Source organism: Pyrus communis, chromosome 13 (assembly GCF_041283825.1).
Source record: "Pyrus communis isolate YQ-2024b chromosome 13, ASM4128382v1, whole genome shotgun sequence".
NCBI lineage: Eukaryota > Viridiplantae > Streptophyta > Magnoliopsida > Rosales > Rosaceae > Pyrus > Pyrus communis.
In genome coordinates this window covers 17745616-17816169 of record NC_142577.1, presented here as the reverse complement: position 1 = coordinate 17816169, position 70554 = coordinate 17745616, and the positions used below count along the sequence as shown (strand labels likewise).

General features: G+C 39.3%; 5 protein-coding genes and 2 pseudogenes across 11 annotated transcripts; 5 read left to right on the top strand and 2 right to left on the bottom strand.

The window, feature by feature from the left end:
* Positions 1 to 4738: 4738 nt before the first annotated feature.
* On the top strand, positions 4739 to 5413 carry LOC148691879 (uncharacterized; annotated as a pseudogene).
* Positions 5414 to 10062: 4649 nt separating this feature from the next.
* On the bottom strand, positions 10063 to 13395 carry LOC137737945 (Tetratricopeptide repeat (TPR)-like superfamily protein). The gene has a single exon (XM_068477533.2). It carries the CDS (start codon positions 13155 to 13157, stop codon positions 10551 to 10553), a length of 2607 nt encoding a protein of 868 aa, XP_068333634.2. The 5' UTR covers positions 13158 to 13395; the 3' UTR covers positions 10063 to 10550.
* Positions 13396 to 14318: 923 nt separating this feature from the next.
* On the bottom strand, positions 14319 to 21866 carry LOC137737598 (acylamino-acid-releasing enzyme). 4 transcript variants are annotated; one of them, XM_088683029.1, is made up of 19 exons: positions 21587 to 21675; positions 20444 to 20619; positions 19960 to 20269; positions 19618 to 19839; positions 19298 to 19516; positions 19097 to 19171; positions 18556 to 18694; positions 17698 to 17849; positions 17533 to 17612; positions 17323 to 17444; positions 17157 to 17235; positions 16900 to 17077; positions 16698 to 16758; positions 16284 to 16406; positions 15779 to 15976; positions 15150 to 15218; positions 14785 to 14861; positions 14593 to 14667; positions 14319 to 14551 (listed from the first exon to the last, which is right to left on the bottom strand). In XM_088683029.1, the coding sequence occupies exons 2-18, from the start codon at positions 20592 to 20594 to the stop codon at positions 14604 to 14606; spliced, it is 2319 nt and encodes a 772-aa protein (XP_088539155.1). In that variant the 5' UTR covers positions 20595 to 20619; positions 21587 to 21675; the 3' UTR covers positions 14319 to 14551; positions 14593 to 14603. The 4 variants fall into 4 exon arrangements, with proteins under 4 accessions (XP_088539155.1, XP_068333231.2, XP_068333232.2 ...); XM_068477130.2 differs by having other exon boundaries at positions 14319 to 14667; positions 21587 to 21866; XM_068477131.2 differs by having other exon boundaries at positions 14319 to 14667; positions 19097 to 19165; positions 21587 to 21864.
* Positions 21867 to 22308: 442 nt separating this feature from the next.
* LOC137736133 (photosynthetic NDH subunit of subcomplex B 5, chloroplastic-like) lies at positions 22309 to 23352 on the top strand (annotated as a pseudogene).
* A 16755-nt stretch (positions 23353 to 40107) lies between these two features.
* Positions 40108 to 44114, top strand: LOC137737150 (serine/threonine receptor-like kinase NFP). The gene is made up of 2 exons (XM_068476541.2): positions 40108 to 41352; positions 43145 to 44114. Exons 1-2 carry the CDS (start codon positions 40210 to 40212, stop codon positions 43877 to 43879), a joined length of 1878 nt encoding a protein of 625 aa, XP_068332642.2. The 5' UTR covers positions 40108 to 40209; the 3' UTR covers positions 43880 to 44114.
* Positions 44115 to 48330: 4216 nt separating this feature from the next.
* On the top strand, positions 48331 to 57061 carry LOC137737649 (putative ion channel POLLUX-like 2). Of its 3 annotated transcripts, none has more exons than XM_068477191.2 (24): positions 48331 to 48879; positions 50010 to 50086; positions 50182 to 50300; positions 50626 to 50912; positions 51027 to 51098; positions 51858 to 51933; positions 52045 to 52143; positions 52223 to 52377; positions 52472 to 52576; positions 52746 to 52832; positions 52980 to 53064; positions 53151 to 53298; positions 53695 to 53771; positions 53864 to 53944; positions 54332 to 54523; positions 54615 to 54728; positions 55302 to 55394; positions 55514 to 55637; positions 55729 to 55805; positions 55955 to 56002; positions 56089 to 56158; positions 56254 to 56327; positions 56471 to 56581; positions 56657 to 57061. In XM_068477191.2, exons 1-24 carry the CDS (start codon positions 48788 to 48790, stop codon positions 56771 to 56773), a joined length of 2580 nt encoding a protein of 859 aa, XP_068333292.2. In that variant the 5' UTR covers positions 48331 to 48787; the 3' UTR covers positions 56774 to 57061. The 3 variants fall into 3 exon arrangements, with proteins under 3 accessions (XP_068333292.2, XP_088538665.1, XP_088538666.1); XM_088682539.1 differs by having other exon boundaries at positions 48844 to 48879; positions 49967 to 50086; XM_088682540.1 differs by lacking the exons at positions 48331 to 48879; positions 50010 to 50086; positions 50182 to 50300; positions 50626 to 50912 and adding an exon at positions 51250 to 51358.
* A 3374-nt stretch (positions 57062 to 60435) lies between these two features.
* Positions 60436 to 64902, top strand: LOC137737158 (uncharacterized). Of its 2 annotated transcripts, none has more exons than XM_068476548.2 (8): positions 60436 to 60728; positions 61073 to 61202; positions 61332 to 61459; positions 61744 to 61882; positions 62398 to 62512; positions 62980 to 63043; positions 63140 to 63475; positions 64563 to 64902. In XM_068476548.2, the coding sequence occupies exons 1-8, from the start codon at positions 60591 to 60593 to the stop codon at positions 64566 to 64568; spliced, it is 1056 nt and encodes a 351-aa protein (XP_068332649.2). In that variant the 5' UTR covers positions 60436 to 60590; the 3' UTR covers positions 64569 to 64902. The 2 variants fall into 2 exon arrangements, with proteins under 2 accessions (XP_068332649.2, XP_068332650.2); XM_068476549.2 differs by having other exon boundaries at positions 60459 to 60728; positions 63146 to 63475.
* Positions 64903 to 70554: the final 5652 nt, after the last annotated feature.

Genomic DNA, 70554 nt, shown 5'->3' with positions numbered 1-70554 from the left:
GGCCAAGAAAATTTGAAAACACATGCATTATGCGTACAAACAATTGTATACAATGACTGTTGTATTCTTACTATTTTTTGTTTTAGAGATCCACATTGATGATCCAATATTTACATGCATCTCGAATCCATAATACTATGGGATTAAAACCCAAATAAACTTCTGCCTGCTGAATAATATTTTAAAAGAGAATTTCGTTTTCTTGGTCAATTAGTAATCAAGATTTACAGTTACTAGTTTTTAAATTTGATACCAATGATTGCAATTAAAACACTAAGGGGCCGTTTTTTTGCCTTCACTAAAGAGTACTTGAATGGATTGGACTAAGGGTTAGTCCAGTCCCATGTTTGTTCCCGACAACAACTAGGTTTAATGAGACTAAGTCTCACTCGCTCTGACAAAAACGCTCGTTAGGGGATCTCGACTAGGTTTAATGAGACTAAGTCTCACTCGCTCTGACAAAAACGCTTGCTAGGGGGTCTTAGCGAGACCCCCCGAAAAGGAGCGGATTGCTAGTCCCTGCTTCGCCCCATCTGTGCTTCGCTTCACCCCTCCCCGCTTCCCCCCATCTGTGCTTCGCTTTACCCCTCCCTGCTTCACTGTCCTTCCCTTCCTATAAATCCCAATTGAGCTTCGCCATATTTCCTCTCCCAGAAAAGTTAGAAACGATCAGAGAGATAAAAAGAGAGAACAATGGAGTCGCCATGGCTTTGTGACAAGAGGAGCATAAAAAATCGGGTACAAGATTTCGGTTCCATCTCTGTCCCACAAATCTAACCCCAATTAAAGGCTATTCTTATCCAGAAATTTGTAGGAAAAATGAAATCAAAATTTACGATAAACCCAGAAAATATCAAAATCTGTGATATGCGATTTCGAATTACAGAAAATTTCAAAATCCCAATTACAGAAAATATCAAAATATGTGATAAACCCAGAAATATATTACCTTGGGCTGCAGTGCTCTTCTCCAGAAATTTGGAGGAAAAAACGAAATCAAATTTGGAGTTGTAAAACATAAATTATAGTAGAAATTTGATATGTGATTTTGAATTTGCAGTGCTCTCTCTGCTTTGAGGAACAAAATGCACAGATCCTCCTTTGAGGAAGAAAACAAGGAGAAATGGGGGGAGAAAAAGAGAGAAATGAGGGAGATGGTCGGCCGGAGAAAAAAAGGAAGAAAATGAAGGAGAGGGGTGTGAGAGTGGGAAGAAAGAAGAAAACGATGGGCCGGAGAAAAAAAGGGAAGAAAATGAGGGAGAGGGGAGTGAGAGAATGGGAAGGAAGAAGAAAAAAAATGGTAGAAGTTTTGAGATAGGAAGAGATTTCCAAAATGAAAAAGATAAATTAATAATATAATATAAATTTTTATGAATTAAACAAATATAATATTAAAATTTATTAATTATTTTGCTTTTTAATCCGACACTGCACCAAACACTTCACTAAATCAGTCAAGTTTAGTCTAGTCTAAGCCAGTCCAGTCCAAGATAGTCCAGTGCAACAAACGCATCCTAAAGTGACATTTTACTTATTTTTAGATATCAAATTTAGAGGTGAGTGACTATGCATAACACTTTTGTTTTGAAAGTTCTTCGTACATAAATCCCCACTAAGTATTTATCAAAAGAATGTAGTAATATCTTTATTTTTTATTGTTTGATTTTTTTATGAGAGAGAGAGAGAGAGAGAGAGAAAGAGGAAAATACATGGTAAAAGGAACACAAAATGAAAATTAAAACCATAAAAAATAAAATTTTATTTTAAGCTGTTTTCATTTCTTCATCTTTATTTCTTCCTCTCACGGTCTCACTCCCATCACCTTTTTCATCATTCATTTATCCATATAAATCCTCCACATCTCAAGCAGAAAAAGTAAAAAGTAATAACAAAATGTTCAATCAAACGGACATATAGATATCCATTTGGAAATAACAAATAAACCTCGATCAAATACTATTGCACTACATGCAAGGATTTTGTTTATGTAGTTTGACTTTTTTAGCGTTTCTTACTAACATTTGTTGATGCACAAAATCGGCAAGGACTTTGGTACAACAGAAAGTGTCAAGTTTGTGACCTTCACTAGATTGCTTTGGTCATTAATGTGGGTAAGTACGTAAATGAATAGAGATAGGGAAGCAAACAACACAAGATGTACATGGTTCACCCATATTGGCTACGTCCACGGAGTAGAGGAGTTCTCATTAGTTGTGAAGGGTTTACACAAATACATAGGTTCAAGCTCTCTTTTAGTGAGTTCTAGTGAATAGTTTAGTACCAAATGACATTAGGGATTATTATGGGAAAATGATCCCCTTTTATAGAAGAGAGTTTCTAGCTTTGTTGTGACATTGACACGTGTCGTGTCGTGATTGGTCTCTGATATCGACACGTGTTGCGCTGTGATTGGCCTCTGATACCGACACGTGTCACGTTGTGATTGGCCTCCTAGTTGGAGGAAAAGTCTTATGGGTCCTTGACGGTATATTGTTGACTGGTGCTTAATAGTTTCGAGATTGGTCAAGTATGGTACAAATAGTGCTCTCCTAAGTTCCCGAGTGAGGGAAACTCCTCGGTTGGGGACTTGCAAGATCCAAGCCATTGAGTAATCACGAAACTTCCAAGTACCAAAGTGTGGTGTCGCCTTCACTTGCCTTCTCTGTCCTGTAAGTAAATGTGGTATCTTCTCTTGGAAGTACTTTTCCTTCATCCAGGAGTGGTATCTTTAGTTGGCGTTGGCGCACAAGGTAATGTATCATTTTCATTTGAAGCTTACCTGTAGTTTCGGGTTTGGTCAAGTGCGATACAAACCATATAGTAGGAGTCCCTTAAGTTTCTAAGCAAGTAAATCTGCCGAAGGAGGTGACAAACAAGGTAAACAATCAGGGTTCCAAGCAATCAGTCTTAGATCGGTAGGTTGATCTTGGGTTTCGGCTGATTGTACTCATTCTCCTTGTCTCTCATTCAGCAATAAGGATAAAGAGAAGAAACAGGGAGAAGACATGATATGAGGTACTCTTGTTTTTGGAGAAGACGGACGAATCGGCACATGCTTTGTTGTACTTGACTTTCCACAGGTGTATTCTTGAACTGGGCTAGAGGGTTTTCTGGTTTCCTCTAAAGGAGCGAGCCAACTCCAGAATTTGAGGGTCAAAACAAGTCCGTCAAACCTGGAGTATGTTCGATCCTGATGATATGGGATACTTTTGCTGTTTGACAAAGTAATAGATGTGGTATGGCGAAGCTTTGTTCTTCGACGACGGTGCTAGCAAAAGGCTGTTGAGGCTTCTCGATCTCTTCAATTAGAGCAATGATGCCGAGCTTGGATTTGACCTAGACTCTTCCGTTTGGATTGTGCGGTTCCACAAGAAGGGCGTTGTGCTGTAGTGATATGTTCTAGCTCGCCGTTGAACCTTCTGCTTCAATCTTTTGTATAGCAGAAATGGTGCACAACCTTTTCATTTAAATGGTCTTTCAGAGCACTACTTCTCAGTGACTCATCCATGCTTGGCAGCTTCAGTGTAAAGAGCCAATATCGTACCAACTGTTCTGAGGTATTTGCCAAAGGAATTCGTGACCTTAACAACAGTTGAGGATGAGTACTCGAGAGCAATGCTAGGCAAGTGACCAGGCAAAGGTTCCGGGTAATCAGTTATAGATCGGAAATTTGATTTCAGGTTCCGACTGATTGCATTCTTTCTCCTTGTCCTACAAGTAAGAGCAAAGGCAAAGGAAATGACAGGGAAAAAACATGATATGGGATACTCTTGCTTTCAACCCTGATGATATGAGATATTCTTGCTCTGATGTGGCTGGTTGGTATGGGTATTATCGAGGGAGAAGAAAATAGAGTATTTCGAAAGGCTAGATTGGGAGTGCCATTTTGGATGTGAGGAAGGGTTGAGCATTTTTTCTTATTTGGCAAGTCTGCCTGGCTGTGGAGGATGGAGGTTGACATATATAGGAATTGTTTCAACAGCGAGTAATAATGTTGTTCCCTTACCCTTCTTGGTCAGAGCAATGTAGTTGTCACTGCAAGATTCACGTGTTTTAACTTTGTCATTGCACTTTGAAAAAGTAGTCTGTGGTATCCAGAAAGCTGATGTTGCGTGTGAGGATTGTGGACAAATTTTATCCAATGAAATCTGACTCTCGAAGTTCGGGGAGCGATGCCTCTTTGATTTCTGAGCAGGTAATCTTGTTGGGGATATGGTTCTCGAGATTCGGAGAGCGGTGCCTCTTCGATTTCTGGGCAAACAAACTTATTGGGAGTGTTTTCTCAGATATGAAGAAAGGTTGGGCATTTTTGCAAGTCTGCTTTGCCATGGAGCACAGAGGTTGACACACATAAGGATTTTCCAATAATCAAGCAGTGGTGCTGTTCCTTTATCCTTGTGGGTAATAGTAGGGTAACTAGGCCTTCAACATTTACCTGTCTTAACTTTGTCAGAGTTCTTTGGCAAATTTGTCATTGGTATCCGAGGAACTGATGTCGCATGTGAAGATTGCTAATAAATTTTAACTCAGGAAATCCGCTTCTCGAAATTCGGAGAGTGGTGTCTCTTCGATTTTTGAACAAGCAACCCTGTTGAAGATCTGACTCTTTTTTTTTTTATAGGAGCATCAATTAAGTTTAAGGAGTATGTTCAGAAAGTTATTGCTTGTAGGAATTTTTCCCTTATTTTCGTACTTCTTAGACTTACTGTACCTCATTTTTTCTTCATCTTTTCTGAGAATGTATGGCCCGTTCGACCGTCGTTTGGACTTAAATGCTGTAGAAGAGGTAGCCATGTCTCCCCAGGATAACATATGGCGCCCATCCTTCTTATCTCCTACTGGTCCCCTTACTATTAGGGACTCTGTGATGAAGAATGATATGACCGCTGCGGTAGTGGCCAAAAATCTTCTCACTCCCAAAGACAACAGACTACTTTCCAAATGATCCAATGAGTTGGCTGTTAAGGATTCTCTGGCTTTCAGTGTTCAGTGTGCAGGTTTTATGTCTAATATGGCCCAACACCTATTTGCTCGAACCCGCCAAGTTGAATCGTTGGCGGTTAAAGTGATAAGTCTCAAACAGGAGATTAGAGGGCTTAAGCACGAGAATAGACAGTTGCATATGCTCGCGCATAGCTATGCTACAACCATGAAGAGAAAGCTTGATCAGTTACAGGAATCCGAGGGTCAGATTTTAAATGATCATCAGAGGTTTGTGAGTTTGTTTGAAAGGCATTTACTGCCTTCGTCCTCTAGGGCTGTACCATATACTGAAGCTCCAAATGATCAACCTCTGGTGCCTTTTCTTTCTGGGGTTCTCCCCAGTACTGAGGCTCCAAATAATCACCCTCCGGTGTCTCCTATTTCTGGGGCTTTGTCGAGTGTTGAGACTTCTCTTGAGCAACCTTTGTGAAGGCGCCCTCCTGTTTGTTTGTTTTGATTCATCTGTATGCACGTATTTGTAATTTATCGAAGATATCAATAAATAAGCTTTACTTCATTCAATGTGTTGTGTTAAATACACTAAGGTATCTTTCACTAAGTTCTTTGAATTTTTTATTTTGTTGAAGTTTGTATGTTGAAACTTCATGGGTGGACCCTGTAGGTTGAAGTAGTGCTCCCTTAATTGATTGAGTGAGGAAACATTCTCGGTTGGGGACTTGAAAAATCCAAGGCATTGAGTAGTCGCGAAATTTCTGAGTACCAAGGTGTAGTGGTATATGGCAGGAGTCCCCCAAGTCTCCTGTCGAGGGAGTTGATGAGGGTGTAAGGCTTTTGACATTTGTTGTTGCTCTTCATTGATGAAGCTTTGTTTGATGTTGAAGCTTTGTAGGCGAAGCTTTTGTGTTAGTCACAATAAATTGGTTTTGCTTCACACTATCTTGATCAAGAGTGTATGAGGCTTTTGACATTTGTTGTTGCCCTTCACTTGTTGAAATTTTTGTTGGCACCATAAGTTGGTTTTACTTCACATTATCTTGATCAAGAGCGTGTGAAGCTTTTGACATTTATTGTTGCCCTTCACTTGTTGAAGCTTTTGTTGGCACCATAAGTTGGTTTTGGTTTTGCTTCACACTATCTTGATCAAGAGTGTGTGAGGCTTTTGACATTTGTTGTTGCCCTTCACTTATTGAAGCTTTTGTTGGCACCATAAGTTGGTTTTACTTCACACTATCTTGATCAAGAGTGTGTGAGGCTTTTGACATTTGTTGTTGCCCTCCATTTGTTGAAGCTCTTATGATGAAGCTTTTGTGTTGAAACTTTGTAGGTGAAGCTTTGAGGTTGAAGCTTTGTTGGGCACCATGAATTGATTTTGCTTCACACTATCTTGATCAAGAGTGTTTGAAGCTTTTGAGAGTTGTTGTTACCCTCTATTTGTTGAAGTTGTTGAATTTCCCAATTTTTTTTTTTTTTTTTTTTTTTTGGAAAATTAGAAATTTGAAAATGTGGGAGAGACAACATATACAAATTTTGCTTCCACACTGTTAAGCAAGAGATTGTGATGCAAGCCACACCTTGTAGTAGTCGAAGGTTTGGATGAACCATATAACTTGAATTTGCTTTGAACAATCTTGATAAAAAGTGTGTGAAGCTTTCTATGAGCTGTTGTGTTTGCATTGTTATAGAGGAGATATGTCTGAAGCAGATGTATGAGAGCTGAAGAGCTTGATCTTCGTATACCATGCACTGAAGCAGTTGTTGGCTTGCAATAAGACTTTGTTGGTGACTATAACTCTTATTAGGCATAAGTGCTCCCCTAGTTGAGTTGTAAAGCTTGAGGATTTTTTATTATTTGTGAATGCTAGGAGTTCACATGTACAAGTTGTACCACTCGTCTTCTAGTTGGTGAAATGAATGGTGAGTTACTTTCATCACTTGGTTAGTGATACGAATATGAGTTCCTTTATCACCTTTTATCACATTTCATCACTTGGTTGGTGGCACGAAGATGAGTTCCTTCTTCACCTGGTTGGTGGCATGAGTGGCAAGTTGCCAAATGATATTAGAGTACAGGTTGTACATTTTATCACCTGGTTGGTGGCATGAAGGAGAATACATGTTGTACATTTCATCACCTTGTTGGTGGCATGAAGATGAGTTCTTTTTTCACATTTCATCACTTGGTTGGTGAGAATAAGGGCAAGGTGTCGAGGCACATTGTAGCAAGTGTCGAATGACACAAAGTATGTTGAACCCTTTCGAAGCACAGTTGGCTTATGTATGGATGTGTTGGAATGTATGATGTTTATGTATGAATGTGTTGGAATGTATGATGTTTATGTTGATTGATATGAGTGATACTTATGAATGTTTTGCTATGCATGAAGGGATCCATGCTTTCGATATGTGAACCATGTTGGTTGTAACACTTAGTATCACATACTTTGTGTCAAAGTACGCATGTTGAAGCTCTAAGTTAGAGTATAGGGGTATGTCAACGTAGACCAAGTGTTCTAGTGCTAGGAATGCAAAAGACTCAGAAGAAGTTGTCTGAATTCCCTTTTCTTTAAATATTTGTCGAATGGCTTGTGTGACAAAAGATCTCAAGTGGTTGAGAGTCAAAACATTTGTAATGTGTATGCCTTCTTATAATAGTATTTCCTTCAATACCGAGTCCTCCACTTTGAAAAACTGAGGCTTGACCCCATAGTTCTAATAGTTAACGGTACATTCACCCCTGGTTGTCTTGAAACGAACTTTTATCCCTCTTGTTGTAATAGGCTTACTGAGAGTAAAAATTCTTCCTCTTACCAAGAGACAAATACATTTGGTGACTTAGCGAGTAGCTAAATGAGGCAGGAGATGATGCAATGGGTGTCTGAATGGCCAAGATCTCCTCACTTGGTAGAACTTGACTTCCACTTCCCACTTGTTGATAGGGGTTAACCATATGGGGGTTCCCTTGGTATGTCCTTACTTCGGCAGAAGCGTGGTTGTAAGCCTGTGCCATCACCCCAGAGTAAGTCTTCTAAGTGTTGGCATTGATCATGTACTTGAAGAAACAATCACGTAGGCCTGCCATGAAGGCTTTGAGGGCGGTCTTGTCATCTGCCTCAACGCAGCGAGAATACTCATAGCTGAAGCGACCGGCACACTCTCGTAGTGACTTGTCCGGTTTCTAGTGAATATTGTACAAGTCATCTACAAAATGTAAGCGATCGGTCTGGAAGATGTGTTGAGAAACTAACAGTTTCTTTAGTTCCTCAAATGAGTCTACTGTCTCAGGTGGAAGACGGCAATACCAATTCAGAGCTCCGCCAGAGAGGGTAGAAGGGAAGAGAAGGCATCGTTCTTCGTTAGTGTGCATCCGGTATGCACGGTGGACTCAAAGAGGTTAAGGTGTTCAATTGGGTCCTTCTTTCCAGTGTAGAGTTGTAAGCCAAACTTCTGCTTTGTCTTTCCTTGGAGAGGGGTATCAAGGATCCTCCTTATAAGAGGGTCAGGCCTAGGTTGGTTCCAGTCAGGTATTTCGGCCTGACGTTCGGCCTTCAACTTGTTTACTTCCTTAAGGAGTTGTAGGACAAGAGGGTCCTGAATGGAGTCAGGTACTGCTGGATCATTCTTCCGTAAGTCTCCATCTCCTCTTGGAAGTAGGAAAGCTTGATCAAGGGCATGAGATTTTTCTTTGGACTCACCGTACTGACTTCTAGGGCGAGCCTGTCGAAATGCCCCCGAGTTCCCCATACCTTCATATTCCTCTAGGACATGTCGCTCATTCCCTAGATTTGTAGTTGGCTTAGGGCATGAGAGAGGACCGAATCTTTAAAAAAACCCTTGGGTTATTAACCTTCGAGCTTATGTGGATGGGGTTTTCTCGACGTTGCCTCAGGAAGTCCCGACAGTCGTGATAAACAGCTTTTGATCTTTCTACTCCTTCTGCTAGAAGGTGTCTTCCTCCACTTCTCCTGATTCGGGTCGAAGCAGCTGGGTCGAGAGAAGTCTCATGTTGATCAACACTTTGATAAGTAACTCGTTCCCCATTAGGGATATCCATGTTGAAGGTAGGTGATCCTCCGTGTTGAGGGGCACCCAAGTGGTGGCTGACTTCCCTAGGGGCGATGAGTTGGTGTGTTTGAGTATGCCTAGCTTCATGGAGCATCCCGAAGAGCTTCTCATACTGCTCCTTGAGGATCTCATTCTTTATTGCTATCTTGTTGTTCTGAGCTTCTAACTCATCGACTTTAGCTTGAAGAGCAAACTTCTTTCGTTCCTTCTTTCGTTGCTTCGCATTAAGTGCGAGAAGGGTGTCGTTCTACGTGTTGTGGCTCCCTTCACTCCCCATGTTGGAGAGGGGTGCCTAGTCGAAAGAAAGTGTACGAATGGTGGAAACCAGCTTGACAAAGCTGGAGAGAGTAGGAATAAGTGCGATTCCCACAGACGGCACCAAATGTTAATGCACAAAATCGGCGAGGACTTTGGTACAACAGAAAGTGTCAAGTTTGTGACCTTCGCTAGATTGCTCTGATCATTAGTGTGGGTAAGTATGTAAATGAATAAAGATAGGGAAGCAAACAACACAAGATGTACATGGTTCACCCAGACTGGCTACGTCCACGGAGTAGAGGAGTTCTCATTAGTTGTGAAGGGTTTACACAAATACATAGGTTCAAGCTCTCTTTTAGTGAGTTCTAGTGAATAGTTTAGTACCAAATGACATTAGGGTTTATTGTGGGAGAATGATCCCCTTTTATAGAAGATAGTTTCTAGCTTTGTTGTGACATTGACACGTGTCGTGTTGTGATTGGTCTCTAATATCGACACGTGTTGTGTTGTGATTGGCCTCTGATACCGACACGTGTCGCGTTGTGATTGGTCTCCTGGTTGGAAGAAAAGTCTTGTGGGTCCTTAACGGTATACTGTTGACCGGTGCTTAGTAGTTTCGGGATTGGTCAAGTATGGTACAAACAACGTTATTAGTCATCAAGTACAAATATAATATTCTACACAACTTGAATAATTTTTTGAGAATGAGAATTCAAACTTGAATATCACCGACTGGCCTAATCAAGTTTAAGAGATACTATGTTTGCAAAGCCTGTGGTGGGTGAACTTGAGAAGAAATTAGGAAACTTCTGCCTTGTGCTTAGTAAATATTCAATAAACAAAAGCAATTACACAAAACCTGACAATTTCGTTGCTCTTCTTTTTACGACACCCACAGATGATTAGAAGAGCACATTACAACCTTTTACATACATATATTCAAGAGTCACAGCTGGTCATACAAGGATGTTACATAATCTTCAATTTGGTTCATGGACTTATTCCTGCAGAGTTGGCTATACAGTTCTTGTTCCGAGCAATCGGCTCTATACAGGATCACGTCTCTCGCCCGTGAACCGAAATGTGATCTACATTTTCATCTTGTCAAAGTTATCATCTCCCTTCTCAGTACCGTGGAGTGGGACATCGGTTGTAACTTTGCATAAATAATTCAACTTCTACACCTGAAGTTCCACAGCTCAATTCCCTCACTGAATTCCATTAATCAGCAAGGAATTGGACTATAATGCCTGGTGAGTATTCAAAACACTCTTCGCAGAGTGTATCTACAGATAATTACTTTCATTTAATCTCACGACAGATGAGAGGGCTGAAATCCACGCTTGCAAACCACTCTGAGCATCCTTCTTCACTGATACTTCCAGATTGCCGACAGCCTGTTTTGAAATCCCAGATTTCAGCAAAACAATTCCAAGTGATTTGAATGTACAATCATCAGGTTGAACGGAAGCTTTTATCATTTCCTTGAAAGTTGCCACTACCTCTTCGAATCTTCCATACATCGCATACAGCCCAAGCACATTATTATAACTGAGCAAATCAGTTAAAAGTCGCAGTTCTCTCATCTGCTTTGCGATCTGAATGGCTTCCTCAAACCTCCCCAGTTTCTTATACATGCACAACATCATTGCATATGTAAACTCATTTGCAGCTCCCTTGCTCATCAGGCTATCAAAGAGTTCTTCTGCTGGCTCAACCATACATCGCTCGCTATAAAGGTCAATCATACAATTTGAAGCATAAATAGCATGACCATCCTCTGATGACTGAAGAAGTCTGTATGTTTCTTCTGCTTCGTTCAAAAAGCCAACTTTAGTATAGAGCTTGATCAAGGAGTTGTAAATCACCGTGTTCCCAGGCAAGCCTGCCTTTTTCATTGCATCAGCATAACTCAGAGCTTCTTTAACACTTCCGATATCAGCGAAAGCATTTATCAACACCCCAAAGATAATAACATCCGGCTGAACATTGAATCTGACCATCTCTTTGTATAGTTCCTCTGCCATTTCCAGTTCTCCTAATTTTGCAAAGCTTGATATTACAGCACAATACGGGATGCAATCACTTACCAATCCTGCCTCCTGCATCTTCCTGAGATAGGGTTTTGCTATATGTGGCATATCAGCACTAGCCAAAATTTGTATCAGAGAGCTGTAGCTACATTTGTCCGGAACTATGCCATGATTCTTCATGCTATCAAACAGCTGACATGCTTTACCGTACTGTTTCCCCACCCCATAAGCTTTAATCATCACGTTAAACTCAAGGACACTCAATTTCTTTGCTTCTAGGCAGCAAATGAAAACTTTCTCAGCTTCCAAAATATGGCCACGCTCTCCATATGCATCAATGTTGGCAGCACAGCACTCAGAACTCAATTTCCCTGAAGGATGAAATCTCATGAACCAAAACCATGACTTTTCAAGCATCCCGGCATCTATGTACATCCTTGTCAGAGCTGTCTGAGTGAACTCATCAATCTCATGACCCTTTTCATCCATCTCTGATATGAGGACTTCAGCTTTGCTGACCATGTGCCTTATTGAGTACGCATACAAAAGGATGCGGTAACTGACAGGGTCTGGCTCAAGGTGAACCTCCTTCATCTTTGTGAAGTAGTTTGTCGCCATGTCTATATTGTTATGCTTTGCATGGAGGGAAATTAGAATATTATATGTTCTTGTATCAGGTGGACATCGAAGCTCTTCCATCTTCTGCATAAGGGAAACAACTTCTTCCAGCCGGCCATGGTTACCACAAATGTGAATCATTGTATTGAAAGTAACTGTAGTTGGAGCAATCCCTTCCCTAAGCATCATTGCAAATATTTTAGATGCTTCTTTAAGTTGGCCATCCTTTCCATATGTGTCAATCAATGTATTGTATGTATGCGAGCTCAAAGAAATGTGAGAATGCAAAGAGCTCTGCAATCCAGAAGCACTTGTTGTAGAGGTGCCCTCTTGTTCTTGTCTCAAAGATACGCTCAACGACCATTTGTCGAAAAAATCCTCAGCTTTTCGAAACTCTCTTGCTTTCTTATACAATTGAAGGACAATCCCCATGGTAACCTCATCCGGTTTCATTCCTTGTTCGTTCATCTTGTCCAGCCAAATAAGTGCTTCTTCTTTAAGCCCGCCTTTACTGTAAACATCAATCAAAGTTCCATAAGTTGAATTTATCGGTGCTATTCCGTTAACCTTCATCTCATCCCAAAGTCTCTCGACATGGCTCCACTTCCTCGCCTTCCCAAGAATTCTAAGCACTATATTATAGTGAATCACATTCACCTCATAACAATCCTTTCTCTTAAACCACTCAAAAACCTCCCAAGCCCTTTCCCAACACACCTGCTCCTTCAAAATTATACTCCTTTCCTTGTTAGTAAGCCTATCTTCCCACGGCCTCAGAGCCTCATCCAAATCCTCAACTTCATCCAACGCCTTCAAAATTGCAGGAATACAACCTCCGTAACTGACGCATTTGGTCGAACACCTGGAGTGCACTTTCTTCACCACTCCATTCCCATCCCCCACTCTCAACCCACCATCAATATCTCCACTTTTCGCAAAACGGCCAGTACCCTTTACGTTTTTCGTCTTCTCCCCACCTGGGTTCTTCACAAAACTGGGTTTTTTCAGCTCGACCTCATGAACAACGACGCCATTTCCACGCCTGCCATTCGTGGGTCGATGAACTTCACCCAACTTCTTCTTCAGCCCTCCTCCTCCATTGGGACTCTGAACCACTCTCTGTTTCCTATCGTTGCTTATGAGTTCGAGTTTGTCCAGCGGAGAGCGTCCTGCGTTGGGTGACGTTTTTATGGAACCCAGAATTGGGAAGCAACTGGTGTCCAACTGCAGCTTCAGAAACATTGCTTTCACAGAAACTGAATCATATTATAGCTTTTCCTCGAGTTTCAGGAGAATGACATGGATAGAAATTTAGAGAATGTGCAGAACGTGCTCGGTGGAATCCAATGGACTCGAATACGAGAAAGTTACAGGCACACTAGGCAGCAGCGCGTAATATCCTTTTCGGAAATGGGAGTTCGGGGCATCCAAATACCGAGGTGGGAAATATCGTATTATACGGGTCCACCCAACCCATCAAAATTTGAACACCATTTGTTTTGTATGAATTATATGGTATGATTAGCATGGCTTAGATTTTTGTAGTCATTCAATTTATGTTCATTGCATGCTTAATTAATGAGTATTCAACCTAAGTGTTGATGACTTTCCAACATTGTGAGGTTGGAAAAAAATTGTGATCCTAACCTGAATTCAAATAAATATTTAGTTTGACAACATTAGATAAAATTAATTTGACAACGTTAGGATTCAAGTGATGTGAACTATGAAATGCTAACATAATGGGTTTGAGTAAGATATTGGAGAAAGCTAAATTATTTAAAATTTTAGAAAAAATCTTATAAACGTCGAGAATTCTTGCAGCACTTCCATCTTATTAAATTTAAAAATTCTTTTTTTACTTTTTGTAAAGCGTAGATAAATTTTTTGTTCAGGGTAGTAAAAAGAATTGAAAAGTACAAAAGAGAGGATGAAAGAGTGTTAATTTTCTTCTGTTTAGATGGATCCTAATAAAAAGTGATTTTTTTTCATAAAGTAGTAGGCAAAGGGCAGGAGCTCATTACCCTGCCTGTTTATCTACAAACCAGCTGCACCTGGTAACCACCATTTCATTTTTAGACATCAAAATTCTTAACGCGCATGTTCTTGGCTTCGGAGTTCACACCACCCTGAAATGCCAACAGCACCAGGATTATGCCCAAAAAACCCACCACACCCCTCTAGATTTGTCAAAACATTCCAAAGGAAGACCACTTCTTATATTCTCGAGATAGCCCCATAGACTTAGCTATGTTTCTACGAGAAAAAGACATTTATATCGCTCATATGGAATGCTCATAACTCACTCAACATTTGTTTGACAAATTGTCTACATTGACTAACAGATACAAATACAAGGGCTAAATTAGACAAATTAAAAACACAAGTGCCAAACATGACATGTAAGCCAAAACAATATTATATAACAATTGAGTTGAAGTTCTATTATTGAAATCAATAATCATAAGTTTTCAAGTAGGTAGTTTTTCATTCAGATTGAAGATTATACATGCTGAGCAAAGGCATGCGCAGACGACCTTACACATTCAAGGTGGATTCAACCTACTCGACTAGAACTCTAATAAACAACATTGCAGATTGATTTGCACTGCCCATAAATCAACCATCTTAAGAAAGCTCTCAAAGTCAAACAATGGGGCTAAAATCAGGGGAGAAATGGCTGTTCATTTACGATAAATGCTTCTTGAACCAGACACCAATGTTAAGAAAGCTCTCAAAGTCGGATTGCGGTCTGCAAACACAAATTCGTATCAGATGGAAATCCAAGCATGAAACTTTATGACCTTGGCTGTAGTGACTGGTGACTACAATGCTACAATGCACTAGCTCATTTGGAGCATAAGTTTACCTCTTAATTGCATGAACATCATGAGGAAACACAATGATTTTGACAGGAACTCCTTTTTCCTTCAGCGCCCTAGCATACTACGAATAATAAATACCCAAATCAGTTTTCAACTCACATCATTCCAATCATGTAAGTGTCTGAGTCAAAATCATCACACCCCCTTGAGAAGTTGAGAGGAAGGAAATCAATTTCAAAGATGAAATCTAACAGAATTAAGTTTATAGATTCCAATTGTTTTTTGTGTTTGTGCTTCATCAAATCATTTTCTACTGCAATGCAGCCAAGAAGAACAATTATCCAAGCACTTGTTTTTGTTGTCAAACTATTAAGAAAAGGCGTAGTTCATTAGGAGAACATGTACTTACTTGAAATCCAGTAGAAACTGGAACACGAAGATCCTGAGCACCCAAAAGAAAAAGGGTGGGTGTTTTAACCTGCAGATAAGATCCTTCAAAAAGTTAGAAATAGCAATCGCAGCGTTGGACCAACCACAGTGATCCTAGGAGGAGGGAAGATCTGGATACAATCCAAACCCTCGGAATTGATTCCCTTGAATTAGCCACTCTCAAGAATTAAACCTTCACATTCATCATGACCCCTTCCAAAACTATTAAGCTTATAAAGAATTACCCATTTTTCACTCTTTTCTGTTTCTCTTTAGTTCCATTTATATTTTGCTTGATATCCTGCACTGAGAATACACAGCTTGCCTGTGCAAATATAAAACATCATGCTACTCGCCTGGTCGCCTTTACCAGTGTCACTGCAGGTAGAAGTAAGTATGGTTGTGGTTGCAGCTATGATATCTATTTAGTTGCTTAAAGGTGAATGTGCATGTAGTTAATCAATGTTGGGAGAACGACTGTGTTGACTTTGTTGCTTTTAAATCTGTAAGTAAACTTTCCGTCCTTGAAAATATTTGTATAAGAATCTTCAAACTTCAGGGTAAGCTAATAATATGGTAACAGAAAAGAAGCTTTAACCAAGCACCCACCTTTGAAACATGTGAAATAGGAGATTTGCTGTGCATGAGAGTCAGATGCTCAGCTGACGGTGCTTCTGTGTAGTAATTTTTACCCTCACTTCCATAGGCCACCACATAGCACCAATCAGGGATGTCTGTTGTACCGACCATTAATGCAAGATTACAGACAGGGTTCATTGCCGCTGCCACAGCAAACTTATCTGGTGCCTGCGGCATTAAATATTGTTCAACTGTCAAGAATAACTTAAAAAGAACTCGTCTACCAAGCGTGCATAAGTAATAGATGCTTCAATAGGAAAATAAAAATCTATTTAGTACCCCACAGAAAAAGAATAAAGCTTTAAGCGAAGAAAGTTGAGGTTCCACCATAAAAATAATTGGCAATACGGGGAGTAACCCAACTTATTTATATGCCCATGCAAGGTCCCTCCTCCCATCAATGTGGGATTCAATCTCCATATGCGCCTCAAAGAACTAAAAAATAACAGTCATGCTTTCTATAGAACTACCAAACCTGGCCAATCAAGTGAGTTGTTAGAAAGCCGCCGTGAGAACCACCAACAACAGCAATTTTTGAAGGACTGGCAAGTCCCATGTCAATGACATGATCTATAGCCACCAGTACATCATCCACGTCCTGTAGCGAATAAAATGAGAGATTGGGGTCTTTAAGTACAAAAGCAGATACATAAAGTAAATACTAGTTACACAGGTATATTAACAACATAAAATTCTTAGCATATATGAGCATATACAGATATATTTACACCAGAAGTGCTTATATCTGTGTGTATGATACCAAAATGTAGGACTCTACCTAAACAAACAGGTGGTATAAAGTAGGCTCCCCTAAGGAACAATGCCAATCGGATAACAAAATTAAGATTGCTATAAAACAAATAGAAGGTAAATATGTATAGGTAAGCACCTGGGACCCAACTTTCCCTGGAAGGGACTGAAGTGCTTCTTCCCCAAACCCCAGTGAACCTCTGAGATAAACTAACATGTCAGAACAATTGCATAATATAACATCTAAACAACAAAATTGAACCACAATTTGGTTGAACATCAAATACATTTAGCTGCACAATTCAAAGCTTTGACCGTGGTATGAAAAATCACAATCATACCTATAATTTACAAGTAACAGGTTGAACCCAATTGAAGAGAGAAAAGCAAAGGACTTTGAAAAGCTTGACACTGACACATCGTGCGGGCCTCCGTGGAGGATTACAATTAATGGGTCCAATGAATCATTTCTTTTAGTTTTGGAAGACACAAATATAGCTTCAAATGGTTTGGCGGCACCTGAAAGGGTTTAAGCATATACAGGATGTTAAAATTAACTATTTTTTGACACACCAGATAGAAAATTGGTTCATCATACCTTTTGTTACGCTACCAGAAACATGCCTGACAGGAACCTTCAGTATACTGAATTGAAGAGAGGAGAGCAAAGATTTAACCTATCTCAAGTTGAAACATGAGTAAAACAGATGTAAGCTTGAAGATAATCATGATATGTGGAAATATAGAAAAGCAGATGGATGGACCTTCTCAGAGCATTCACTTGAGGGGCTTGATACATTTAACCAACTCCATGCGGTACTTTTACTTTCTTTATCAACAAGGTAACCATACTTGATATGAGGCACGTCTACTGGACTGCTAGACACTTCAGAAATCAAGGATGAAGTGAAATTTCAGTATTGATCAGTAGATGTTTCCAAGTATCTATCAATAAAAATGGCAGTTTATGTTACCAGCAATGATATTGTCCCCATCCAGTGTAAGAACATTCCATGAATTTGAATCAGCAGGGCTGACACGTGATACTTCCCCACTGTACTACCATGTAAATACCAGAGGTCAGTTATAAACATTTAAAATGTAAACACGCTGTGCACATGATTGGCCACTATAATTACCTCAAAACATTCACAGAAAGTATCACTTCACAGCTGCCCCAGATGGAAGATATGATCATCATGCATCCATCAGAAAGCCATGGATTACTGAGGATACTTGACTTGTAAAGCCCAGGGAAGCAACCATCCTCAGGACACATTACAACAGGAATCTTCAAAAAAGAAGTGTATTTAGTTATACTTATATAAGCATGGAGAGGGATTAAGAGAGACAATATCATACAAAATGTTCTAAACTTCTATTGTTATGTTCTGTGATGTCACCTCCATGAAATGAAAACCTTTTGTTGAAGATAATTAAGCTAGAGTTCAATTGTGGTCCCCTCCCCTTTTTCAAGAAAAGCACATTTTTTAGGATCATATACAAATTAACCAATAAAGCATCAATGTGAAGCTACCCATACACAAAATTACCATGCACAAAAAAAAAAAAAAAAAAATATATTGTGGGGAGAGAGAGGAGAGGAAAACAGGTAAAGGGAAATTTATATATATTGAATGTTCACCCTCAGTGTGTATGATAACAACATCAAATTCCAAATTTACAGCAGTACATACCACTGGTATAGTAACTAGCAAATAGCAAACAGCACATTGTTGGCCAACCAAAACAAGTAAGTGAACCACGATTTTCAATCCTAAACTTTCAGGAATGCGAATTTGTACGAGTTTGCACCTTTACAAGGAAAACGCTTAATGCTTACTTATATCCACATCCTAACAAATGAACCTTCGTTCCTAATTTACATACCCCCAGGACTCGAATAAAGAATTGCACACAACTGAGTCGTTTCAAATTATCAATCAGAAAATAAAATGTTGATTACCCAACAGAAAAATAAAAGCTGATGAGCTCACCACATCAACAATTTTTGCAGATGAGGATAGCACTCCATCGACTGCCCAGTCTATTCTGTGAAGAGAATCTGTTGCATAATGTGACCCAGAATCCACAGAACTTCTTGCTGATATAAACAGAAGGAATTTTCCATCTGGGCTGCAAAAATTACATTGATCATGTTTCAAATACAATCAGAATCAGTAATCGCACATGATATTTGAATCAATCAGCCATCTATTGGATAATGTTTGAAACAATAGTAGAATAGTACAATTCCGATTCTAATGTTCATCAAACTCCAATTAGAATTTACTTTAGATATCAATTTCCGTTGTGAAATTGAAAGAGAGGCAACAAATAATTCTCCAGTAGTTCTCGAACACTCCAAAAACTTTAATTTTCGCTTGTGTAGTTCTCGAAAGCATACAAGTAATTCTCCAGTAGACAGATATTTATAAGGAGTTATCAAAAATCTATACAAGCACTGCACATAAAATATATCATAGACTGAAGTGCACACAAACAAAGACCTAAGTGTCAGATGGGGGGAAAAATTACCTGAACCGTGGATACAAAGCACTACTTATGCTTTGAGTCAACTTTACAGCAGGAAAATCTTCAGTCGAACTAGCTCTAGAACAGTTAAGGAGATCAATACTTAATATCAAATGTAGAAGCACAGAGAACCTCCAAAGCAATTAACAAGCAAAAGATCAAAAAAACAAAAGGCAACAAAAAGTATTACACAAAGCAACTCACTTGAGTTCAGATCCATCGGTTTCTGATTCAGAATTTGGTGCCCTGACTGCATACAATGCACAGGGCCTGTTAATGCAGTACTTGATACCCAGCTTTCTGATACCTTCAGACCACCCAACAAAAACCAAAGATTGTTGTGAGCCTTTAACTGGTGGCGCCCATACAACTTGACCAACACTCAAAGACTTTTCAATTCCTTTGACAGCTTGGGCCTCTCCACTGTACAACATAGGATAATTAAAGTTAGCTGGGAATTTAAACGAGAAATCTCCTTACTTCTAATCCTGGTACTAATAGAAACTAAACCAATTGTACAAGACCTGTTAATATTGATGACAAAAAGTGCAGGTTGCCTTTTTCCAGCATACGCTTCCCCCCATTCTTCCTTCCAATCCCCATGACCTTTCCAGTTATCAAAGTCCTTATCAGTGGAACTACCATTCTTGTAGCCCTGACCTGTAAATGTGGGCTTGGAGGGAGCTGGTTCCTCAGCAACATAAGCAATGAGAGTTTCATCAACATTCCAAGAAATTCCTTGAAACCTGTATCATTGAAAGTTTGAAGTTCTACCACTATCACCAAAGACATAAGCAAAAAAGCATCTAGTACACAAGGCTAACATCAAATATCATGCATGGAAAGAAGGCATTCACGATATATACCATTCATCAGCATATACTGAACCATGAACAGATTGGGGGATGTGGAATTCTTTCTCCACTTGACCTCGACCCCAAATTTCAAATTGACAGGGAGATTCATTCTCAGGATTCCGAACTACAAGAAGCTTTGCACCGGATGGGGATGGAACAAATACAGAGACTCCCATCATCTCAACAGGGAATGGGGACCATTGGAAGTTTATAGAATTGTTACTTTCTCTTGAAATATGAGAGGATAGAATGAATTTCTTCCTCTTGTTTGCCAAAAGATTCGGTTGACTAATTGAAAACATTGCCTGAGACTCAATTCCTGAAACAAAGTTTAATGTGCACATCCTCATTAGGAAAAAGTCTTTGGCTTTCAATTAGAGAGGAGGTATATATGCTTATATATTTCCTTACGCATGTAATGTATGTACATATGAATCTGTTGTACGTAATCTAAGGATAAGGACGTGCACGTTAGAAGAATGAGAAATCATACCGCTGTCAGATTTAAAAGTCCATGCCTTGTCAATGCTGGAAATACTGGTGAAGTCTTGAAGTAACCTAGACTGTGACGCATATTCTTCCTCAGTTGTTGCATCTAACCCCAGAGGCATCTCCTTCAATGGACCATCTTTAGAACTGCCCATGGCTAAAAGTGTAGACAATCTTTTACTACGGAGTAGATTGCACAGAAGATATTGTCAATATATGATGCCAAAGGAGCAATGAAAGTATGTAGTAGCTCATAACTCAAAGGGTCAGAAGCATTGGTCATATAAAAAGAAGGCATAATCTCCTAGAACGAAAGAGAAAAAAGAAACTATATTTTCTTGTTCTTTTAATGAAACAAATGAGTATTAGCATGTCATTCTTTCGTCAACCGAATACAGCTGATGTATGGTAACAGAAACAAGCAATCCGCCACCTCAAATTCTACTTTACATGAAAAAGATGCTACTTTTGATTATTGTGATGAACGTCAATAACAGCTATGTGAAATTTCTTCAAGTCAATCTGCCACCTCAGATTATAGTTCTACATAACTTGGAATTGGCAAATAGTTAACTCACATATTCGATACTACCACATAGCACTTGTAAGAGTTTCGGCAACAAGAAAATCTTAAGGCCTCTTTGCGGTCACGGAAATTACTCAAATTCAATTTACACTTCCGAGACCAAATTTCATACCCATCACTGGGATCCCATCTAGTAAAAAGGGTACTCACGAATTCGGGCAATGTGGATTAAAGTCGGAATCTTTTTATATGTCCAAAACCAATGATCCTTTTCTAGTTTTTTTATATGCCCATTCCATCAATACAGTGACAATATACTAAGATAATTTTGATTGGTAACTCCTGATTAACATTCACAATCGCACGCTAGTTCAAGAATTCAAACAAACATGCAATTCAATTCAAAACGTTCCACTCTATGCCACCAAAAACAAATGAATCAAAGCACCGAGCAAAGTGAGATGAAAAAGGTAAGAAAGGAAGAAATAACAGATACCCATCAAGCAGTTTAGCACAAACACTTGGATTCGACGACCAAAAGTCAACAGTGCGTAGATTTTTTTTTTTTTTTTTTTTGGGGGGGGTGGGGAAGAGAGAGAGAGAGAGAGAGAGAGAGCTTACGTAGTGAGAAAATAGCGAAAGGGTCTGCAACTGCTGCTCCTCGGAGTGAGAAGAAGAGTGGGAATGTGAGATAAAATCGGAAGTGGAGGAGGAGGGATCTTGGAATCGGACGAAGGTGACGCACCAAGCCGAGGTGGTTCTGCTTAATAATGCACTGCTCATTTTATTTCAATAGTACACCATTTTTCTATGATTCTCTAGTCTCTGCGGCTATGTTTAAGGACTCCGTCCTTGGTGACCATGTAGAGTAAAATCCAATAACAATGACTAATTATGTCATGTTCTGCTCACCAAAGAAGCTAACTAGAAATGTTTAGCCGACAGAATTTAGCCAAGCTAGCTATGCTTCTCTTTTCCGCATTCAAGTTTGCCTTCCCTTTTTCATATTTTAATTGAATCTGGTGTAAAATAATAGAAATACATAGACATAAAAAAGTTATGCGCACATTTTTTCAACGTTTACACTTTTCAATTTTTTCGTCATTTAATTGAACAAATAAAGAATGATCGAGAGCCATAATTAAAATGATGAGCATAAGCCATGAGATGAAAATTAGCGTATAAAAATCATTGCCGTGGTTAAACTAAAAAATAAATACCTAACTCCATTAGTTTATATTAAGGCAGTGAGTTATGACATGCTTTACCATTGAGAGAAAAACGTGTATTTAAGCGTTGCACAACGGCCACAAAATTGAAGATAATCCAAACCAGAATTGGCTATGTGCTCTTTACTCGCGGCTGTGTCTCCTTATGTAGTTCCCAAACTGAGCTCAAAGCTGTAGGAATCTAGGGCGATGGTTTCTCGAAGTATTTAGACATGTAGGACCTCTTAATTGTACAGAAACTTGGGGAAGAGAAGGTTGAGTACTAGGTTGAATGCAGCCGGGTTCGCGGAGATTGAGCCCCATCTCCGCGAAGACCACCATGACCGTTGGGAGACTAACAATATCAGCATGGTATAAACTATAAACGCTCACTGACTGTACAAGTTTATGTGATTATATGAATTTATCATGATTAGTGATTAATTAAGTATAGTTAATTTTGCAGGATGATTTTAAGTTCGGGGAGTATGATGAGCACCACACTTACAACGAAGGCGAATAGAAGAAAGGTACCCTGTTTCTATTAGTTAGCACACTTAGTGGCAGGTAATCTAACATTTTATGTTATTAAATTATTCGTTCTAGAACCGTGACTTGCTTCTGCAAACTCTTATCCAAGAAGCTTTTGGGGATCAATAGCAGAAGACATTGAAGCAGTTGGAACCCCTACAGGTTTTCAGGGTACATACGAATGCCTACGAAACAACTTTGATCATTCACTAACCTAGATTACAGCAAACGAACATTATCTGTTTTGGTTGTTTCGGCAGGTCTTATATCATGGTTTTTTTTTCTCCCTGTAATTGCTGCTGGAATGTATTTCAACGCTCCGGTAATGCCGATTGTTTTGCATTCATTAACATGATGGTCTTGTTCATCGTCGCATAGGAAATCATATCCCAAATGCATTGTTTTTCAGGGGGAGTACTTGTACATTGGCGCCGGTCTGTTTACAATTGTGTTTTGCATCATTGAGATGGATAAGCCGGACAAACCCCACAACTTTGAACCCCAGATATACAACATGGAGAGGGGAGCTCGTGACAAGCTGATAGCGGACTACAACACCATGGATATATGGGATTTCAATGAGAAATATATGGAGATCTGTGGGATTTCACTGTGACTGTGAAGAAGGAACATATTATGAAGAGATAAAAATTCATGTGCAGTAAATTCCACCATAATTAATATGGGATTTCTCAAGTTTTCAACCAGCTATCAATACAGTCCTCTTTCTGTTGCTTCCTTTCTTTCTGCATCGGCTTTTTGACTTTCTTGTTTATATATTAGGCTTACGAATTGAAATTTAGAAGGGAATGAGAACACATATATAATTTTGTCATATATTATTGGATGGTGTATTAAAGAAATAACGTAGCTCATCATGGTGTTCAATTAACCTAGTCTCTCTAACAATTATTAGTGAGAGGCATTTAAAGGGCAATTTATAGAAGAAAAAACGGTAATACGAGGGAAGCTAAATTTTGTAAACTAAATGATGTATGTGGAGCCTAAAATAATTCCACATATTCTAGAGGCGACACGTGGACCTTTATTCAAGAAAGACAAGATTGCCCTCAATAAATGGGCAGGCTTCTTAGATGCTCCCACGCGCAGCTCACACCCATGGGGATCTCAGCAGCTAAACACAACTGCCCACAGCTCACCTGCCATTGGTAAGGAATTAAAGATAAAGATTAATTACTCAAATTCTATCTTTAATGCATTCATAATTGAAGATGGACTCCAATCAAGTAAGTAATCCTAATTTAAAGGGATAATTACCCCATTATCTCAAGATATTATCTCCTATTAAATATCTTGGGAATATTTAGAGAATATATCTCCATTAAACACTATATGGCTGACCCTAGCCCTATAAATACCTCATATTCTACCAAATTTTCAGAGCTTTTGCAACCCTAAAAAGCCCTAAACACTTTACTCTCTCAGAGAAACTAACTTAGGCATCGGAGATCCATTGACCTAAACCCCTCCCCCAGCTCGCGGGCAAGTAAGGCTTAGGTCTTTGATCAAATGTGTTGATTGTTTTCCAGGTCTATTTTCATCAAGACTGAAGACAGTGGAAATTTGCATCGACAAATTGGTGCTTTCATTGAGAGCTGATTCAAAACACTCGAAGAAGCCTCTTACATTTATTTCTTGAATTTTCTGTTACATTGAATTTCTCACACGTCGTATCAATTAATTTTTCTTATAAAAGTTTCTTGATCAATCCTTGGAGAAATGATACAATGGTAGGAAATTCAGAAACTATGACGAACGGAACCCCGTACGTTCAAGGATTTGGACCAGAAAGTGGAGACGAGGACATTGCCGCACATCGGAGGTCTTCAAGGCTCAACGCGACGGCAGGAGGAGCCCTACCACCGCGAAGCCGCACCGCTACCACCATCACCGTGACCCACCAGGCCAGGGCACCATTTCCACCTTTGCAGTGCCACACCCTACCAAACCCTAAGCAGAAGGCCCAGGTCCACTTCCGACCTTATGGGCAGAAGGCCCAAAACTTGGCAACTGCCATAGCAAACCCTGGGCAAAAGGCCCAGTCCACTGCAGTAGCAGGCCTTGTTCAATAGCAGGCTCAAACCCAAGCCCAGAATGAGGTAGCTGCTGCCAGCCAGACAGCTCAATGGGCTTAGGCCCAAGCCACTCAGCCAGTAGGCCATGATGTGGCAACCCAACGGTCAGAAGGGCTCACGACCATGCAGGCCCAAGACAAGCAAGCGCCGGTCCAACGTGCCCTGCGACCTTCTCCGACGACCTGGCTCGTGGCTCAATCTATTCCAAGGCCACCTCCAGCAGTCCAGATTCTAACCATAAGTCTCATGATCAATTCAGGGTTACTTGCACCCCCACTTTTCTGCAGGAATGCCTGCTTTGGGCACAAAGTTTGTACCTGCAATCCATTATACTTCCACCACACATGGAGACGCCCATCATCCAAGCTCTTCCAATCCAAATAGCGAGCACCATCTGCCCCAGCAGGTCACCAATTTGACAAACGCCCTCGCTCAACAGACCACCTTGGTGACCCAACTCCTCGAGCGCATCGAGATGCAGTGCGCCCCAGACGAGGTGTCCCGAAGCAGGATAAGAGCGGAAGAACGTGACTCATTCCAGTGACATCCTGGCAAAGAGTCGCTCAGCCCCCACGAACTGTGTGTTTAGGTAATGTGCACTCTCGTTTAGGCCCTCGGGGAAACCTCTTCCCCTGCCTAGATGCGCAAAGAAATGTTCATTCCCGAATCGACTCACAAGTTAATGTACATTCGAGGTTGGGTCCACACTCCGATGAGTACCTAAGATATTCCAAGTGAAGCATCCACACGAGGCTAGGTTCACAAGGAGATCCTCCTACAAGGCAACAGAGTAGGCAACCATCTGACGTCCAAAGAAGAGCACGTGAGCAGTCCAGCTCAAGTTCCACTAGCAGCCCCCGCCAAGAGCGATGGCAAGCAGCACAACAACCGCGACACGACATGCCGAAGGGCAACATAGACCAGCAGATCAACACCAGGGGCAGTTGGAAGCTCTACTGCCTCACCAGGCACAAATCCAGGAGGAAGTACAAAGACTCGTAGTAGAACAACTGCGTGGATTCCAGCGCATTGACACTACCGACGATGCCCTTCATAGAGACGTGGCCAACCTGAGCAGGTTACCCTTTACAGACGAGATTGAGCAGTCGGAGCCACCACAAAAGTTCAGCCCGCCACATTTCACCTTATTCAATGGAGATGAAGATCTGGATACGCCCTTGATGCACTACAGAAGTGCCATGACATTCTACGCCAACAATAATGCTCTCATGTGCATGATCTTTGCCATGAAGCTCCAAGGCGAGGTGGAAGACTAGTTCCACACCCTGTCGCCACGTTCAATCAAGAATTTCAGCGAACTTTCCTTCATTTTCACTAAGGAATATTCATCCTACCGCTCGATTAAGAAGAAGTCTGACCACCTCTTTAGCATGAAGAATGACCTGAATAAGTCACTCCACACTTACGTTAAGAGATTGAAGGCGGAGAAAGCAAAGATTATCGGATGCGATGACAGCATCACATGCTCAGCTTTCCGAAAGGGGCTTTCAGCAGATCACCCATTTTTCTGGAAATTGATTATGGGCAAGAACCTGTCCCTGGCAAACTCTTATGCTTTGGTAGAAAAACACTCATTCTGGGATGATGAAAAGTTCTCCCAGAAGCTGCCTAAGCAGCAGTGCAAAGATGCGGTACCAACTCAGAAGAAAGCTAGCGATAAACAGCTCAACAACAAAAACGAGCCAGGAAACAAACGCAGGGACCGGTCCCCAACAAAGGGAGGCACAACGCCCAAGAAGTACACCAAGTTCTCAGTCCTGATCAGCCTAATCCTTCGTGACCTCAAGGACAAGCCATGGTTTAAGCCGCCACCACCTTTAAGGGGTGACACCTCCAAGATGAACCAAACCAAATATTGCTCATTCCACAGAGGTCATGGGCACATAACCAATGATTACACTACATGAAAAAAGTACCTTGAGCAACTCATGAAGGAAGGCAAGTGCAACCAGTTTATAGACAAACCAGCTGCCCGGCCAAGGCGAGAAACAGATGCTAATGCCGAACCCCCAACCAAGACAATCCGAATCAACGGAATCTTTGCCCAATTCGAGCATCTAGAGGCCACCAGTAACTTTAAGAAGAGGAAAATCCAGCAGGCAAGATCGGTCAATCAGGTTCAAGCCGTAGATGTTGTACCTGGACCAATCATCGGCTTCACCGAGCAAGACGTTGAGGGAGTAGACTTTCCCTATGATAACGCCTTGGTGGTTTCTATACAACCGGCCCACGCCATCGTTGACAGAGTCATGGTGGACAACGACAGCTCAATCAGCCTCATACAACTATTAGTCATCTAAAAGATGGGCCTGGAAAGCACGATCAAATGCAAAATGAAAGTCTTGACCGGATTCAACAAACTCACCTTAATTGCCATTAGCATTATCACACTCGACATAACCAGCCCACCGATTGTCTCGTCGCAGACCTTCATGATCGTTAGTGACCCATCTCCTCATAACAAGATATTGGGCCATCTGTGGCTAGTGAAGACTGGAGCTGTGACATCAATCGAGTATTAGAAAATCCAATTCCGCATCCCGGGAGGAGCAGTTGAAGAGATCAAAAGTGACCAGGCCATGTTCAGGCGATGCACTGTGCAAGTTCTCAAGGAGTCAAAGAAGAAATCTTTTGCCCCAACAGTAACAGCTGAAGTGCAGAAAGACGACTCTACCTCTACCAAATAGCAATTACAGCAGGCAGGTCAAGAAAATGATGTCACGGTCAACAATGCCTTAGAAGATGAATCAGGATGGAAAATCGAAGATGACGCCGAAAACATCATTCTTGACCTCTATCAGCCGGAAAAGATGGCTAGAATCAACTCATGTCTGAGCCTAGCGAAAAATGAAGAACTTAAGGCTTTCCTTAAGGAGAATCGCGACATCTTCGCATGGTCACCCTCTAACATGCCTGGCATTGATCCAGCAATAGCTTGTCACAAGCTGCACGTTGATCCCGCTACCAAACCTATGATCCAGAAAAGGCGACATTTCACACCCGAGCGAATAGCGATCATTGAAGCCGAAATCAACAAGTTACAGAAGGCCAGATTCATTGAGGAAGTGGTACACTCAATATGGCTGGCCAACATCATGCTAGTGATGAAAAAAGAGAAAGGAAAATAGAGAGTATGCGTGGATTACATCGATCTCAACAAGGTATGCCCTAAAGATAACTACCCGGTTCCCCGAATCGATCTGCTTGTTGACTTAACATTCGGGAATCAGCTCTTCAGTTTCTTAGATGCGTACTCAAGCTATAATCAGATTGCCATGCACAAGCTTGATAAAGAAAAGATAGCATTCGTGATCGAACGAGGCACATACTGCTACAAGGTCATGCTCTTTGGCCTCAAGAACGCAAAAGCAACTTACCAATGACTTGTAAACACGATGTTCAAGAAGCAAATCGGAGTCACCATAGAAGTCTATGTCAACGACATTATGGTGAAAGGCAAGCAGCGGTTAGACCACAATCGCAACTTGACAGAAACTTTTGCCATTCTCAAATAATACAACATGAAGCTCAACCCAGCCAAGTGCACATTTGGCTTCTCCTCAGGTCGATTCTTAGGGTACCTTGTAACCTACCGAGCAATCGAGGCTCATCCAAGGTAGATCAAAATGATCCTGGACATGAAATCGCTCACAACTCTGAAGGAGATCCAAAGTCTGACCGTACAAGCAGCCATACTCAATTATTTCCTTTCGCGATCCACCGACCGATGCAAGCCCTTCTTCAAGGTAATAAAAAAAGGTGCAGAAGGACAAGTGGGATGACGAATGCGAAAAAGCATTTCAAGACCTGAAGCAGTACCTGACATCACCTCCACTACAATCCAAACTAGAAGCAGCAGAGAACCTGTACATCTATCTGGCAGTATCGGAAGTAGCAGTAAGCTCTACCCTTATACGAGAAAAGTTGGGGGCCCAACTACCTGTATTCTACATATCCAAAGCTCTCCTCAATGCGGAAACCAGATACCCAAAGATTGAAAAACTAATTTTGGCGCTAGTTGTTGCAACTCGGAAACTCATACCCTACTTTCAAGGGCATCCGATCATCGTCATAACTCAGTACGCACTGCGATCAATTTGTATAATCCAGACGTTTCTCAACGAGTGATAAAGTGGACGTTGCAACTTGGTCAATACGACTTAGCATACCAACCCTACACGGCGGTAGAAGCCCAGGCATTGGCAGACTTCATAGTAGAATTTACCCTGAGCCTAAATGATGTAGCAACATTGCCCAAAAACGCCTTAGAGGCAGTCGAGCACACCATAGTTGTACCTAGCCCACCTAATGGAGATTTTTGGCATTTGTAAGTCGATGGATCATCCAACCATCAAAGATTGGGAGCAGGCATGGTTCTCACTACCCCAGATGGCTTGATGCTTAAGCAAGCGATCAATCTGAGCTTCAAATCATTAAACAATGAAGTGGAGTATGAAGCCCTACTAGCAGGTCTCTGATTGGCAAAAGACCTAACAGTGAAGAAGCTCGCGATTTATTTCGATTCCCAGATGATCATCAGCCAAACTTTAGGGGAGTATGCAGCAAAGCATCCAAAGATGGCCCGATACCTCAAGAAAGTACGAAGGCAGCTAGCGACGTTCCAGGTGTACACACTCACTCAGGTTCCACGAGCAGAAAATGCCCACGTAAACACATTAGCAAGCCTAAGCTCCGCATTAGATCATCAGCTCAGACGTTCCATCCCAATCAGGTACTTGGAAAGGCCAAGCATAGATGAGGAACCATCAGTCAAGGTGGTGCAAATCAGCACAACCCCGAGTTGGCAAGATCCCATTATCGACTACATAATCAATGAAACACTCCTCGCAGACTGATTGGAGTCTAGAAAGCTCCAAATGAAGGCAACACGCAACTACTTGTGGAACGACATGCTCGTTCGAAGATCATTTTCAAGACCACATCTTCGCATCCCGACAACCTGAAGATTATAGTTTAATCCACGAATGTGTTTGTGGAAACCACTATAGAGGTCGTTCATTGGCGTAAAAACCTCTCAACATTGGTTATTATTAGCCGACCATGCATCAAGACGCTAAGAAGGATGTACAAAGGTGCGACAGATGCCACTACTTCAAGCCTGTGCCCGCACTATTTGCCAACGAACTCCACCCACAGATGAGCCTATGACTATTCATGCAATGGGCGATTGACCTGGTAGGACCAGTGTCGCCTGCTACTGGGGGCAAATGCATGATGATCGTAGCAACCGACTACTTCACAAAATGGGTGGAAGCCGAACCCATGACCATAACTACCTAGACGGACATAAAGCGCTTCATATGGAAGAACATCATATGCTGCTTCGGCATCCTATACTTCATCATCACTGACAATAGTCCACAGTTCGTGGGCAAAGACTTAGCGAAGTTCTTCAAAAAATATGACATCAAGTAGCACATGTCTACGCCCTTGTATCTGTAGGGAAACAGACAGGCCGAGGCGTCTAACAAGGCCATCTTCGACTGCCTTAAGAATACCCTCTCTGACAAGAAGGGCAAGTGGCCATACAAGCTCCCTGGTGTTTTATGGGCATATCGCACCACCAAAAGATGAGCAACCGGTGAAACTCCATTGTCCTTGGCATATGGGTCTGAGGCGATCATTTATCCCAACATCATAGTGCTAAGCATCAACACTGTACTGCCAAACCTTGAGCAAAACAAAAATAAGATGGCCACCAACTTAGATCTGGTAGAAGAAGAGCGCGAGAAGGTTATCACCCACATTGCAGCCTATTAGCAACATCTCATTTCCAGCTACAACAAAAGGGTAAAAATCCGACAGTTCCAGCCAGGAGACATAGTCCTCAGAAAAGCCTTCATTACCGCCCGACGGGAAGGCTCCAAAAAAGATGGCTCTCATCTGGGAAGGTCCGTACAAAATTAGCCAAGTAAGCGGAAGAGGCAGCTACACCCTTACCACTATGACCGATAAAGAAATCGACAAATAGTGGAATACTTACAACCTAAGAAAGTACAACGTGTGGCCTAACCTTCCACCACTCCTTGGACCCTATTCAAGGCGACAAAGTTCGAAGACTTAAGCAGATCGACGAACAAGACCTCGCATGCCAAGAATTATCAGTTGTTATGACATTACTGCATACGAGAAAAGTTAATAAAAGCCTCTATTCTCAATAAGGATTGAAGGAATTATTCACAAGTCTGGGCCAAATGCATAAACAAACTGACCAATTCCCGCAATAATCAAAAAACATCTGCTGCTTAGCAGACATGGTGTAAGACACCCGCTGCCTTGTAGACATGGTATAAGAAGCCCGTTGCCCGGCATACATGGCATGAAACGCTCGTTGCCCTGCAAACATGGAGTAAGATACCCGCTGCTCTGCAAACATGGCATAACTACCCCTGTGACAAGCAGAAGACGCTCTCTGCACATTCAGACATGGCATATCTGGAATATCCAAACGTGGATGGGTTGTACGACTGCTCAGTTCCCTCTGAATGCATCGACTACCTACGCCGAATGACTCCCATAATTGGCCACAATATTCCTTCCTCTGGAATAGACTTAGCCAACTTAAGAATTCAATTCCGCGGGATCCCGGGTTTCTAACTGGAAAAGACGCTAAGCGTATGACCCCTACCTATGAAAAAGTTCACATGACAAGATGGTTCATCCTTAACATGCAAATCTTCATGAAGTGGCTTGATTTTAAAGTGTTGCAATACTAGTTAAATGACCTACGGGATCAAAGCGGCGACTCAAAATTATATGACCTCTGAAGAGCGACTTCGCATACACCTCATGCCAAAAAAGGCCTCCGAGAGCCAGGGATGACGCCTAAAGTGGTTATGTAGGTCATCTGCTTTTGTAAGTAAGACACCTGGCCGCAACCCGATGGTTAAAGGCCCAAGGCAGCACGTAAGCCGAAATTTATGCATGTCGTGACTACACGGACTCGCCTGCTTATTTACAAGCAGCACTTCTGGCCGACGGTCTATGGTTTAAGTTTTACTAGGACAAAGTCAAGTGTCACGACTATAGCAGCTACGTGGACCTCCTCTGCTTCCTACGAGAAACACTAGTCCGTCCGACAGCTCTGTAAATCAAAAATCTCGCGACATGTCTCTAGAGGGCCAAAGCTCAAGAAGCCATTAAAGTCGAGTGTCATGACTATAACAGCAACGCAGACCTCCTCTACTTTCTATGAAAAACATGAGTCTGGCTGACAGCTCTATAAGTAAAAAAATCTCATGACACGCCCCAAGAGGGCCAAAGTTCAAGAAGCCACTAAAGTTGAGTGTCATGGCTATAGCAGCTACGCGAACCTCTTCTGCTTCCTACGAGAAGCACGAGTCCGGCCAACGGCTCTATAAGTTAAAAATCTCGCAACATGCCCCGGGAGGGCTAAAGCTCACGAAGCTACCTAAAGCCGAGATTCACAACTATAGTAGATACGCGAACTCGCATACCTCCTATGGAGACAATGAGTTCGACCACCGGTTCTATAAGTTGGAAATCCTGCATTTCTTCATTTTGCAGGTAAAGCTCTAAAAGCCTTAAAGCTAAAAATGAAGCCTAAATTGACCACGTGAGTCAACAGCCAACTTAATTGCCCGTCCTACGACAAAGTTTTGCAAGATGCCACAAGTAGGCAAGGCTCCCGAAGCCCCGAAGCCGAAACTAAAACCTAAGTGATGATGTGGGACCAATTGCTTCATTGAAGTAACTCACCCAGCCGCCCATCCTACGGTAAAGTTTCGCAAAAGACATGGCAAAATAGAAAGATGAAACAAAAACAAGGAAAGTTGTTTATTAAATTTCTAGCAAATTGATAAACTGGTTCGAAGGCCAACAAAGTTCAAGCAAAGTAGAACAAAAAGGAAAACGAAAAAACTCAAAACTCCTAAGTCTAAGCAAAAAGACTACTCGTTAGCAGCTTGCGTAACCACTGGTTCCTCGACTGCCATGCCTTCAGCAGCCGTGCCATTCCCAGCAGCTAAAGCTTCCATCAGCTCATCCTTAGCCGCCCCAACCTGGACTGCCCGACCCTCAGCTGCTCCACCAAAGGCAACCTTAAATGAGAAATCAAGCAGATCAATTAGAGAAATAGAAAAAGTCTTAAAGTCCTTCTTGGAAAACTCATAATCTGACGCCCTGCCTTGAAGATGGCATACATAGCCAAACTTGTAGAAATCGGCCTAACAAGAACCAAACATCAGTTCTTGACCAGCTTTCTCATTCTTCAGCTACACATTCTCCTCAACAAGCCAGTGTGAACACTTTACAACTCATCCAGTTCATTTTTCAAGTGCTCGCTAGCAGACTATTCACCTTGTAGATCTATCTCCTTGGACTCAAGCTTACTGGCAACCTCCTTGAGGTGAAACACTTCACCATGCATGAAGATAAGCTTATCGTCCTTGGCAAAGCAAGCAGATCGTAGCTTCGAATTGACACACTCAAGGTCCTCGACCACCGGAGAAACACGATTGACTTCCTTCTCTGCAATTTCCAACATCGCTTGAGTCACACTAAGCCTAGCATTCAAATGGGTGACCTCCTGATGAGCGATCTTCAGCTGCAAAGAAATGGGGGCAGAGACATCAGACCCCTTTAAAATGGTAAGTTCAGATTCAAGCTTCTCGATCTTTTCAGCAGCCGAGCGAAACTGAGCCACCAATGCCGCTTCGGTATCCTTAACACACTTGACAGTATCCTGATCAACGCGCATAGATTTGATTGCTAGGATTAAAGTCTTATGCATTGTAGCAATCAAACAGGACCTCCTCAAGTAGGCAGGACGCTTCGCAAAAGAGTCTGAACAGACGATAACTTTCCCAACACTGTCAATAAACTTGGCCCATGCATTGTCGTCTTCAAGCAGGTCAGCCTTCAGCAGCGCACAAACTTCGGGAAACTCTCCAACCTCAGACTCGGTAGATCTCTCATAACTGCTCGTGCGAGCAGATTTCCCCTTCTCAGCAGACGAGTTAATCATGGCAGAAGGAGAAGTAGGCCCAGAGGCCACCTTAGTAGCAGAATCCACCTTCCTACTCTTTATAGCGGTGAGCTTCTCAGAAGTAGAGCCAAACTTAGCTCCCGACGGACGCTTCAATACAAACCCGGACACCATAGGCATCACCGAACTCTTCCGCTGGGCAAGTCTCTCAAGAATAGATGTGGTCACCGTCGGAGTAGCAGGTTTCACATGCTCAGGCTCAATAGTTATCTTTGCCCCCTTGGGGGAAGTTAGATTAATGACAAGCTTTTTAGCAGTAGAAAAAGTCCTCGGCTTCTTCTTGGCCGAAAGCTCACAAGGAGGTGAAGTATATCTCTTATTTCCACCTTCTTTGGTAGCAGGTTCTACAACAGCGATCGGGCGAGCCAACGCCTCATCCTTTATCCGCTTTATCTATTCCTTTAGAGGCAGGCCACCCTTCTCCCGACGAAGAAGGCTGAGCAGCCAGCGCTACTCACAATACTTAGCAGGAATGCCTAAGGTGACGTGTACTTTCTTCATATCTGCCAAAGTCCTTAGAGTTGAGCCAAACTCCGAATCCACACAAAGTAGGAAAGGCAATCAATAAATTGTAGTCATGAAGCAGTTTAACAAAAATTCAAGCAGGATAAGAATGAAGTAGTTCACTTACCATTAATAAAGATAGTCGGGACATGCAGCTTAAGAGAAAAGTCAGACTCCTACGCTCTACTCGCCTCCAAGGTGTCTTTCGCCCACTCATGATCACCTTTGCTAGAAGCATCGAACAGCCTATGGCGAGACCTCAGATGCCCCACACCTTCCTTGTGGCCAATCTCAAAGAAGTACCAGAACTCATTAATGGTCAAGCCAAGATCAATGAACTTGCTCAAGTTTGAGAACCCCACCATTGCACGAACTGCATTTGGGGAGCACTGAGCAGGCGTGCATTTCATAGAGCAAATCACCTCCTAGAAATCCTAACAAAAAGTAATATGCATAGAATTTGATGGCCTTCTTCTTAGCAAATGCACCCTTGTCGCATGGTTCATGGCCGCTATCATCTTTCACCCGCTTGACGCGAACTCCTAACGGAATCGCATGCTTGTATGCCTCGAGAAAATCCCGAAACAACTCTTCGGAATTGATCTTGACATGTGCAGCCTTGAAGTAACCTACCTTGTCGAAAGAACCACCTTGACGATACAAAGGTGGAGGATATTTATCACTTCTGCAATCGGAAGAAGACATCTCAAAGTCTTTGCAAAAAGTACGAGGAAAAATATTTGGAAGGCAGCTTGCAAACAAAAAAAAAAAAAAGGATATATGCATATATATATATATATATATATATATATATATATATATGCACAAGGAACAACATGGACGCGGCCCAAGTTGCATGACCCAGCTAAGGGGAGGCCCACACCTCCACCCATCTTCCTTCCTCTACTCCTAGCGTACTCCAAGTAGGCCCTAAGGCCTCTCGGCCAGTCTCCTTCGCTCCCTCTCGCCTGCTTCACCTAACTTGGCCCTCGCCAAGCACATTCAAAAGGGTTAGAGCCTCACGGCTCACCCAGCTCAGCACTCCCACGCACTTGCTAACCGTGCCGCACCACCTGTTGCACCGTGGCCTCCTTGCCATGCGCCACTCACCATCTCGACCCCCACTAAGCCAATTTTTCAAGCCCCAAGGCTCCTAAAAAATTCAAGAAAAAGAAAATTCAAAATTTTCTTACCTTGGTGTGGCACAGTGAAGAATAACTATAACGAGAGATGACTCTTTGCAAGGGCAAGAAAAGAAGAACGCTAGGGGAGGGGGAATAAAAATTTCCTTTGGCTTCTTTTCCTTGTTGGAATAGTTATTGTTCTCCAAATTTATTTAATCCCCTGCTTAAGGCAGAATTAAATAGGTATAGGGGGCAATTATTTTCCTTTTCCTAAAAGAAGTCTATCTCCAAATCAAGAAAGAAGATCAAGTTCAAATTGGGAAGCAATTCTACAAGCCTAAGTAGCTTAGGATTCCTACACCTACTATCTTTTTCTTGTGTGCAGCACAATGGGTGTAGGGGCATTTGTAGGGGCATTTGTGTAGGGGCATTTTTGACACGTGGACTTTATTCGAGAAAGACAACATTGCCCTCAATAAATGGGCAAGCTTCTCAGATGCTCCCACGCGCAGCTCACACCCCTGAAGGTCTCAGCAGCTGAACACAACTGCCCACAGCTCACTTGCCCTTAGTAAAGAATTAAAGATAAGGATTAATTACCCAAATCCTATCTTTAATTCATTCCTAATTGAAGATTGACTCTTATCAAGTAAGTAATCCTAATTTAAACCAATTAGGGATAATTACTGGATTATCTCAAGATATTATCTCCTATTAAATATCTTGTGAATATTTAGAGAATATCTCTCCATTAAACACTATATGGCCAACCCTAGCCCTATAAATACCCCATATTCTACCAAATTTTTAGAGCTTTAAAAAGTCCTAAACACTTTACTATCTCAGAGAAACTAACTTGGGCATCGGAGATCTGTTGACCTAAACCCCCCCCCCCCACCTCGTGGGCGCGTGCGGCTTAGGTCTCTGATCAAATGTGTTGATTGTTTTGCAGGTGCATTTTCGTCAAGACTGAAGACGGCGGAAATTTGCATTGACAATGTCAAAATTGATAATTAGATTATTACTTAAGTGTTGATTAACGTGCTTATTTTTTGTTTGTGACACATCATTTCGTTTGCAAATTTAGTTTGTCTGACATTATCCAAGAAAAAATAATCCCCTCGACTATAGTCAATAGTTGGTCAAGTGCAATGATAGTTAGGTCCAAGAGGTTCATCTTTAAAAGTAGCTATAAGGTTCATCTTTGTCAAGATTTCGGCTTCATTTGGTGTATAGGATTCATTTAGTGGTTTAGATTAGATAACTTACTAGATTTAATCAATATGGAATGAAGAAGTGGGTGCCCACTCACATAGTTTGTCCAAGTGAAAGTAGAAGATGAATTAATTATGACGAAAACTTGCCCCTCCTAATCTCCACAAGATTGATAGAATTAGAATAGACAAGAACAAGTCCACCCGTTTTAGGAGAGCAAAGGCATGTAAGTTGCCCTTACTATTCACTTTGAATAGCTCATCATGATGCATGTTGCATTTAAATGACTACTCAATTAACTTAGTCTCCCTAACAATTATTAGTGAAAAGCATTTAAAAAGCAATTTATAGAAGAAAAAAGGGTACTGCGAAGGTGACTAAATTTCTAGACAATTTTGTAAATTAAATGATGTGAAAGTTGATTATTAGATTATTACTCAAGTGTTGATTAACGTGCTTATTTCTTATTGGTGACACATCATTTAATTAGTAAATTTAGTTTACAAATTAAGTCTACCTAGCATTACCTAAGAAAAAATAATCAACTCGCCTACTATCCATAATGGTCGAGTGCAATGATAGTTAGGTCCAAGAGGTTCTCTTTAAAAGTGGCTATAAGGGTCATATTTGTCAAGATTACGGCCTCATTTGGTGTATAGGATTCATTTTATGGTTTAGATTAGATAACTTACTAGATAAGTATGCTGGGGAGATTAAATTTTTAGACAAAATTTGTAAACTAAATGATGCGTTACCAATAGGAAATGAGTACGTTTATCAACACTTAAATAATAATCCAATCATCAACTTCCATGTCATTTAGTCTTCCTAGCATTACTCCTTAATAGATTCAATCAATATGGAATGGATGCCAACTTGCATAGTTTGTCCAAGTGAAGGTATAAGATGAATTAATTATGACGAAAACTTGTCCCTCCTAATCTCCTCAAGATTGGAAGGATTGGAATAGACACGAGCAAGTCCACCCGTTTTAGGAGGGTAAAGGCATGTAAGTTGCCCTAACTATTCATTTTGAATAGCACTTGCCTTTATGCAACTCCACTTGTTTGAAAAATGACAATGGTAAGTACTATTCACATATATATATATATTTTTTATGCTTTTAAAATAAAACAATTGTTGAATTCCAATAAGTTATTTCAAATACAAGGAAAAAACACAGCATTATGGCAAACATAATTAATTTCAACAATCTTAATAGCATTCAACCTAGGGGATAAAATCAATATGGCTCGTTTCGTCTTCCCTTGGAATGTATGGAACTTCCCCGCTTTTCCAAAAACATTTTAAATATGTGACATATCATCGAGGTGTTGGGACATGGTATCACAATCCTTCTCCTCTTGTATTTCTTGCCTATTCCATTTTGTTACCTCAAAATAAATAAATAAATAAAATAAAAGAAGAAGAGGAAACTCCATTTCTCTCGCTTTTGTTTATCTCTAGCCATGTCTTGCTCATAAGATAACCTTCCTTGCTCTATATTCACTGCATGTTGGCGAGCCATTTCCTCAACTATCTTAGAATAATCATTCTTCAACGAACTCCCTCTTCCATCTCTTTTCTTACCAATATGCCTTAGTGTTTCTTGGGTCTTCAATGACGACTCTTCAGTAGTTGGCTCGTGCAATGGAGTCTCATTCAACTCAACTTGTGGACCACTAGGCAAAACTTGGTACTTCGGAGTATGCTTCACAATGTTTCAACATTCATGCCTTGTGAATGATTTCTTGTTATCAAGATTGAACTACATTTGTGCTTGTAGTTGTTGAAAAAAAATTGTGAAACGACATTAAATTTACATAACAAAGGTCAAAATAATGACATATTAGTTACATTTTTAATTTATTAATAATAAATATTAATACCATATTGGTTAGATTAATTATCACCACTTCAATAAATTCCTTCCTCTTTTGTGATGGCTTCTTGCCAAGCTTTTAAATCTTTATGCAACTGATTGTACTTACTCACCAGAAATTGTTCAATCCGAGATATGCCTTGAATCAGCTCGACAAATTATGCATGAACCTTTTTCCATATATGTTGCACCTTCATCTTATTTCCAGTCATTGAATCGTGAGTAACACGCACCCAACTCTCAAGTTCTCAGCCAACTTGAGCATGAAAGGTATATGGCGATTGATTTAGTCCTCTTTCAATTTTGTCATGTATTATTGGATGGTGTATAAAAGATATAATGTAGCTCATCATGGTGCATATCGCTGTTAAATGACTACTCACTTGACTTCTCTCTAACAATTATTAGTGAGAAGCATTTAAAAATAATTTATAGACAGAAAAAAATTCCCCTCGATTAGTATCATTAACACTCGAGTGCAGTGATAGTTAGGCTCAAGAAGCTATAAGGGTCATATTTGTCAAGAGTTGGACCTCATTTGGTGTATATGATTGGCTTACTGGGTTAAATTAGATTAAAGATTCAATCAATTTCGAATGAAGAAGTGGATGTACACTTGCACAATTTGTCTACACAAAATTGATAGGATTTGAATAAATAAGTTATTTTTATGACGAATTTATCTTTTACCGTCACTTAGTCAAAATGTTCACAAATCACTTAATATTTATTGAATCTAGAAAATTATCCAATTCAATCGAATCCCACGCATTAAACAAGGCCTAATTGTTTATCATTTGTACTCTACCTCTAAATCATCATGCGTTGGAAGACAACCTGTGTGGCTGCCAGTGCCAGGTCTCAGTTTTTCATTTGGCTTCTGGAATCAACATTGTACGATGACTTTGACTTTTAAAACATACTATGTACACTTAGTCAAACACTGGATGGAAGTGTGAGGTTTCAAACCTGATCGCGTTTTGTAAGAATATCAATCTGTTGTGCGATCCGTCCCAAACCAAACCGCAACGCACTTGGCCTCTCCTTTCAAACATTAAGGCGCGACTTGAATTTTGTCGCAGATATTTTTCCTTTCCTTGTCCTATCACCTCTGTGTTCACAACCTCAACCCCTTTCTAGGGGAAGCAATTTGTAGTGTTCCCCCTTGAATAAGTTAAAAAAATAGTTATTATTGAATATTAATCGCACTAGCATGAACTTGAACGTCACGTGGTAATGACCTCGTTAACAGGCTAAATTACAGCCATCCTAATAATTCAGTAGATTGGGCCTTAATGTTCTGATCAGAAATCCAATCTTGTATAACCACTTGATCGGAAGAAATCAGGGAGAGAGGGATTATGGAGTGATGGCCACGCCCATTGACCTGGTTGACTAGAAATAGGTGTTTGTTGGAAAAATGCATGTGGTAGGACCAGTAGGAAAATAGACCATGGAAAATAGACGAAACTCTACGGAAGCGTCTTTGACTATAATGCTTTTTTAATTCTAAATACGAAATAATGCTACACTTATTATTATTATTTAGTTGTTTCATTATCTATAGCGAGACCCGCCAACTTATATACGCACACATCAGAAGCCATTCAGCGTAAAAACAAAAAACCAGAAAATATGAGAACCAAAACTCTGAACGTCTCCTCCGCCCTGCTCTGCTTCTTCTTTCTCAGCTGCCACCACCTCCTCCGCCATGCAGAAGCTCAAGATCCGAGCACAGAAGGATACACCTGCTCAGCCACACCCAACCAAACCGCCTACCCATGCCAGACCTACGCCTTGTACCGAGCCCTCTCCCCCGACTTCCTCGACCTCGCCGCCATCGGAGACCTCTTCCAAGTCAGCCGCCTCATGATCTCCAACCCCAGCAACATCTCCTCCCCGAATGCCTCCCTTGTCGCCGGCCAACCCCTCTTCGTCCCCCTCTCATGCTCCTGCAAGTCCCCCAACTCCTCCATCTCCATTTCCTACGCCAATATCTCCTTCACCATCAAAGCCGGCGACACTTTCTACCAGATCTCCACCCACAACTTCCAAAACCTCACCACCTACCAGTCCGTCGAGCTCGTAAACCCTGATCTGGAAGCCACCAACCTAACCATCGGCGTCACCGCCTATTTTCCCATCTTCTGCAAGTGCCCCAACAAAACCCAGGTCGGAAACGGAACCAATTACCTCATCTCGTACGTTTTCCGGCCGTCTGACAACATCTCGACCGTTGCTTCATTTTTCGGGGTGCAAGCAAAGGCCATAACCGATTTAAACGGCAACAACATCCAGCCTTTTGACACGGTTTTCGTGCCGGTGGCTCGCCTTCCAGTACTCTCCCAACCCACTGTTGTTCCTTCTGCTGCACCGTCTGGGAAGACAGAGAGGAAAGGAGTGATCAGAGGGCTGGCAATTGGGCTGGGAATTACCGGACTTGTGCTGATTTTCGTTGTCGGGTTTTTGATTTACAGAGACGGATTGCTGAAGAAGAAGATTGGTGGGAAGGGAGATGAGGAGAATAAGGTTCTGTACAAGAGCAAGCAGGGGTCGGAGAGGGCGAAGGAAATGGAGGTGGGTTTGTTGGCGGATGTTTCGGATTGCTTGGACAAGTACAAAGTGTTTGGGATTGAAGAGTTGAGAGAGGCCACAGATGGGTTCAGAGAAAGTAGCTTGATTGAAGGGTCCGTGTATAAAGGCTCCATTAATGGAGATTTCTATGCCATCAAGAAGATGAAGTGGAATGCCTACGAGGAGCTCAAGATTTTGCAAAAGGTATTTCACCTTCTTCTTTTCTTCTCTGTTTTTGTTTCTTAATTTTTAGGTACTTGATATATAGATCATAGGATCTTTTACCAAACTAGCTATCCACGATACAAATTTGAAAGTTGTGAATAAGGGCTAGCCAAGTGTGAATTGATATATAGATCATAGGATCTTTTACTTATTATTTTCTGTGTGGAATATTATGTTCATGGTCGAAATCACATTGTTTTAGCATTTAGATTTATATTCTAAAAAGTAATAAAATAAATGAAACCTAAACAAACGTTGTGAAACGTTGTTTCGGATATGAACCATTGTCAAATTACGCGGTGTCGGCTCATTTAAATGATTCTCCTCCTTCAGTTTAAGCAAAACTTCTTACTTAAGCAAGAACACGGCGTTTATGAAGGTTGTTCTCTTTTAATTATTAATTAGTGCAGTTTAATGTTCGTAAGCATGTTTTGGCTGGAGGGACAAGAACAAGGTCGCAAATAGCGATTTTTCTTGAATACCTACAGGCACTCTCAATGCCTTACACATATTTGACCGTTGGATTATCCGACAACTTAAACTGAGTGGCCGAGGACTGTCAGATTTTATGCAAATTTGTGTGGAAACTTTAGTGTCTGTAAGTATTCAAGAAAAAACGCACAGATGGTAGAAGATGCAGACTTGTTTGAGCCAAAGGTTGAAACATTCCAAAAGATAAAGGATTCAGACTAGGACAGCTCTTGAGAAGCCTCATTATAAAACTGATCTGTTGCAATATTCAATTAATTACTGCTAATATATGATATGATTTAGGTAATCTGGCAATGCGACTTGTCTGCTTACTAAGTTTTTTAAGTTTTTATAATAGAATATCTTGTTTGGCAGGAAGCTTTAGATATTAACTGTGTTTAAAGCATTCTTAGGAAGAAAACAATGCTTGGAAAAATGTCTGCCGTCAGTGGTGTCGCATTTGTGGCCCAATTAAATGGATATTCAAATGTAGAGCCTTTGAATGTAGCCATAGATGATGTATTTCTAAAATTTAGACCAAAGTTTTTGGCAAACGGTAATGAGCTTTCTAGATAGATAGATATAATGTATTATCATGCATATCCCAAAAGGATAAAGAATGAAGTAAAAAATTGCGTTATTGGGTGTCAAAGAAGTCAAATAAAAGTAGAAACGTGTGTTAAATTAGTTGGCTTGCACTATCTTCTTAAATTTGAATTCTCTTCTTGTAAATTAGAGAGTAATTTAAAATATCGTCACAGTAAATCAAAAGTTAAATGAAGTATTAGGTGAAAGATAACAAAGTGAACCATGTGCAGAAACTTCCAAATGTGCAGCCTTACAATTTGGTTTTTAGTCATTCTATTTAGTTCAGTTGTTTGTTGGAGAGTATTGCCGGGTCCATCCAGTTGTTGGAATCATTTTTCATGTTATTTTAATAGGTTTGGTGAGGTTAAACACAACATTTACTTTCTTCTCTCTTTTCTTTTTTATCCAGAATTTAACGTAGATTAGAGCAGTTTAGAATATATATCATTCATCGAGTAGTTTAGAATATTTATCGGGTTTTCCTTAAAAAGAAAAGAACATTGAAGATTTTACTTCTACTGGGGTGCATATGAGATTGCTTCTCATACTTGGAACTGAAAAACTTTGATGACTTCCAATATACTGTTATTAGCAGACATTTTAACTACTTTGCATAGGGTACTTTAATTACTTTTGAAACATGATTAGTATGTAATTATGTGCACAATTTTGAATTATAATTGACAAAATACTGGCTTTTCGAATTTTGAAGGTAAACCATGGCAGTTTGGTGAAGCTAGAGGGTTTCTGCATAGACTCGGAGGATGATTCTTGCTATCTAATTTACGAGTATGTCGAAAATGGTTCTCTTTATTCATGGCTGCATGAAAACAAGAATGAAAAATTGAGTTGGAAGACAAGGCTGCAAGTTGCTATCGACGTTGCAAACGGTCTCCAATACATTCACGAGCACACTAGGCCGAGGGTTGTGCACAAAGACATCAAGAGCAGCAATATTCTCTTAGATTCGAACATGAGAGCCAAAATAGCCAATTTTGGGCTAGCAAAGACTGGTTGCAATGCCATAACAATGCACATTGTTGGAACTCAAGGCTACATTGCACCAGAGTATCTTGCTGACGGGGTGGTGTCAACGAAAATGGATGTTTTCTCTTTTGGAGTGGTGTTATTAGAGCTCGTTTCGGGGAAGGAGGCGATTGATGAAGATGGAAATGTTTTGTGGGCAAGTGCTGGTAGGATTTTGGAGGGAAATGAGGAAGAGAAGGCAAGGAAACTCAGGGAGTGGGTGGACACTGAAGTTTTCTCGGAGTCATGCTCAGTGGAGAGCATACTGAATGTTGTGACTGTTGCCATTGCTTGTTTGCATAAAGATCCTTCAAAAAGGCCAACTATGGTGGATATTGTCTATGCCTTGAGTAAGAGTGATGATTTGTTTTTTGACGTCTCCGATAATGGATCATCGGCTCCCCCAGTCAAAGCAAGATGAATCGCGAGGAACTCTTTTGGCTTTCATCTCATGTAGGGAAGGCAAGGGTTAGAGTCGAATTATTGCCGTGTCTAAGTATTTATTATGTACCTGTCAATAAATATCATGTATCTGGCATTTTCGGGCACGTGTTCCTACTCGTAATTTTTGTATCATCGTGAGTAAAATCTGTTAATTACTGCTCAAGTGGTTGGGAAAAAAATCATTTGGAATAAAAACTCAAATTCAAGACGTATGCAACCAACTAGCTATTAATTTAGCGGTATTCTCTTCCAGACTATTGAACTAGGTGCCAAGTTCGAAGCACGTATTTCTGGGATGTAGAAAAGAAATTTAGAAAGAAAAAAAAAAACACTCAAAATCAAGAGATAGCCACATCAAGTTGGCAAGATCTTGCAAACTTTGCATTCAAAAGCTGAAACCCAGTTTCGCAATTCCATTCCAATGAAAAGCTGTAAAGATTTCAACCATAAACTAGAAAAAATTTAGGACGAGTGGGCAAAAAAGTGGTTGTAAGATGGGGAAGTTGAGCCGGGCAGTACGCTTGGTAAGGGCATCATCATCTGTAGGATCTGGGCAGCCGCTGGCTGTTGAATCCCATTTAAACCGTCTGTTGATTTCTTTGTTGGTTTGCTACCCACTTTTAGAGAGTCGTCCTAATAACTCGTGCAACATATGACGTGCTTGGTATGATCACACGCTCCATAAATGGTGGTTTGTGTACAAAATTTAAACACCTTTACCCAACCTAACTCAAGCTCCATCAGTATCTATCACTTAAATGCTCTACTTAGTTACAGGTCTATGCTACCGAGCTCGACAACATTAATATTTAGTAGAACTTCTTATAAGCATCCGTTTTGTGCTAGGCAAGTGCTTCCCGATGTGAAACTCCGTCCACTTAATTTGTAAATTATGAATCATGGTTGTGGCAGACTCGCATAGCACGAGACAACTTTGAACGATGTCACGAATCACACCCTAGTACAATAGCATTTGCAGGTATCTACTTGCCGCACTTCTATTGTTTCTTGTTGCTTTTGTTTTTCATGGTCATTTTTGCTTTCATTAGTTATTAGCCTCTCTTTCGCATGCACTTAGCACTCTGTGAATAAAATCTTTCTATATAAAACATCTATTTTTCAAAACATGTCGATATAAGAAAATTCACTATAAAAATTAGTTAGAGCCAGTAGCGTAGGGTTTTATTTCTCCAATTTGGGTCTCTGTGGATTTTACTACGGTCTAGTGGTATTCCTCTTTACTTGTAAGTGAAAGGTCTTAAATTCGATTATAGTAAAAAACGAATTTGAACTAAATTATTGCTAACCCATTGTGAGGTTAAGTCAATCCCGCTCCCCTTAGTGTAATAAGACAGTTTGTTCAAAAAAACTTTTTTTTTATAAGTTAATAAATATTTATTTATCAATACATTAATAACTTCTTCAAAATTACTCATTTATATAGGATTTTTACTATACTCACAATTTTAAGCATACAAATTATCAAACGTTTATTTGTTTTATTTTACAGTTGATTATTCTTTAAATACAACATAGTCAATTTGTGGTTTGCTACCCAAACATAGGGAGTGGGGTGCTCTACTCTTGAGAACCATAGAGTGTGGTTACTATGATACTCCAAATTAATGGTTGTGGCCCTTACCCACCTTGATGGATTTCACTTAGTGAATGTACCGCTTAGTTATAACTCTGTGCTATTGGACTCAGCAATATGAATGATTATTGTAACTACTTATAAGCAGTCGAGTCAAGCAAATATTTTTCAAAGTAGTCGAGTCAAGCAAATATTTTTCAAAGTGGGAGTTTATCCGCTTAATTTGTCGAGCAAATGTATCTTTTTCTTCAGACCATATATACGTATGGGATTGGGATAAAAGGGTGCTCTGTGCTTAGATAAAACAGAGAATTGACTATTCATGAATCATGCTTCCAACATATTATTGGCCTTTAGGATGAAGATTATTTAAAAATAAATCAGAAAAATTTGTCAAAAGAGCCTTTTACTTTATAAATTTATACAAGTAGATAAGAGTTTGAACTAGTATATCAATTTGTGCAAATTCTTGGATTGTTATTGACAAAGAGATCTTTCAAAAAGGGCAACCATGGTGACATCGTCTATGCCTTGTGTGAGAGTGAAGGCGATTTGTTTTTCAACATCTACGACGATGGATCATCGGCTCTCTCAGTAAGAGCAAGATGAATCACGATGAATTTTGTTTTTTTTCTTTTAGGCTTTTATCTCAATTGGTTAGGAAAGATAAAAATTAGAGTCGAACTAACTATTCTTTTGTAGTATTTTCTTTTGCAATGTTTGTAGACGTGCCAAGTTTAAATCTCCTTCTCCAACAATACATGCACTAAAGAAATTATTAGGGTAAATTATAATTTTATGTAAAGTCAATATATCTATATGTATTAGGAAATCATATGAAAGGGATGTTATTATTTTAGTTTGGATTTAAGAAATTCGATGAATTATTCCTAAAACATTTCAATCTTATAAATTAGTTATTATTTTAGTTTAATTTCGTACAACCGTTAATCACTTCGTTAAATTAACTGTTAAAAGATGATGTGGCAAACGTGGAAACCTGATTTAAAGTCCAATTTGTGCCACAGGAGAGGGAGAAAGAGCTGAAGAAGGAGATCGAACAAAGTTTCACACTTTGAGAGGTCTGGGATCGGACCAGTGAATTGGTTTTTATGAAGCCAAACCTGGGACAACTGGGTCATGTTTACTAGTACTGATGTGCATGCCTGAGTACTTTGTTTCAAGCTTCTCAACCACGCAACTTTGGCTGACATATTTCACGCCAGGACAATTAGATTTAGCATCCCCACCTGCCCCACTTTCATTGCTTCTAGTGTTGTCTTTGTTCTCCATCGTCATTTTGTCTTCACTAAGTGATCACTAGTCTCTTACTACGCGTCACACATAGAATTAGTTTTTAAATAGTAGTATAGAAACTCCAAAAGGTTGATTTAGTGAAAAGTGAGCAAAGAATTGGAGCTTTTCAATCCGAATTTGAACTACCACATATGCATTCTTTGGGCCCATTGGCTCTGCTTTGATGTGTTGTTTAATTCAAGTGCCAAAAGTATGCCCACCGTCTCATCTGGTATTCGGGCTACATGGAAAGAGAAATTAGTATGTCACCAACTCTTTGACAATAGGAAAAATCATAATTCAACTCTTTGACAACATGACAAACCAAAAGCTCTACCTCTTCTCTATCTATCCAAGGGATGGAAGGGGCTTTTGGGATGAAAAAAAAAAAAAAAAATTGCAAGTTTCTGTTTTTGTTTTTGTTTTTTTTGTTTTTTGTTGTTTTTTTTAACAAATATATATATATATATATTTATTTATTTATTTATTTATGTATACCTTTGCTTTGCATTGAAAAAAAAAAACCGATAAAAAAAAATGATATGATTCAACCTCAAACCCATTTGAATGTGGTAGATAATAGCATGGCTCGAGAATTGATGTGTATTCAAACCATACGAGCTAGTAATTGACTATATACTCATATTGGTGACATTATTGTGAGATACCTTCAACATTATAAAAATAATAGTAGCATAGATGTAGGACATGTCAATCCCCTCCATAAATTTTCATGTTTCATCGGTAAAAATTGTTCATATAAAGTCGATTTATATTACAAAAAGTTATACTTGGATCCTTTTCCGTCCAAGTAGGCATTCTAACTTTCTTGCCAACCATGTGGTTGGAGTTGAGTTGAATTACATCCACTACTGTTAAATTAGTTTTAGGATCCTTCGTGGTATCATAGCCTATTTGCGTTTTGTTTGTATCATACTTTATCAGTTCCAAAATTATCAAGTACCAATCAATTTTATACCTTCAGAGCCCTATTGAAGGATTTGTGTTGAGGCACTAGCCGCACTACTGCCGAAGTACAAGAGTTTCTCTCAAACCAGAAAACCAATCATAAAGCGACACATGTTAATATCACAATAAAGCTCATAGAGTCCCACATCGATCTCGGACAAAAGCGTGTGACTCTCCTCAACTATAAAAGGAGACCATTCTCCCACAACTAATGAATAATGACGTTATTCCACTTAACCCATTATTAAAACTTACTAATGATGATTATGTTCGAATCTTTGCGTTATGTAAACTCTATATTATTAAAGAGAACTCTATTATCCTCGTGGACGTAACCTAACTTATGGTGAACCATATATATCTTGTATATTGTTTTCTTATCTCTATCTTTTTACATATTACCTACACTTTACCGAAGCAACCTTGTGAATGTTACAATTTGACACTTTACGTTGTTCCAAAATATATTATATTTTGTGCATCAACACGTGTTGATCTCCAATTAAAAACATACGTTTTTAGAATGTCGATAACACGTGAAATAGACAAAATGCAAGGAGAAGCCAATCATACCCTAACAAGTTCGGATATTATTTTATTCATGTGAGACGCTGATGTATTGTTTGATTGCTGTTGATGAGATCGGAATACGAAAATTAAGAACCACTGTTGGCAATCCTAATAAAACAGAAATTCCATGAAATATTAGACTTTTGGTGTTCTTGTTGATGAACAATGAACAATCGACGACAAAGGGTTGGACAGCGACTATCCACTGTAGTTGCAAGCGTGCAAAGGAAAGGAAATGACTTTTCGGGGAGGGACAAGGTTGTCCACGTCGGATTTTCCGAAAAATCCCAAATTTTCATGATTTCCCCACTTTTCTCTGTTTCTTTTTTCTTCCAAAATTCCACTTGTTTTGTTTAAAGTTTCTGTTGTTTCTCTCATGGGCCCCTGTTTCCTTCTTTCTTTCTTCTGAAACCTCGAAACTCCAGAAAAAAACATCCCTGGCTGACTGTAACAAACATGGTTCCATTGAGTAGTCAGCTGCACAGATTGCAGCTCGGCGTTTTGCCTCCTCGGGTTCCGATCTCCCACCGTTTTTCTTCCCCAAAAAGGTATTCAGAATTTCATTTCATCTTTTCAATTACCAAAAGTGATTGATTTTTTTGGTTGTTTGTATGGCATTGGCATTGGCATTCATATGGGTTTTCTTCGCATTCAAGATCAAAGGGTTTATTTTATTGATTGGTTTATGGACTAATAATGCTATATTGTGCCCTCTGCCCACACTAATCTGGCTTAATTGTAGAAATCGTCCTCAACTATAGTTCGAGTTGCATTTTCGTCTCTGAATTCGAATGTTAGATTCTTTAGCCTCCAAATTTGGTCCAAGGTTTACACTCTTGGTCATGAAAGCAAACTAATTTGGGGCATTTGGTTGGTGGTAATTTTTGAAGCTTTGTTTTTGGGTTAATCTTCGTGTGTTTCTTAGATATTTGTGAACTGGCTAGGGCTTGAAATTGTGAACTGTTGATTGTAATGTGAACCGAGAGATTTCGGGTTTTTAACTAATTGGGTAGTGCCAATTCTTTGTTGGAAGTGTGAACTTGTTGGTAGACAAAGGGGCCGTGTATGGAGAGGAAGTACGGTGCTAGGGGACAGGGAGTGATCAAGATGAGTACTTTTCATGAGGAATTTTTCAGGGTTTGATTCGCCTTTCCTCTTCAGACCGGCATACTGAATTTCTGAGATTCTATATACTTTGGCTCAAATTTTACTGTCATGCGTATCTTCAATGAAATGGTCTACTTAAAGTAGTAATAAATGGCTTTCGCATGAGTTGCTTGTTTAAAACTATGCGTTCTTCCTGTAGAGTAGGAATTTACTAATGAAAATTAGTTGATGTCTGATGCCGTATACATAAGTTATCCTGGCTGAGCTCCGTTTCATAATCCTTATAAACTGTTAGGCAGGTACGGGACCAAGGTGCAGGATTATCAACATTTAAGTTTTGAATGCAGCATATAGTATTATGTATAAAAAGCTTCCGACTTCTATCTGAAGCATATTGTGATAATACCATATTTTGTAACTGAGGGAAACTATAATTTGGAGTACATTTGCTGATGTCTGTATTTGGGCAATGTACTGTATGATACATACATGGGGCAAGTGTTGAAGTACAGTTATCCTGAATTTTAGTGTAGACGAGCCATATGATGCTAACGTTGATGATACTTACCAGGAAATTAATGCCATGCCAATTTTGGTGGATCAAATCTTCGTCTTTACATGCAAGTAGTTTCATAGTACACAACAGAGGTGAGAATATTGTATGTATGCTTTATCCTGTGTGAAAGCAAGGTATTAATAACTAACATTCTTTCATGTTTTACTTACGTTTATTCTTTTTACAGCGAAATGTGAGGCCAGTTCTCAAAGGGCAGAAAATAAGCTACATTCCACTGTGTATATAAATGTTGCAGATGATTTGAATGACCAACTCTTTAATACAGACCCAATTAATATTTCTCAGGTGAGCATTAGATGGAAATTTATTTATTTATCTGTTTAATTTCTAACAAGAGCATTAGATGGATGAATCTGCATAAGAGATTGTAATTTTTTTTTTTTTTTTTTTTTTTTTAAAAATCTGAAAAAGAACATATCTTGAATTAGAATTGATTAAATCGGATAACAGCTTAAACCCCTTTCGATGTTCCTCTATTTAGTGGTTTCACCTGTTTACTCTCTGTTATCAAGTATTTGTATCCATGATAACTTCAGATCTTGCATTTGACTCATGTCATGGCACTTCTAGTATTTAGTAAATTTCTTGACAGAATTTTCTGTATATGCAGGTTCTCGTAGCTAAAGTCACGATGGGATTGCTGTCGTTATATTTCTCATTTAGGCTAGGACAGTCAAATGTTTTTCATACTTTCATTAAGATCGTCCAAGGAAAACTTCCCTCTATCATTCAAACTTTTGGGGCTGCCGCCTTGCCCTTTGCCTCTGTTTCTAATTCATTGAATAAACCTGTACCTCTTCGGTTGGATGTGTCTTTTCCTTCATTTCGAGACATTAAATGGAGCTTTGCACGGTTACTGTATCTATTTAACATCCAACTTGAAAAGAATGTTGCCACGTAAGTGAAGAATCAGATGGAGCTTTGCATGGTTTCTATATCTATCATTTCATGCTTGTAATTTGTTTGGTCCATGTTCTCATTTAGCTAAGTTCTTTTGTAAATGTTTTTTAGGTTCTTTCTGGTGCTCCTGGTAGCATGCTTCTCATTTGTTGTCATTGGTGGTTTCCTATTCTACAAGTATAGGTAACCTATAATCCTTTCTAAGAGCAGTTCGAATTACTTTCTCTGGCATATTCTGCCTCATGTTGCTTTATCGTATTTCATTAAATAGCATTTTTTTTTTCCTCATGTCTAGACTATCAGATTGATACAATTGTTGGCCCATTTATAACAGCTGAAGTTTTCTAATATGGTATCACCATATCAGAGCTTTGGTGGTAGCAGCCTAGCAGGGGGTACTGGATGCGGAACCCTCAATCCATTCCCCACTTCTTTGGTGCAGGGTGGGGTTTCAGCTATATTTTTCTTTTTGTTTGATTTTAACATACAAAGAAAGAACGCGTTCGTGTGAGGGACAGTGTTAGATTGATATACATTGTTGACCAATTCCCTAACAGCTTAAGCATTTGGGGTCCATCTGAAACAATATGGTTTCATCATTTTCTTGCCTTCTTCTTCAGAAGGGTCTCAGCATCTTAGACCAACAATTATTTTGTATTCTAACACCTCCCCGTCAAATGCGGGCCTCTCTTCACTATTAAAGCCCAACATGTGGAATTCAACTTATATTGGTTACGCTTGCAGGATTTGACCAGGAATTCCTGCTTTGATACCATGATAAAGTTTGTTGTTACCACACTATTCCGAAAAATTTAAGTGTTACAATGTGGGCTGACAAATATTTGATATTCTAACGGTTAAGCAGTCTTTTAATAGTATTTGTATCAAATGAATAAATTCCTCATGTTTGTTTACAATCCGGATGCATTTCAAATTACACAGGGGTAGTAATGAGTCTTTGGAGGACTGCTTCTGGGAGGCTTGGGCATGTCTGTGCTCATCATCGACACATTTAAAAGTGTGATTTCGCTTCCTAATTTTATAATTTTGTTCATTCTAAAAGTTTTCACTAATTCTGTATTTTCTTGGATGATTCTAAATAACATGCATTGTAAAATATACACTGCAGCAAAGAACACGCATTGAACGTGTTATTGGTTTTGTTCTTGCAATATGGGGCATATTATTTTACTCTCGCTTGTTGAGCACAATGACTGAACAGTTCAGGGTAAGTTATTGGATTGTGGAACATTATCTTACATCTAACTTATATGTAAATGGCATCCTTATGGCCATCATTTGCTCAGAACAATATGTACAGACTAAAAGAAGGCGCACAAATGCAAGTTCTGGAGACTGATCATATCATTATTTGTGGAGTGAACAGTCATCTTTCCTTCATACTAAAGCAACTAAACAAGTATCATGAACTTGCTGTCCGCTTAGGTACTGCTACAGCTAGGTAATCTATTTTTTGTACTTGAATGGAGTTTTTAATATCAGGATTGTGTGGTAAAATTACTGGATTGTGTTGTTGTCTTGCTTATATGTCACAGGAGGCAGAGAATTCTTCTTATGTCCGATCTCCCAAGAAAGCAGATGGACAAGCTCGCGGACAATTTAGCGAAAGATCTTATACACATTGATATCCTTACAAAGAGGTAGGACTATAAGAAATCATCTAACTCATCTGCGTCTGATTTTATAAGGCCTCAGTGCAATAAAATAAAAAATTATCAGTAAGAAATGATGTCATGTGTAATTGGATTTGATAATAAAATTGAGACTTTGTGTGCTTCTGATTCTTACTTTGAGGCTCTACTCTTACAGTTGCAGCCTTAGTTTAACAAAATCATTTGAAAGAGCCGCTGCCAACAAGGCACGTGCAATAATTATACTGCCAACAAAGGGAGACCGGTGAGAACTTGATCTACTTTTGCTTCTATATGAGAAATTATACTACAGTATACAAGGTTTTCGACAAAGTTTCTTTGGAATTTCCTAGTATATTAGAAATTTCTTATCTCTCAAATGTGTTTTGACTTCACATCCTCATCTGTTTAGGTACGAAGTTGACACTGATGCTTTTTTGTCTGTTCTGGCTCTTCAACCTATTCCCAACATGGAATCTGTCCCCACAGTTGTTGAGGTATATCACTAATCTAGTCTTCGTACTGAACTTTGTTACGAAGTTTGCTAAAATCATGTTAAATTTTCCGTGCCCAATGAATGCAGGTTTCAAGTTCCAATACATGTGAACTCTTAAAGTCGATCTCAGGGTTAAAAGTAGAGCCTGTGGAAAATGGTGCATCAAAATTATTTGTACAATGTTCTCGTCAAAAGGGACTCATAAAGATCTACAGGCACTTGCTTAATTATCGAAGTATGCTACAAGCGTCTGTTTGAACTAAAACTGGTTTTCTCGTGATGATGCTTATGAAATTCTTTTGAACCCTCAATATTAATACTATATGTATTACCAAAAGGATATGTGATTTAAATCCAACAATTGCAAAGTTAAAGATGAAATGTTATTGCTGTATTGATAATTTCTCCCATTTTATCAGATGTGTAATAAATTGAAACTTTGAGCCCATCTTATAAATCAATTTGAAATCTTTCGGTGGTAACTAGAACTTAGACCTGTCAACCCAAGTCATGCATTGTTTCTTACTGCGGTGGTTATTTTTACATCATATTGGTTATTAGGCAAATGGAACCATCTCTCTAATCATTTCTGAGATGGCACACTAATTGATGTTATTTCCACTCAGTGCAGAAAATGTATTTAATCTTTGCAGTTTCCCAAGTCTAGCAGGGCTCAAGTATAGGAGATTACGACATGGGTTTCAAGAGGTAACACCATCTGTCAAATGTAATTCTGCTAGTGAAGAACTTATAGCGGTTGGCTGATTGAGAATTTTTCTCTGACTCGATATCCCTTTCAGGCAGTTGTTTGTGGGCTTTATAGGAACGGGAAGATAGACTTCCACCCCAATGACAGTGAAATCTTGCAGGAAACTGACAAAGTATGAGAAGTTCTTACTTTTTTAATTTGCACTAAAACAAGCACCAATAACTTTGATATTTCTTTTGACTTGTGAAAAATGGAATCATGAACACAATGTTTGTTAAAATTTTGTTTTGTAAATATCTCTAGACACTGATGGTTGGTTGGATTGTTTACTTTCGCGGTTCCTGTTTTTATTTATTGTGAACAGACAATTAGACAAAAATGTAGTAAAATTTGATAATTGCAAAATAGAAGAAAGAAACAAAGATGATCATGGGAACCTGAGCGGATTCACTCTGTGACTGCTTCATTTGTTTTAGTACTTGCTTTTTGTTGTTTTGCTGACTGAATGGGTCATGTTTTTATTTATGAGTTCCTATCGTTGTGCACTTTCCTCATGTAGGTATTATTCATTGCACCTGTTAATGGGAGTAAGACACCAGATGTTACTTATTCGAATGTTGTCAAAGAAATTGGTGCTGATCAAAGTTTGGATGATCTAGAAACAAACGGGGGTACTCACCCGCATGCCTTGCAACTGGTGAAAACACGACTTGAGAACATTGTCAGGCGTCCCAAGAAACCAGGCTCTAAGGTGCAACTTGACTAAGACATAATTGCTTGAAGGTCACCAGGGCTTGATAGATTTGGTCTCCAATCTGAATAATTTTTTCTTATTAATGCAGGCCTCAGACTATAATCTGGGACCAAAAGAATTTATCCTTCTGCTTGGATGGCGCCCCGACATCATAGAGATGATTGAAGAATATGACAATTATCTTGGACCTGGCAGTGTCGTGGTATGTTCTAATTCGCTTGGAACTCTTGTTGTGGATCCTATATTCAGCAATTTCCCTAAAATGTAAAACAATAGTAAAAGTACATTGTTACTTACGCAATTGCATGTGTGATGGAATCTTGAAGAGGTAGTTATATTAAGTGGCTGTAAGACTCCAAAGTAACGGAAGGCAGTGAAATATCTAATAAATCAATTGCCCTGATCTGTAAAACATTAGTAAAGGATGTAAATTGTTACTTGTGCAAGTACATGTGTGATGTAACATGGAGAGGTGGTTATATTAAGTGGTTGCCAGGTACTTCAAAGTAACGTGCAGGCGGCGAAATTGCCAATAAATCAATTGGGATGTTATTGCAGGAAATTAACGGATTATAGGAATTTTTCTTCACCTTGAGGACGCATGATAGGGACTGAGAAAAATAGATTTTTTTTGTCTGCACAACCAGGAATCATTGTTTTATATGTGCAGGAAATTTGACACTTGATTAAACATAATTTTCATTTGATCACCTAGACTAAGTTTCTAGACATACATGCATTGGTGACTCACAATTCATCATCTTTATGCATGCAGGAAATTTTGTCAGATGTACCGTTAGTGGACAGAAAGAGGACAAGACAAGTTTCTGATCAAGGAAAACTCAAACATGTCAAGGTTTCTCATCGGGTACTGAATCTTTCTTTCAACCTAGAGTAGTACCTTCTGGTGTTTCTTTTCTTTCTCTATAATATTTTTGCAGGGCAGTTTCCTTTTCCGCTTATAAATTTCCATTTTTTTCCATGCAGATTGGAAATCCAATGAACTTTGAAACCTTACAAGATACCATAGTGCATATCCAAAATTCATTGAAGAATGAAGATGTTCCCTTGTCGGTCGTTGTAATATCTGATAGGGAATGGCTTCTTGGAGGTGAACATACATGAATTCCTCCCTTTTTCTTGGTTTTATGTTGTTTTCAATTAGCTTTTGGTCAATTTGCGTTGAAGTACCCTCTCTTCAGATCCAACCAGGGCAGACAAGCAATCTGCGTATTCTCTTCTTCTTGCTGAAAATATTTGCAACAAACTTGGTGTAAAGGTAGGTCAAGTTCAAATAAATAACAGCATCAATCATCATTTCCAATTTTGTAAAAATTCAAACTCAGAGTTTAATTAATTGAATAGTTTTCACAATAACTTAGTCATAATCGTCACCTAGAGCAAAAGTAACAAGGTGGTGCTTTGCAGGTACAGAATCTAGTTGCAGAGATCGTGGACTCGAAATTGGGCAAACAAGTAAACGCCGACAGACTTTTGTCACTGTTTATTATTTCTGTTGATATTCAATGGTATTGATTGTTATACACCCACAATCACTGCAGATCACCAGAATTAAGCCGTCCCTGACTTACATTGCCGCAGAGGAAGTAATGAGCCTCGTAACAGCTCAAGGTCTTGAATCCTTGTACTAGATTTAGCTCTCACAACATATTATATGGTTATTCCAAAATATTATAACGGGTAAATGATTTCTTTGTGCTTAACAGTTGCTGAGAACAGTGAACTAAACGAAGTGTGGAAAGACATTCTAAATGCACAGGGTGATGAAATATATGTAAAGGTAAGTGCCTCGAATCCTCAATTTTAATATGTTATGATGTTGATCTCGATTGGATATTGTCCTTTTTGTATTTTCGGCTAGAGGATTTGGATTGGATATCCATTAAACTGTATATCTAAACTTTGCCTGCTTTGTTACAACAGGATATCAGCCTCTACATTAAAGAAGGAGAGAACCCTTCATTCTTTGAGCTTTCTGAAAGAGCACAACTGCGGAAAGAAGTGGCGATAGGTTATGTGAAAAACAACAAGAAGGTAAAAAGGTCTTGATGTGGATTCGGCTCTTAAATTGCTTCAGACTTCTCATTCGTCTCTTATGCCATGTTGCAGGTTATTAATCCAGTTCCTAAGTCCGAACCCCTCTCCCTTGAGTTGACAGATTCGTTGATAGTTATATCCGAACTTGAAGGAGAACAACCTATCATTCTGGAGAACCAATCAAGTTGAAACAACCGCCCAAATTTTGCTCGTGAAAGTTTGAATCCCATGCTAAATGGAAGTACTCATGTTTTGACAGTGAAAGTGTTCTCCGGGCTTGACCATAGAACCGGCATTAAACTAGCAAATTGGTGAAGAGACTGTTTTAGCTTCTTTCTTTTGCAGTATTAGCCTCTCTTCTGGTGTTAAGACCGTAACATTGATACAGACACCACACTAATTCATGGAAATTTGTCCAATAAAGAAAATATGGATTAACAGTAATAAGCATTGTTAGCCATATTAATTATACCTTGATATTGTTCCTTGTGTTCGAAATTTACAGTTTCGTCTAACTGTTCTAGTAATATGTCTCTTTCCAACGCTGGAAGACGTCCTAAGTTTGTGGGTTGAGTATGCCGTAAGGTACGCATTTTAGTAAGAAGTTAATTATAGCTGGCCACTTGTATAATGCTCTTTTAGCAATAGATCAAAGTCTGAATAGAGTCTCGTTCTTTTGGTCATTTGATGACAAAGGATTGATGGTTACTGCCCTTTAAATTTGATACCAAGGATTGAGATTAAAACAATAAAAACACGTTCATTTAATCTCAACGTTTGGTATCAAAGCCAAATGTGAGTGATTATGAATTCCTTGGTTATCAGATGAGTAAGAGAACATTTTGAGTCCGAGCAACATAACAAAGGGTGATCCAAATCTGAATGCTTGATCCATGCACCACCATATTCTCAAATCTCAAATAAGACCATATGTAATGTAACATGTGTTAAGAACGATACCGGGTTCTTGAGAATACAATTAAGCTGTTTGCTTATAATACTCGATCAAATTCCACATAAAACAATAAAATACGATTAAAGAACGTCGTTACTAATGAAAATTTTAAGCATTCCAAGGTTTCACAATGATATGATGCTTATTGTAGGGATTCAATTCGTATATCGTAATCCGCTTGAAATAATTTCACTATGAAATTGTTTGGCAGCTCATATAAATATGATTAATAATACATACTCGGTTGATTGGTACATTTATATTAAAAAAGTACTTGGATAGTTTAGGGTAGTGCTATTCATGGGTATTTTTACCTTCTACACACCTTCTGTTTTTATTTTTATTTTTAACAAACAATAGTATCTACACTAATGATAAAAGGAGTGAGCTAAACCTTACAATAGGCTTGTCATAATCATGTGGTTCAACTTCGCATTTGGCAAAAATTAAACCTAAGACCTCTCACTTACAAGTAAAAAGAAATACCACTAGACCGTAGTACTAAGTGGCCGCACACACTCTTGTTAATCATTGATCTTCATCAATTAATTCGATCCGACGGTTGAAAATTGAGAGAGTATGTGAGAAGTAAAAATAGGGGTGTGGATAACACTACCCAAAATTTCATTTAAAGAATTATAAATATTAATGAGTGGTTTCATTAATTTTAACAAATGTATTTCTTTTATATAAATTGGTTGCGAATTCACCATTTATAAGATTCGAATATAAGACATCTCACTCACAAGTAAAGAAAAATGCTACTAAATCATAGTACTAAACGACAAGTTTAACAAATATCTTAGTATTGTAGCCAAATTCTAAATAAACGAAACTAACCATAATATTTATATGTGTTTAATACAACGAACATTTAACCGTCAAAATAATGATGATATTAAACACGTAAGTATTGCAGATAAATATAAAGTGTGTACTTAAAAATAATAAAATATCAAGAAAGTTTAAGCATGGTTACTGAATGCTATGTTTAGGTGGGTGTATTCAATTGGATTTTGAGGGATTTTTAATTATTTTAATGAATATATGGGTATTCAACCATAATTTAAGTGATTATCTGAAATTTAAGGTGTATTCAATTAGAATTTTGAAAGTTCTAGGATGGTACTAGTTTAACCTAGAGAGGGGTGAATAGGTTCCAACTTAAAAATCCAATTCAATTTTCAATTTAATTTTCAGTTCTCAAATTAAATTCACATTCACATCACATATCAAACTATCATACTCATATGCAATTAAAACGATAAATAAAAAATGCACAAGGATGTAGGATTTAACGAGGCAAAACCCACCACTGGGAAAATCCTCGGGCTCCCAAGCTAGGACAAACACTAAGAGAAATAAGTACAGAAAGACTTACAAAACTCATCAACTAGACACGCATACTAGTAGGCAGTTTTGTCTCCGCGCTTTGCTACTCGATCTCTCTTTAGTCTTCGAGTGGAAGTGGCATGACAATAACGCAGCCGTCAATCACTGTCTCCTCGAACTTTGCAAGATACTAACTCGATCATGCAAAATGTATGTAATGAAATGTTTTTTGGAAATCAACCAATTATGAAAATCACAAGGCACATTTTCATAATTGATTTCAATTGAAGCGCATGAAAAATTAGTGAACAAAAACTAATATTTTCTTTGAAAAACACTTGGCAATAAACTGATTTTTCTGAAACGAAAAATAACTCTCATTGCACTTAGGGCTGCTAACAAACGTTTGCTTTCAAAAGATATATCATGTGTTAAAAGCAAACTAAAAAACACTCTGATTCATCAAGATGAAAATATAAACCGACTTAACCCAAGGGCATGCGTCACATGAATTTTCTATCTGTTTAATGCATTGCTCCTAGTGTTTATATCATACGGAAACAACCTAAATGCATATGCAGCAGCAGTAGGAAAAACTCTAAACTGATCTAATGCATGCGGCAAACAAAACATAAAAACATATTCACTTGGTGCTGATGCTCTGTTAACCAGTCTGTGTTATGCGGCAGCCCCCAACCAGGTAACTAGGACTTCTATTTATATGTGCAGCAGCTAGACTCTCTTATCCCTATCATATACGCGTGAGCCACAAGCCTAATAAGACCTAATCACTTACCAGTTAAGATATCATGAGATAACTAGGTGAAGGGATATATATGCAAAACCCGAGACATTAACATCAAGTTAAATTCTTAAAAGTAAAACAAGGTTATGCGGCAAGACTAGGATCCCAAAGGTATATATGCATATATATGCTAGGGTTTTATGCTGACTTAAAATTATGGGCTTAAACTAAAGCATAGTTAAACTAAATGGCCCATTGAATGCAAATTTAGACTATATGAATATGCATGCCAAATTTACGTGAGTGAATGTCTCTGAAAACGTTTATCATTTTGTGATCGAGAGGATGTGAGACAAATTTAGACTAAAATAATTACAACTGAAAACAAGCACTAGTCTAAGATTACAGACTCAGGCGTTTTGTTTAGGAATAGCCAATTTTATCCTAACAAATTTTAAGATAATTTATTAAAATCCTTAGAAATCCGGATGTATTTAATTAGGATTTTAAAGAAGTTTATAACATTCCAGGTGTATTCAATTATAAATTGATTTTAAAGAATTTGAGAAAGTTGAGGAATTAAAGGAAATTGAAGAGATTTCGTAGTGTATTTTAAGCATCCACAAAGCTCACTGCTCTCTATAAGATTTTTAAGAAATTGAATCAAAATTTTATATGAAATCTCTACAAATCAATTAAACTACATAAAAACTCATGAATTTATAAATCCATTAAAGTACCTCAAATTCTAAATTGAATACATCTCCTCACCTCTGCATGAGACGGCGGATTAAGTCCGAAATGGAATTTAGGTCAAACGCGAGGAAAATTTTATTTCGGCTCAACTTTTAATTTTTTTTTAAATTTTTTTAAAGAAAGGAAAAAAAGAGAAAACTCAACAAAACAAATTGCTCTTAGAAAGCGCTCGCTGTCATCTGTCCGTGCCCTCGGCGATTATTTGGAGAGGTAACGCCATGGCTCACGGTGGCTACAGCAAGCGGCGGGTGAACCCCGCCGGACGTCGGTCCAAGTCGGCCTTGGGGCCGGAGAAGAAGCCCAAGTCGGTCACCCTCAAAAACCAGATACGCTCCATCGAGCGCATGCTCCGTAAGGTACTCCCTCACTCTTTCTTCTCAATCTCCAGCTCTTTATCTGTTTTTCCATTTCGACCTTGCTTCGGTTGTGGTCGATTTTGGGGTTAGGGTTTGTGCGGTTTGGGGGTTTCAATCACCTAGTTCTTCGCTAGCCCTGCTGTGTGTATATATAGACAAAAGTGTGTACAGTACACTGAATTTCTGAGGAATTTGAAGGAATTGGAAAATGTCTGACCTAATACCGCTTGAATTAGTATTCATGTGCCAAGATTAGAAATTTGTAGTCGGCAACTTTGTGGTTTTATCTATTGATGAAGTGATAATCATCGTGAAATGCCTAACACGATGATTGTTTTCCTAAGAATTTACCAGCTGAAGTTAGGGAGGCTCAGGAAAAGAAGTTGGAAGGGTTCAAGAAACAGCAGGAGATTCATTCTCGTCTCGCTGTGGAACGCAAAATATTTATGCGTGACAGGAAGATAAAGTTTTTTGGTATGAATGAACGGATTCCATTTGTTATTCTAGTTATTTTGTAGGTGAATTCTTGCATGATGTACGGCTTAATTGCATTGGTGGTGCATGTTTTGCTTGAGTCGTGAAAGTAACGTGCACCTTTTTCAGAGAGAAGAAAGATAGAGAGAAGATTAAGACGTCTGGAGAAACTTCAACGTGCTTCTTCTGGTCAGGCACAAGATGCAGAGATTTTGTTGCAACTTTCCAAATTGAAAGAAGATCTTGAATATGTTAGGGTAAGCTATATAGTGGCCCTTGGTTTATCTGCTTTTATGTTGATGTCGGTGCATTGATATGATAGTTGTAATTGGAAGTTTGGTATTTTTTCTTCTTTCATGAGAATATCTTAAGCTTATATTGACTTGAAATGTGAACTTCTACTTGACCTTGTGCTTTACTGGAGAAGAGCCATTTTCTTTTGTTACTTTGCTTGTTACAGACTTTGAATTGTTTTTTGAAATAACACTGTAGTTGTTTCCAATAATGTCAAACTAAAGGGCTGATATTTGTTGACCCTCAGTTCTTTCCCAAGACCGAAAAATATGTCTCGTTGTTTACTGGAGGTGAAGATACAGATGTGATTGATAAGAGAAACAAGTTGCGTAAGCAGATTAAGGCCAATATAGTTGCTGCAGCAGCTAGCGGAAAGGATTTGGAAGGTATTTCTTTTATGCCTCACTTCCATGAGAAATTTTCTCGTAGAGTTATTCTTCATAAGATCAGGTCAGACAACCTCTATATAAGCAATAACTACCTAATGTTATGCATCAATATATTTTTTAGTATTCTGAAGTTGTTTGAGGGTGAATTCCTAACTTGGTGCAGACTTATCTGAATATTTATAAAGGGTAAATACCACTTGAAAGAAAATATCGGATGAAAATACCTAGCAAAACATCTAGTCTTTAAATGAAGTTAATAGTAGAAGTAAGAATGGCTGGAAGATAACATATCAAACACAAACATCTACCAACTTATGCTTTCCGCATTTCTGCCATGCTATTATTTTCTTTCAAAAATCTAGGAGATGTTTTATGTTTTCTCTGCGGGATGCTTATTTTACGTCTCTTTTCTTCTTTTAATTGTCAATTATGAACATAATCTGAGGGTTGCAAATTATTGAACTATTTTGTTACACTGACAAGAATGTTTTTTGTTCTTGGAATTCCTACAGAAACAGGGAGTGAGGACGACGGGCTTCTGGATATGAGCGAAGATGATTTCTTCCTAAATGGGAGTTCTAGTGATGAAGCAGATGCAGACGATGAATGGACAGATAAGAGTGCAAAGTATTTTTCCATCTTATTCTGTTTGTAGTTTTTAGCAATAAAATTGTTTCTTGCACAAATAATAAAAATTATGAGTGAGATACTATTATTTATTCTTGAGAACCTTTTTGTTTTAAGGTAGGGTTATATGTTTGTTTTTGTTTGAATGGACTGCGTTAATATTCCCTCATTGATTGGTTAGTTGAACTAACAGTTTAAGTTCTCATTTATCAAAACAAAACAGTGTGAGTTCTCATTTATCCAAAAAAAAAAAAAGTGTAAGTACTCAGTGGAATAGAAAGCTTATTTATGAATTAGGGGACTGTTGTGGACTTCGATCATTATCACTTTTTTGAAACATGAGCCCACTGCTTGTAATTTGATTTAGTATATAATCTGTTCCTTCATTTTTATGTGTTTTACCTGTTTATTAGAAATATGGTCTGCGTTGATGGAAGTTGCCTCTAAATTTGTCATCTGTTTTGCAGGGAACAGGCTTCCAGTGCTTCTGGAAAAGCAACTTCTGGCATGTCCAGTGATGAGAGAAATCAGGTTTCCCATCTTCTCACTATTGTACTGCTGTAATTAACTATGTGTACTTATTGAGTGTTTATATTTCTGCCTCCTCACCTGAACTTTCTTAAATAGCGACAGATTTCTGCTAGAGCTTTGATGCCTCCACCCCGGCCATCCAGCAATTCTCGCTCAAGTTCAGTTCGTGCACAGTCAAGGTTTGGTCCTTCATCAAGCAAAAATTCCTCAAAAAAGCCTGCTGAAATGACCACATCGAGCAATACATCAAATAGCAGAAGTGGAACTTCCTTCAATACATCAAATAGCAATACATCATGTAGCAGAAGTGAAACTTCCTTCAAAGATAGGGGATCCTCTAATTCAACTGCTGGTCAAAGTAGCAATTTGAGCTCCAACTCTGATGCTCATAAGCCCCGTAGAAAAAGGAGGCCAAAGAAGAAAAAGCAGCAGGTTCGCGTTACTTGTTAATGTTGGATGGTTTATATTTTTGCATTTCTGTTCATGATGTTTGTAGTTTCTTTTCGGTTGAAAATTTGTTACAATGCTTTTAAAAGTCTGTCTATGGCAATCTCCAAAGATGATGAAAAAAGTAAGGAAATTTGCGACTCATGTAGATGGTCTTGATTGAACCTAATGCTACTTGGTTTTAGTATCTGTTTTTGTGTCTTATATAAGAATATCACTCCTTTTTATACCTCAGCTAGTGAGCTCTTGTACCCGCACTTTATCCCACACTGGGGTATAGGTATTGGCCCTCTTGGGTCAGTCACGCATATATGGAACTTACTACCCTTGCCATGTTTCCATGGATGCTAAATATGGCCATCATTGCACAATTACCTTGAGATTGATTGTTCTTGAATACAATGTGTCAAAATTGGCTGGTAGGATAGTAATTGGCCACATCCTTGTTCCTGTGATTTATGAAGTTCATATGCCATATTGGTGTATATGTGTTGTGAAGGGTGACAAAGCATTTTCCTATTTTCATGATTAGTTTATGAGCTTTACAACTCATAAAAGAGTTGATTTAGGCTGAAAGTGGGTGCACAGACAAGACTAAGCCCCAAAGGGTGTGAATTGAGTCAATTGATGCACGTCCGCGCTTAGATAGGCATAATGACAGTGGCTAGGCATTTTTTTGGCTAACTCGAAGAAGTTGGATGTATATCTCTGCCCGATTGATTTTAGCTAATTATTCAAGCTGGAAAACTGAAGTACAATTCAATGACGGACAATCCTTGTTTGTTTATTCATCATTTATCATTAAATAACCATTAATTTAAATACCTATACTATGCTAAGTGGATTTCTTCATTGAGTAGAATCCTTATGTCCTACAAGGCTGCTATGGGATGTGTTCAATATAGTGCTATGCTTGCTTCTATTTATTTCAGAGCCGACTTCGTACTTGCTCTTCGTAGTGTTCAAAAGTCTGGTTCATACTAGTATTCTTTGTACAGTTGATGCCATTTATTTACGATGTATTGTAGTTGGTAAACATCTTTTTCATAACCAACTACTTGTATATTTTCAGGGATGAGGGGAAGTTGCTTGGTGCGGATGCGGACCTTTGCTTTTAAGGATTTGATGGCTTTGAGTTGTTATACGAAATTCTTACAGCTCAGTCTCGACAATGAAGTGTGTATTTTCTTTTTGTATCGGTCTTTGGTTGGAAACCGGTGCTTACTGCTCAATGTAACGATCAGTCATAACTCCATGCCTACTCACTCCGAGTTGGGCTCGATTTATCTTGAGAATGTTTCTGTTGCAACTGTACAAACTTCCGATCTAGTGAGAATCACAAAATCCTTGGATGGATATACTTTGTACTGGATTTGCTTGCGGAAGATATGAAGCTTCAATAATTTTATGGAGGGTGTTGGCAGTTGGATTTGGATGTAATTGTGCATCAGTTGATTTCGTCTACAATCGGGTGGGTTGATTTATCGGGTTGGGTTTCGTTAGGTATGGGCGGACAAAGCATCAACACAGCTCAACCTAATAAATATCCGGTTTGGCGTTGCGTTGGGTTTGAGCAGGTTATGACAAAAAAAAAAAAAAAAAAAAACTGCCCTTTCGGGTTTAAAATTGGGATTTGACATGAGTGGGTTCGGGTTGGCCCAACCCAAGTTACCTTTGACAATTAATTTAAGTCTTAGTTACTCGTAGGGTGCTAAACCCTTACCATTCACCCTTAAAACCAAACTATCATAATTAAAACATAGTATTCTTCGCATTGAATTTGGCCAGTACGCAAGAAAAGATAGAATAATGTCAAATTATGAGCACGAATTGTGCAGAAACAGAAGGAATACCCAAAAAGTCGCTTGTAAAAGAAGAAGTAACATAAAAAGTATAAGCAAAAATTAGACTACAAGAACCAGTACTCATAGTGCTTCCAGTTGTCAAATTCTTTGAGAAATGCGTCTTTGTCTTGACCATGACGTTCATAAAATTCTTGATAGCTGTTGACACATGGAAAAGCCGAGGTCAAATGTTATTAATGCTATATATAAACATATGTGTGTAAATCCATGACTTGGGATATAAAATTAAAGAGAGAGAACATAAATTTAAGGAAGATGCTATTAACACTACACAACTTGTTATCGTCGAGCTACATGTGAAGCCCATGCAGGGATTATTGCACGCAATTACAATGGTACATTTTTAGGTGGTGCTTCTTTACAATCACATCAATCCTCGTTCGATGTCACCGAAGCAAAGGCTGTTCTTGGGGGTTTAAAATTTGCCAAAGCTAAATGTTTCAACCATATCATCATTGAGAACGATTCTTCCAAGGTCATCGAGTGCTTGAGGAAACCAAACCTTCGCAACCAATGGTGTCTATATCAAATTATTGAATTCGTATGGCAGCGGCTTCCTTTGCTTTTGTTGAGTGGAACTGGGTTCCAAGAACGACCAACCAAGCAGCTCATGTGGTTGCATCTTTAACTGATTTGAGTGTGAGCAATCTCTCATGGGCAACTTTGCCCCCTCCCTCATTGGTTATGGTGCTATCTCGGGACTATTAGCCTCTCCCTCTTTTGTTTCACCTGAGTGGTGTTCAGTAGTGTTTATCCGATTGTCTAGGCTGTATTTCGCTACTACCTAGTTTGAATCAACTGCACTCTCTTTTTTATTTTGAGTTTTGTCTTTGGGCTATCATAGCCTTTATTTGTACTTGCTGCCCCTTTTCAGGTCTTTAAGGAAGCTTTCATTTGACCAAAAAAAAAAAGAATACACAACTTGTTAACATGCACTTCAAATTTATAAGACCACAAGGAAAGAAAAAATTTGAGTGAGTTGTCGTACACAATTGCATTTTTGAAGTGCCAATAATTAGCACTTACACACACACACACACAAACAGTTTGTAAGGACCAATACATATTTCAAGCGAAGAAAATCACTTTTAATTTATTAGATAATAATCCCCAATTGGACAAGGCAAACTAAAGATTAACTAGATGTAGTACAACAAGATCTTCATAAAGAAAGTCATATGATGAATTAACCTCATCATAAATCACTGGGGATCGATATTGTGGGAAATTCATATGTGGTTCTAAATTCGAATCTCTTCACTCTATTGATAAAACCAGCCAAGCTACTTTTGAATTAATCAGATAAAAGAGAAGGCGACAATTGTAGTAACCAACTTAAAAGAATTTGAAGATGTAGCATAATAAGATGAAACCTGACAGAAAAATCATGAAACAAACTAGTCATAAGGTAACTACCTACCTCCTTGTTAGCCTAATCTCTTCCACCTTTTCGTCGATCGCTCTAGTTACTGACTTTAATTCTATACGTATAGCAACATAGGAGCCGATATGCTTCCAAAAAAAAATGGAAACCCCTCCCTTACGCAATCATTGAAATGTTTTCTTCTCCTTTCTTTAAAGTTCTTTCTTTTTCGAGAAAATCCCCATTGGAATTGATTGAGCAACACGAAAATACTATACTAGTTAGGTTTTAGGGCCATCGCATAGTGTCTGTGATATATCGGTAGGGTTCGGTTTGCCTGTTATTGGTTTATATCATGAGATACTTACACACATGAAGTGATTTGCAAGAGTGAGGATCCTCGATGGGTTTTTTTTGTGAGGATCCCGAAAATCCTTGAATCATATCTGTTTATCGTACAATGTGCAGTAAAAAATTATTGTAAAATTTTTATTTAAAATTGAATATAAACAGTATCAAACGAAAACTGACCGCATAATATAAGATGAATAAATATAATTAGAAGATTTCCAGAATCTTCGTAGAGAAGATCCGGCAAGAATCCTCTCTTGATTTGCAAGAGTTAAAATACTACATGTTTATCCAAATGTGTTACACTTTTCCGTTTAAAAGTTGTATTTTGAATATGTGTGGCAGGTGATAAAGATGCAGTGAGATGCGTGTTTGATGTGAAACCTGTTGGAAATTTCAAATGGGATGCTAGCTAGTTGCGGTAATTCTAGTTTTTGGCGTTGGGAGAACTGTTGCAGAGAATATATAATTTATAGGAGAAATTAGATTCTCATTTTTTATTGTGTTGATTAAATTTTTATTTTTTTTTAATTTTTTTATCAAGATCTTTAGATTTTAATGAAAATTATTATTTCAGATATAAATTGTTTACATATCAACATATTTAAATTTTATTTTTAAAATATATTAATTTAGTGTTAGAAACGTTACATTTGATATATTTATATTTATGGTTAAACTTTGTATCATATTGTTTGGGCCCAAAATAATATTGTTGGGCCGAGCAGCAGGTTGTGCTCGGCCCAAGGCTGTGTTGAATGCTATGGGCCGAGTGATAAATCTCGGGCCAGTTGGCAGGGTCGGTCAACTCCTATCGTAAGAAGTAGTCCAGATAAACAGAAGGGGTCGAGGAAGCCCTGGTGCGACCAGGATTCCCAGCCGGCAAAGAATAAAGCCTCAGAAAAGGGGAAAGTTCAAAGTCCTAGTGGGAGTAGGTTTGTTCGAGGTAGAGTTGAAACGGGACAAGGACTCCCAATCCAGATAAGGATGCAATTCGGTCTCAAGGAATGGGGTGCTATAAATACAAGAAATCATGCAACAAAAAAGGACCTTCAATTCAGCATACAATTGCCCTGCGCAAAACCTCTCAAATACCTTGAGATTTTTTCCTTTTCTTTTTCTGCCGACACACCTTCAGTTTGGATAAACAGCATTGTGGAGGCACCCGGCGAGCACCTTCAGTTTGGATAAACAGCACTGTTGCCGCAGAATCAGCCGACCGAGAAGCACCTTCAGTTTGGATAAATAGCACTGCGTCAAGGCCAACCGGTTACCTATCTAAGTCTCAGTCGAGAAGGGTTTTCGAACCCTTGTTGGTAGAGGTCACCTTGCTAGCCTTCTCGGAATAGTCAGGTGTTACGAATTGCGTCATTCGGCGTACTGGACGCCGAATGATTTTATGATTGGATACTCACAAGTAAGTTTCAGAGTTCGGCATTCTGACGGCCGAACTACATTTACCATCAAGACATACATCACATTTGAGTACCTGTGTCCATATAGTTTGGTTTTGATTCAACGTGCTTATACTCTTACGAATATAATTACAGTGACCGAATCGGGCTCTGACGATTTGTGAACTTCGCAGAATTGGTAGCCTTGTCTTCAGGCTATAGAACCCAGAGACCGAGTGTAACATCCCGTCCCGAAACTAACGAAACGTACATTGAAATTACAATTTTACCCCTAATCTATTCGTTTACGTGTATATTTGTGTTGTGTGGGTGGTGAGACCACACACAATCATACATTTTCTTTTCTCCCGGGATTCCCTCCCTCATTCCCTCACTCTGTCTCTTAGTCTTCTCTCTCTCTCTCTCTCTCTTCCTCCCCGAGCCATCTTCTTCTTCTTCTTCATACAAACACACGGACCATACATACAAACCAACTCAAATCTTCACCAAACAAGAAACCAATTATACCATTGAACTCGTGAGGTTGTGAGGAGCACAACCATACCAATTCCAGGTAACAATTCGAACGTTTTCACGTCGTTTCAACAATGGCCGATTTGTACACTGTTCATGCAAACCTAAACTAGCTTGTTTTTGGAATTTCTAAGCTTGTAGATGTGTTTGTGAGGTCCCAAGGAACCTCGGAGTGGTTCGTTGGGTGAGTTTGGACGTCGGGATCGTCCTGTGCAAAGTTGGCCGAACTTGGATCGTTGTTGCAGGTGAGATTCCTTGATTTTTAGGCCTTAAAAGTAGTCCAACGTGATTCTACTAGTCCTAAGCTTCATTTTGGTATAAAGAACGTGAAATTTGGTTGAATAACGAAGGAGAAAACAAAGTTTGAAAAATTCTCAGTTTTCCGGCGCCGTCGCCGGCGCCGGAGGTTCGCCGGAGAAGAAAGGGGAATATTCCGTTAAGTCTAACGGAATATTCCTAACGGCAGTGACGGAATCCGGTTAGATTTGACGGAATATTCCGTCAGTTAACGGAATATTCCTGACGGAGTCTGTTGACACAGTCAGTGTGCCTGGCACGTGGCCGCGCGTGGGGGGCGCGTAGGTCCGTGCCTTGGCCGGCGCGTGGTCCAAAATTTTTTCTAAAATTATGGGCGTGATCCTGAGGTTGTGTAGGTCACGTTGGTATATTCAATTGTCCAATTTGAGCAATGTATGAGAAGTTATTACGAGAAGTTGCTTAGGTGCTTTTAAATTAATGTTTTCGTAACTTTGTCGCGTATAGGTGATTCGTTTTCCGAAGACGAGCGTACACACTCGAGGCAGGGGGGCTACGACCCTTCTAATTACCAGTGAGTGGGCTTTTGTTTTCCGTATATACCTATATACATATTAATTCCCAGAAATTAAATAGAAAAGGTTATTTGTTTTATGCCATGCATAATATGAATGTTGTTTACGCATCATCGCATGTATTAGTAGTGGCATACATATATATATAAATGTGTATTTGGTGCTGTGGACGCACAGGTAAGTGCCAGGTAAGCGGTATTCATGTGGTTATGCATTCCTGTTTATTATGCAATGGTAGTTTGAGAGGTTTAGAGAGCTCATAATCTGCACCCCCGGTGTTAGTGCTCCCGCCCAGGGCCAGGGCACAGCCTTCACGTGTATGTTCACCAGCACCGCATGCTCGCCTTGGATCCAAGATAGGTGCAAGCCTGTCGTACAGACCACATTAGGTGGTTCCGACTTGTAGGTGACCCGCGATTATCGCACAGCTTCACGTGATCGTAGCACTAGAGCATACATATATATAATACACCCAGCTTGTCGTACAGACCACGTTAGGTGGTTCCGACTCGTGTGCAGATTCAGTTATTGAGTTGAGAGTGGAGCTCTAGATTCAGCCGTACAGGTCACGTTAGGTGACTCCCGGCTGCCATATTATATATATTCGATATGAATTACGCTTGAGCATTTATATTTGATTATGATATTTTGTAATGGCATATTCTCAAGCATGAATGGCATATTGCAAAGCATGAATGGCATATTGTGAGCATGAATGGCATATGGT

Excerpts from the sequence above, each read along its gene's own strand:
- LOC137737945 (XM_068477533.2), bottom strand. The coding sequence starts at position 13,157 with ATGTTTCTGAAGCTGCAGTTGGACACCAGTTGCTTCCCAATTCTGGGT.
- LOC137737598 (XM_068477130.2), bottom strand. The coding sequence starts at position 20,594 with ATGGGCAGTTCTAAAGATGGTCCATTGAAGGAGATGCCTCTGGGGTTA. Across the intron at positions 17,236-17,322 it reads CAAGTGAATGCTCTGAGAAG|GTTAAATCTTTGCTCTCCTC; the intron begins GTCCATCCATCT and ends AACTTGAGATAG. Across the intron at positions 15,219-15,778 it reads CTATTTCACATGTTTCAAAG|GTTAAAACACCCACCCTTTT; the intron begins GTGGGTGCTTGG and ends TCTTATCTGCAG.
- LOC137737150 (XM_068476541.2), top strand. The coding sequence starts at position 40,210 with ATGAGAACCAAAACTCTGAACGTCTCCTCCGCCCTGCTCTGCTTCTTC. Across the intron at positions 41,353-43,144 it reads AGCTCAAGATTTTGCAAAAG|GTAAACCATGGCAGTTTGGT; the intron begins GTATTTCACCTT and ends CGAATTTTGAAG.
- LOC137737649 (XM_068477191.2), top strand. The coding sequence starts at position 48,788 with ATGGTTCCATTGAGTAGTCAGCTGCACAGATTGCAGCTCGGCGTTTTG. Across the intron at positions 50,087-50,181 it reads TTTCATAGTACACAACAGAG|CGAAATGTGAGGCCAGTTCT; the intron begins GTGAGAATATTG and ends TTCTTTTTACAG. Across the intron at positions 53,945-54,331 it reads TCTTGCAGGAAACTGACAAA|GTATTATTCATTGCACCTGT; the intron begins GTATGAGAAGTT and ends TTCCTCATGTAG.
- LOC137737158 (XM_068476548.2), top strand. The coding sequence starts at position 60,591 with ATGGCTCACGGTGGCTACAGCAAGCGGCGGGTGAACCCCGCCGGACGT. Across the intron at positions 61,883-62,397 it reads TAGCGGAAAGGATTTGGAAG|AAACAGGGAGTGAGGACGAC; the intron begins GTATTTCTTTTA and ends GAATTCCTACAG. Across the intron at positions 62,513-62,979 it reads TGGACAGATAAGAGTGCAAA|GGAACAGGCTTCCAGTGCTT; the intron begins GTATTTTTCCAT and ends TCTGTTTTGCAG.